Source organism: Amblyomma maculatum, chromosome 10, assembly GCF_055883805.1.
Source record: "Amblyomma maculatum isolate TAMU_Amacu chromosome 10, ASM5588380v1, whole genome shotgun sequence".
Classification (NCBI taxonomy): Eukaryota; Metazoa; Arthropoda; class Arachnida; order Ixodida; family Ixodidae; genus Amblyomma; species Amblyomma maculatum.
The window spans coordinates 7,084,793-7,156,881 of record NC_139353.1 but is presented as its reverse complement, the minus strand read 5'-3'; the positions used below and the strand labels follow the sequence as shown (position 1 = coordinate 7,156,881).

General features: G+C 43.2%; 2 protein-coding genes across 4 annotated transcripts; both read right to left on the bottom strand.

The window, feature by feature from the left end:
- Positions 1–12,827: 12,827 nt before the first annotated feature.
- LOC146175486 (glucose dehydrogenase [FAD, quinone]-like) lies at positions 12,828–52,394 on the bottom strand. 3 transcript variants are annotated; one of them, XM_084581870.1, is made up of 12 exons: positions 52,230–52,394; positions 51,989–52,072; positions 40,996–41,198; positions 37,661–37,850; positions 36,914–37,045; positions 33,248–33,375; positions 29,830–29,997; positions 25,175–25,319; positions 22,470–22,627; positions 20,116–20,293; positions 14,524–14,740; positions 12,828–12,983 (listed from the first exon to the last, which is right to left on the bottom strand). In XM_084581870.1, the coding sequence occupies exons 3-12, from the start codon at positions 41,005–41,007 to the stop codon at positions 12,848–12,850; spliced, it is 1,464 nt and encodes a 487-aa protein (XP_084437996.1). In that variant the 5' UTR covers positions 41,008–41,198; positions 51,989–52,072; positions 52,230–52,394; the 3' UTR covers positions 12,828–12,847. The 3 variants fall into 3 exon arrangements, with proteins under 3 accessions (XP_084437996.1, XP_084437995.1, XP_084437997.1); XM_084581869.1 differs by having other exon boundaries at positions 51,989–52,394; XM_084581871.1 differs by lacking the exon at positions 36,914–37,045 and having other exon boundaries at positions 51,989–52,394.
- A 10,346-nt stretch (positions 52,395–62,740) lies between these two features.
- Positions 62,741–69,407, bottom strand: LOC146175485 (cystatin-2-like). The gene is made up of 3 exons (XM_084580776.1): positions 68,624–69,407; positions 65,677–65,781; positions 62,741–64,162 (listed from the first exon to the last, which is right to left on the bottom strand). The coding sequence occupies exons 1-3, from the start codon at positions 68,816–68,818 to the stop codon at positions 64,061–64,063; spliced, it is 402 nt and encodes a 133-aa protein (XP_084436902.1). The 5' UTR covers positions 68,819–69,407; the 3' UTR covers positions 62,741–64,060.
- Positions 69,408–72,089: the final 2,682 nt, after the last annotated feature.

The following is a 72,089-nucleotide window of genomic DNA, read 5'->3' as shown; positions in this document are numbered from 1 at the left end:
CTTGCCTACCTCGGCCCATATAGGCCGACTCCGCACGCGACGACTGGCTTGTCACCTGCGAAGCTCCTACACGGTTGTCAACCCAAAACACGGCTCAGTATTGCTGGAATACCCCCTGGGAGCGACGTACACTCCACGTACGTGTTGAAGCCATTTCGCGAGAGGGCCCAAGCGAAGCAGTCATACAACCAATTTTATACGGATACCCAACATCTCGAAACGATGGCCTTGTTCGGGTAAAAATTCCCACAGCCCGAGGCAAGGCACCGCTTTCATACATGAGCCCATTTAAACTAGTCAGAAAAAGCGGCCGAAATTCCTTTCTCCTAAGTCACGGTTGCATCTGGAATGCATCTAAATTCGCTTTCGTATCAGAAAACAGCTCAGACTCTACACCGCCCTGGGCGCTTCCTCCAAACAATGAGCCAACTACTTCTGGAGATGGCGCTTAACCAGCTCCAGCTGAAACGACATCTGAACCTCTGTCTACTTCTTCAAGGGTTGAAGCAAGTTCAACTCCTCCGCAAAACAACGACACAGGACAAGCGCAGCGTCAAAGTGCAAGAGAGCGTCACCCACCTAGCAGACTTCGACACTGACTGTACTGTTTCGGTTCTCGTGTATACTGTGTTTTTACGTGTGTTTTACATTTTTTAAGCGGGAGGTTATGTTGTATCCTGCACAAGTTTAGGTTTCGCTTTTCATACAGCCAGTGCTATCATCATCAGCCCATTTCTCTCTCTCTTCTCTCGAACTCATACGCTCATATTCTCTGTCGTAAACAGTCTACCCTGAGCTTGCGTCTGCGCCTGTTCGTTCCCTCCGTCCAGATACCGGACGTCACAACCTTGGCCGGTCTTTTCAAGGCGCAAGTAAAAACACTGGCTTAGAGTATTATCTATTTATTTATGGCGCTGAGTTTGCCACACGGCATAAAAGGTGGTGGTAGAGTCACAGGAATGTGTGGAGTGCAGCCATGTGCAAGAAGTCACACAAACTGCGTGCATAAATGTTGTTTGTTGTCCATAAGTGGAAATGAGAGTCATTACTTGGTGAAAGTCCAGCTTTTTGTAGAATGGTGTTGCGCATATGCGAAGTTCCTGGGCATGTCCATATTAGATGCCGTACAGTGGTGTCGCAAGCCGGTTCTTCGCAGTGTGGGCATTTGTAGGGAACTGGAATAGTAGTACTTTGCCACAGGTGTCGAAAGGCGGGCGTAAGAGCCACTCCGACCCTCAGCCGTCTCAGAGATAGCTCCTCCACCCTTGTTAGATTGGGGGGAAGGGGGTACGTACACGGGGGAATTAGAGCACGTGTACGCTGCCTGAGAGATGCTGATGATGTCAAATGGGTCAGGAGTGGATCCGGACCTCTGAGCCAGTAGCGGTGTACGCATGTATATATACATGTATATATGTATATAGTATTGTACATGTCTCGTTATTGTGCTCTAGTGTTTGTAGCATGCTTATGTATTTCATCCCCATTTGTAATGTATGTACACTCTGTGTATGTACGGATGATGGCGCCAGTTACGCTATATATAATGTGTATATATACGGCGCCAGTGGGGGCAGTTGTGATATAACTGGCTTAGAGTAGCAGTGTAGTTTTCAACTGGGAAGAGGGCAGGTCTTAACCTTAACTTCTGCTAAGGGAAAATAAGGTTGCATATTCGCACGAATAAAAAGCGCAGGACAACAGACACGGAGAAAGAGCGGCAAACACAAGCGCCGACCATTGTAAACTGAATTGGTTTATTTGTCAGTGCACTACGAAAACAGATCTCGCTTCACCGCCGTTTGTTGAATTAATATTGTAATTTCTATTAGTTTTATCACTGCATAGCTCACCCGCAATTACAGCGATTAAGCGGGATCTAATCAGCGCTCGTGTAGTCTGTTTCTTCATGCTCACCTGTTGCGCTGCATTTCCTCTCTACGGTGAGTTAAGCTGCAACGAATAACGAGAACTGAATAAAAACAGAAGCTTTCAGCTCAGCTACGGTACTACGCTGCCGCTGTTGGAGAAAGAGAAATTTGAAAGGAACCCAGGTAGACTGTGTCTAGTCCTTGCATATGGGTTTGCACTTGTGTGTGTTTTTGGCACAATACACTCCAGACGCACCTACACGCGGAACGCCTACTGCGCTCAGAACACCATTTGCTGCTTTTTCAAGTTGTTCATTGTGTGTGCGCGTCTGTACGATTGACAGCTTCCGGTTAGATGGTTGTCTTATATGTTAGCGATCGCTTGGAATTCGACAGATATCTATGCCCGATCGCATTGAAGCTGTAAATAGAGCGTCAGCTGAACTAGCCAATTTTTTTTTTACGTTTTCAGGTCTGATCCTAAGTGCCGGATTGTGCGCTCCTGGATAAGATAAGCGTTGGTGTCAGTCCCTTGCACGTGCTGTTTATAATACATAAAGGTCGCGAGACTATAACGATAGAGAGAACTGCATTTCAACGTCTCCTGACAACGTAGGGATTGCTTTTAATTTGTGCGTAAGGTTATTATCAAGGTAGACCTGCTTCCTTACCCAAGCACCTGGGCCATTCTAGCTTTTTAAACCGCAAACAATAACTATACGGCTCACATGATCAACCTACTTTTGCATATCAATATAGTTGCGAGAAAATCGAACTCGCCATTTTCATAAGTGTCATGTACATAGGGATTATTCTTATCTTTGAGACGAACTCAGCATCGTTCCCTTTGAAAATAATGGAGGGTTAATGCTAATAGGGAAGAGAGTAGCTGATATTTACAGACTCTCTGCTTGAGTTAGAGCGAAGTTCGCTACTTGTAGGCAGGCATATTTCGCCACAAGTATTAGAATATTTGCTGGCAACGTAATAAGATATTTGAAATATACTCACTATGCTTGGGGTGTTTACTGTACAGATCGCAGAATTTAGACCTCGTTATTGACAGTTTTTACACTGTGCCACAAACCTTTCAAATTCCTGATAAGTTCACGGCAGGAATTTTCTGCTATAAAGCTAGCTAAGTTAGCTGTTTAGGGTACCGAACGGTGAAGGTAGAAACAATGGATTTTCGATGAAAACATACAGCCACAAAACGGTGAAGCCAGAGCGGTCATTTGAAATCAACATATAGTTTATAGCATTCCTGAGCTGTCAATACCAATTTACTAATCAGCAGCTGGCATTTAGAATAATACTTAAAAAGAAAATGCTGTAATATACATGGGTGATTGTTGCTTTTTTCTGAAGTATAAACATTAACGAAAACCATAACACTATAAGCCCGCTTTCAGCCGGCAAGAAACCAATCACCTTCGTATTTATTCTCGCTATCTTCAATTAAAAAAAAAGGAAATGTGAAGAAAGAAAATATAACAAATATAACAAGGACATACATGCAAACACGGTTTGCACAGAAACGGCTTAAAAAGCTATTAGTAAAACGAGCTTTTGGGCAAGTTGGTTACTTTGCTTTCACATAACTACAGCGCAAAAAAAAAAAAAAAAAACGTGCACTACGGAAGGAAAAACCACACTACAGGGACAATCGCTGCACTCAGAACTGATTTTATTTCACCAACGCATGGGAAATATAAAGTTTCCGCCGCGGATGCGGGCACAGGAAAGAAAGGAGGGACACGTGCCACCGTCACGTGCCATATCAAGCTTGGTGGGGACAATGTTTAATGGGGCTACGCCCCACGTGCACAAAAACGACAGCTACCTTATGATTCTGCACACTTTAAAATAAAAAATGAAACATAAGGATCTTGGGCCTCGAATCTGCACTAGATAAATCGTGCCAACATGAAATGGAGGACAACTTTGATGGCCAGTTGGCAAGAATTTTGGACTCGGGCTACCCTCAGTCAGTCGTGACGGCTGCTGCCGAGACTATCCCGAGAAATTTGAAGAAGAGCGCTACGACAACGAAACAAGGAAAGTTGAGCGCACCATGCGTCCAGAAGTTACCTCCTACCTGCATACAGTCTCGCATAAAGGGAAGAAAGTAACGAACAGGTTTGGGGAGCCGCTCGTTTTTTCGGCTCAGGTAAAGCTCGGCCAATATGTACTAAGGAGTCCACTAAGGAGCCCACTAAAGTGGATGCGGGAAATAATCATGGCAATCCTCACATACAGTTCCATGTCAGGGGTGGTATATGAAATTCTACTGTTATGCAGAAAAGCCTATACCGGCGAGTCTGGCAGATGTGTCAACTATCGGTTGAGGAACCGTGAAGGAAATTTAGAGAACGACGAATATGTGAACTTGGTTAAACATTGCAGATCTTTTCAGGAATGTCCGCCGCATTTTGATGGTGCAAGAACTCTAGGCAAAAGCAAAAATCAAACTGCGTGTGAACTACTGGAAGCTTATCATATAGAGAAAAGGGGCGATTATTGCGTAAGCGATACTTCAATTCACTTGTACAAAGCCGAATATCAACTTTTCTTTGCCACTCGATAAGACATGTCACATGGTGTGAAAACGTTTATCTTGAGGAGGGCACGTGTCCTTATTTCTTTCCTGTGCGCGCATCCGCGGCGGAATCTTTATATTTCCCACGCTTTGGAGAAATAAAATCAGTTGTAAGTGGAGCGACTGCCCGTGTCTTGTGTTTTTTTCCTTCCTTTGTGCTCGTCTTTTTTTCGCGCTGCAGTTATGTGGAAGCTTACACAGTTAGTTTTTTATGCAAACCATACTAGAGCACAATGGGCCTTCAAATGGTTTTTTTAGAAGCAAATGCCGAAAGGCTTTTCGTACCGGTTTCCTAACTAAGAAGAACACAGGCGCAGAAGCTTTAATTTTTTTCGCATTTTTATACTTTACGTTTTGTCTAAGGCAGCGATACGTTTTGTATCCGAGAGTTCATTTCTTATCCCCTTTCGTGCATACATAGGTATCTTCACCGGATACATGAAATATTTTTCATTTCTTACTAGCACCTCCTGTCTACCCTGCCAGTATGTTTAAAGTAAAACAAAAAAAATGAAATTCATATATATGAAGACAGAGCATCTTCATGCATACCTATGATGTAGTCGTAAGCGCTGTTGAGATCCTTCGTATTGTAGCTCGAAAGCAGAGGGCTGTACTCAAGATGCAACAGGGAGATGACTGAGGCAAGCAAGAAGAGCGGCCACTTGGGAATCAAGAAACGGACGTAGAGCGGCGGCGGCATGTTAGGACTGCGAATCTTGGTGAAGGTAAAAATCGATACCACCGCAGACTATGAGTAAGTGAAAGAAAATAAAAAAATACATCTCCAGCCCAGACGAGAATAGGTTCGGTACGAAAATGAGTGATGCCAGGCAGAAGAATAGCGCACTAATATAGGGACAAGCAGTGAATAGGGCTCACGCACTTGTGATTTCGCCCCGTTCAATCAGGACGAGAAAATGAAAGCGGAAGCCTGCTCGTTCATGACCGAGACCTATCGGTGGACGTCGAAGCAGACATGATCGAGTATCCCAATATGGAGAATACCTTAATATAAACTGAACTATTTCCTAGCCTTGTTTGCGAGAAATAAAACAAAAAAATTGTCCTGTACACGCAGGTGTTCGTTTTATTACGGAGAGCAGCAGAGAGAAGCAATCTAATGACAGCAGTAGTTGTCGGCTCGCCGAGGGGAGGATATATCTTCCTGTCCGTAATGTATATTTTTCTACGAGCTATCAAATAGGTCTTACCCTCTTCGATTCGTATATTAAAGGCCTAGAAAATTACCGCCTCAATACAGCCTTGAGGTTTTGTGCCTGCGTGCCTAGTTTATTTAAAGAAAGTTTATCAGTTTTTTTAAATCTTCAGTGCTAAAGGTGAGCACTGAAATCGCCATCTTGCTGCCTGGGAACGCCTTATTTCATTTGACGTTTTAGTGGCTATAGTATAGGACATCTCAAGACGAAGCACGTTAGGTAGAGTTTATTAGCGCTCGGCTGTATGAACTCGTGGTCACAATTTGAGCATCTTGTTTCGATTGTGCACAGAAGTAAGCTGGATAATGGTTCCACAAAAAAGTTCCGACATTGAATGTAAAAATCTAAGCGCGTTCAAAACAGCCAATTTCCCTGCTTTTCTTCAGACTACAGTGCTCATAGCGTACAGAAATAAATAAAATAACAAAAATTGTACTCAAGGTACGGTGTCGTGAAAAAGCGATATGGCACTATAGTGTAGGCACTGCATCGTTCGCTCCTTGACTAACTCGTGTGCATTAAAGAACTTTAAACCTGAGCAGCGGGGGCGCTCCACTCAGAGTGTGAGCGGGAGAACGTCCCTAAAAATGGACGGCGATGCTTCGCAACGTGGTGTTGCAATAAAGAGTGAATTCCCGCTGCATGCAATCAAAGATCGGACAGACCGGCTGTTGGGATACTTCAGCCAAGACGATGGATTCAACACCGGGAAAGAATTGATATGTCAGGTATTTAACTATACCGACATTATATAATCCCGCGCTAACGTGTATACAGCTTCTACCGGTTTAGTACTCAAGGGAGCGCCTTTTGTTTTCATCTGAGATTGGGCGCGAAGTTTTACGACATGGCCACGGAAGAGGGCAGCAACAGCCCAGAATGTAGCCAGCGTCCCAAGAACGCTGCCTAGAAAGGGATTATGCGGGAGAAAAGAAACGCTGACCACTTATTCATGTGCAGATTTGGGCTATATATTTGATAAATGGCAGCCTGAGTACGAAAACGGCTGGTATTTACGCGCCAGTAGAAAAAAGCAACTAGTTTACCCATGAAGGCCGATTCACACGACGGACAGAATCGCTAAAGCCCGAGAACGGACGAGCAGCACTTCCCCCGACGTCACTGATTCCGCATAGTCCGCAGACCGCACCGCCTCCGCAAGGAGAGGAGCACCGAGGGATTCTGCGAGCAATGAGTGGCTGACTAAATTAACAAAGTTATGCCCACCAGATTAGAGCGCCAATTCGCGTAAGATGATTGGCTGTATGGGCAAAAAGTCTTAAATAGCCAATCCCTTTCTGTATGGGACGACGGCTGTTGCGACGCGCATCTTTCACTCCCTCTTCTTTGTCTACCCGCGGGGTCTCTCCTCCAGAAGGAGGCAAAACCAACTGTTGCGACTAGTTACAGAGCGAGCAGGAACTAGATATTGTGGCGGTGCAGGAGACCAAAATCGAGAGTCAAGACCAGACCGACAGTATGGTGCGCCCTTTCAGCAGTCGATATGATGTTTTCGTGTGTCATGAGGTAGGGACTTCGGCAGGTTGTATGCTTTTGATTCGCCAATCGTTGGGTGAAGTTGTGAAAAGCGTTTTGACCACTGATAGCGGCTGTTGGATTATCTGTGACATCACATTAGCTGGTTTGAATTGGCGCATTATCTGTATTTACGCGCACACTTATCCAGATGAGAGGCGAAAACTTTTTGAGAATATTGGCTATTACTGTGACGCAGAACGTGTGGTAATTTTACTTGGGGATTTCAACTGGGTATGCACGTCCCGAGACAAGGCTTACGACTTTCCGAAATGCGAGTACTGCCTGTTTGAGCGACATAATTGAGCAATGCCATCTTGATGATGTGGGCGATTGCATCGGAAACGCTACTGGAGTGCTTTTCACTCATTTCCAGGAAACAATCCATGCACATTTAGATAGGGCATACGTATCTGCCGAACTAATACCATACTGCTGTGAATACCGCGTACAACCAGTGCCGTTTAGTGACCGCTGTCTGGTTGTATTTGGGATTGGAAAAAGAAACGGAAAACGAAACAAATTTGTATGGGAAAACTGGAAACTTAATGAGAGGCTTCTGAAAAATGATAGTTTTGTGGGACAAGCAGTGTTAGCTTTAAATGAGATGCAAATTGCCAGTAATGAATCTCAAGGGGAAAAATGGTAAAGATTTAAAAGGAAATAAAGATGAATGCCATTGAACGACCGCGTGCTATAAGACAGCAAGAAAAGGTAAAAGAAAAGGCGCTTAGAAACGACCTCACGTTTCTACTGTCGCAAGTGCAAGCAGCCAGGCTCGTGCATGAAAGAAATCCGCTCCGTCAGCAGAAATTGGAGGCAATAGATACGGAGAGGTATCAAGGTGCGATGGTGAGGGCGAGGGCAAAGCGCCTGTTAGCGGGCGAAATGCCCAAAAAACGTGCTCTTGGATTAGAAAAGAAGCACGCCAGCAAGAATGACATATCAAAAATAGAAGGGAACGGTGTAGTCTATTCAGATAAATCAAATATAGAGAGGGACTTTCATGAATATACTACAGCTGACGTTTTAGTCACACAGAAGGGTAAATAGAACAATTCAAGTCCAGTTTCCTCTCTCTTAGGCCAAGGCTGAATAACGAAACAAAAAAAAAAAACGTTTAGAGCTGCCAATCTCCGAAGGAGAAGTAAATAAAGCCATAGAAGACCTCAACCCTGGAAAGTCTCCAGGACCAGACGGGCTTGCAGCCGCCGTTTATCAGGAATTCAAAGACCATTTCGCCCCAGTTTTGACTACATTATTTAATGAGGTCTATGACAAGGATATTCTTCCCCCGTCTTTTCTAACAGCCCATACAATTTTAATACCAAAAAACGTTGACGAAGCCAAGCTTCAACAAGTTACCCCTTACAGAAAAATATCCCTGACGAACACAAATAAAATCTTCATGAATATTCTAGCTAAAAGGCTTCAAACTGTAATGGAAGAATTAGTAGGACCGCATAAGACCTGCGGCTTTAAAGGTCGAACCATATATACTAATATTCACAAGGCACGGTCTGTGCTGGAGTGTTGCGACGCCTTGCATGAGAGCGTTGCCATGCTCCAGCTTGACCTAGAGAAAGCCTTCGACAAGGTGCCGCATTATGTCTTGTTATCAGTTTTAGAGCATGAAAATGTGGGCTCAGTTGTTTGCAAAGGAGTCGCAATGGCGTACAGAGGGTGCACGATGCGCATGATAGTAAATAAGATGGTGGGTGAGCGCATTCATGTGCAACGCTCTTTACGTCAAGGGTGCCCCCTGTCGCCATTTCTTTTCTGCTTGTATATTGAACCATTTGTCTGAGCATTATCGTGAACAGCAGTGTCCGAGGTTTTCGTTTGCATGCAGTAGAGGTACGCATACTCGCGTATACCGATGAAATTGCCGTCTTCTGTACCGACTACGAAAGCATTCGCAGTGTTGTCAAATTGGTGATGGACAACTGTTCTGTGAGTGGTAGTGCTGTGAACTGGAATAAGTGTCTGTGTTTCTGGCATTGAGAGTGGCTCACAACCCCTGCGAATTTTGTGAACATGCCTTGGGTAACAGCCCCAGTGAAATATTTAGGAGTGTGACTGGAAAACTACAGAGACAGTGAGTCATATCGGAACCAGCAGGTTTTAGAAGCACGTGAGAAGGCCGACAGACTAAAAGGAAACGGTTTGTCTATGTTTGCACGTGCTACGATTTGTAATTTATTTTTTGTTACCAAGATATGGTACGTGTTACAAGTACTGCATTGTTCTCGGGTGAATGTGCAGAGATTTCACCGTGTGTTCCCCAGTTTTGTGTGGGGAAGTACTTGGGAGCGCACCCACCGAACCAGCTTGTTTCATCGCGTCCGCTCTGGAGGAGTTGGTTTGGCGCATTTGTATTTGCGCCAAGTTGTCAACCGTTTTATGTTCTTTCGTGATAAAAAGGACCCATTTTTATGAACTTTGTATCCTTCTACTGATTTTTATCTGTTTTATGCCGTCATTGCACTCGCCACCGCCTCGGTGGTGGTGGGCGACGGCTGTTGCGGCGCGCGTCTTTCTCTCCCTCTTCTTTTTTCTTTCTTGTCTATTTTCTCTTCTGTCCGCACGAGGCAGCGAAGGTGGCTCAGCTACAGAGCCAGTACAAGCCCAAGAATGAAACGCAAAGCAGTCGATGAAGTTGCTTATGTAGACGCATCATGCGGACGACATGGAGCAGCTGTCTCGGCAGTAGTAAACGGAGAAGGTGCACCTAAAATTGCGGCTTCAACACGCACCCGTGACATTAGTACAGCTGAAGAGGTCGCAATAGCGCTCGCATGCACTGGTACACAGGCCAAAACTATAATCAGCGACAGCAAAACGGCTGTCTGGAATTTTGCAAAAGGACGGATCTCAGAGGAGGCCAAAAAGATTCTTCTCACAAATCCCATTACTAGAACCATATCCATCATATGGATACCAGCACACGAATCTGTCCCTGGCAACGAAGCTGCGCACCTGCTGGCCAGAGATCTCTACCACCGGGCTGCGGTAGAACAGCCCGAATGCAAGGGAATTAAAGATTGCGCTATCACATACAATGAGATCACAGAATCTTACAAATTAGATCGAAAAGTATACCCTCCCCCAGATCGGTCTCTCACTAACAATGAAGCATGCATCTGGAGGCGATTACAAGCCGATAACTACATCTGCCCTGTCTGGGTTTTTTAACATAGACCGGGGAGGAAGAAGATTCTAAATGTAAAAATTGCGGACAAAAAGGCACGCTAGATCATATAATATGGCAATGCGCCGATTCCCCAGGCGCCGGCATTAACATTGATAGTAGAGAAGCCTGGGAGGTTTGGCTGCGGAGCGGAGATCCCACCGTTCAGCGGCACGCGACCCGCCTGGAGGCTGAGGCCGTGAAGAGTGCTTGTAACCTCCCCTGACCTCAGCCTGCGGGGCCCGCCTGACCCGCTCCCCGGCCTGCGTGCCGGAGGCGGGAAATGAAGGGCTCCTTTTCGGTGGAAATAAAATTTTCATTCATTCATTCACAAGGCCCGTGCATTTTCTTTTCCTTCTTCCTATAGCCACAACAACAACAGAAGAGAAAATAGAGAAGAAAGGAAAAAGAAGAGGGAGAGAAAGACGGGCGCCGCAACAACAGCCATCGTCCACCACCGAAGTTGTGGCGGGTGCAATGACGGCCTACAACAGATAAAATTCGGTGGCTAGCTAGCCCCCGCCGCAAGCGGCGTTGACCTACCGTCACAACCCCGTAGGGCCAGTAACTGCCACCCTTCACCAACTCCCCCCCCCCCCCCCCCCCCCCGATATCAGTGCACGGTGCAGATCCCCAGGTGATCGAAATTACTTCGAAACCCTCGACTAGGGCACCTCTTTCTCTTTGTTCTTTCACTTCCACCTTCCTCCCTTCCCTTACGGTGTGGTTCAAGTGCCCACAAAACGTGTGACAGATACCGCGCCTTCCTTTCCTGTGATTGGTTTGCAGTTTTATTTGCGGAGTTTGACCTCCCAAAGCGACTCAGGCTATGAGCGACGCCGTAGTGGAGGACTCCGGAACTTTCGACCACCTGCGGTTTTTTAACGTGCACTGACATCGCACAGTACACAGGCGCCTTGCTTTTCGCCTCCACCGAAAAGCGGCCGCCGAGGCGAGGATTCGATCCCGCATCTGTGGGAACAGTAGTCGAGAGCCGTAACCACTGCGCTATCCCGCAATATTGTTATTACCTTGTCCTGGTTAGGTGTAGGTGTCCATCATTCCGCGATTTCCACCCAAAATTATGAAGCAACTTCCTTTCCCCAAAACCTAACTTAAAAAAATAAAATGAAAAAACTCTGATTGCAGATTTGCAGTCGCTACCGTTTCGGTGGTAGACGACGGCAGTTGGGACGCGCGTCTTTGTCCCCTCTTCTTTTTCTTTTTTTGTCTATCTTCTCTTCTGTCTGCGTAAGGGAGCGGAGGTGGCTTAGCTACAGAGTCAGTAGAACACCCGTGCATTTTCTTTTCCTTCTTCCTTCAGTCGCAACAACAAAACTCTGATTGAAAAGGCGGTTATCAGAGGCTATCGCTGCAACATTCACAGTTTTCGCTTTATCACTATGTTCAAGCAATGCATAACACCCCCCTCCCCCCCCCCCCCCCCCCCCCCCCACTGATTTCTATTCCCTGTTGTTCCCGACAACTATTCGAAAAGCCTGATAAAACAGTTCGACAGAGTAGAGTTATAGTTTCCATTTCCTAAAAAGAAGTTTCTGTCGTAAATTGCGCTGACAAACTCTCTCCGGTACATTCTGACTGCTGTACATGTGGCGACATAGGAACGTGCAGTTCTCTTAATTTTCGTCTTTTAACCAAGAAGGTGTGAAAAGAGGATGAATTACGGGCAACATTTTTATTGGGCGCTCCTGGGTCTGCGAAAGAACGGCAACCTTGTGCTCTGAGTCATAAAATACAAATTGTCAAAACACACACCATGAATGTCTCGCTGAATCGTATGGGGTGCTTTTGTTTTGTTTTTACTTTTTTACTTTCTTTCTTGCAAGCAGTATTAAAACTGTACTACAACAATTATGTTTTTAATGAGTTCTTTCCTCTCATTCGGTGTCCTTTCTACTTCCACATTTTAAAGAATGAAAGACTATGCAAGAGACCCTACATGCAAAAATGCCATTTTCTTGCATGCTTTCGAGGAAGAGTATATGCTTGGGACTCGTTTCCCACAAAACAGGGGCATTTTCTTCGTTCGTTATTCATACCGAAAAACGCCCATTGCTTAGTTCCCTTACTATATCAATGCAGGTCATAAATAACGTTGGTAGGTTGGCTTATTAGAGCCGTAAATTTTCTTTACAATGCTTATTGTTGAAGAAATATTTTACTGCTGCGCTACAAAAACATAAAAATGGCTTCTTAATGTCCCTGTATCGTCAAAGGCAGGAATGCATACTGTCTTTGATAGCTTTTAGAATCCAGTGTTCAAAAGGGGAGCGGAGATAGAACCCACGTCCTCATGTTCAAAATTATGCGCCCTTATCACTGAGCCGCAGCGGCAGAGTGCTCATGTCAAAATGAACTGTAATGAGAGTAAGACATATGAATTCGGAAAAGCCAGTGTAATGAGTCATCTTTATTTGTTGTCCTCCAAGATCATAGCGGCTCCCTTCTCTGCGATCATGAATGTCGGTGCGTTCAGGTTGCCAGAAGTGATGTCGGGCATAATCGAGGCGTCCACGACGCGAAGTGCACTGATGTTTCCTCGTACCCTGGAACAAGTTGAATCAAACATGGCCATGGATTGACTCCTGCCTTGTACTTCTGGACCGACAATGGATTAGCCCAAAGACATGGCATGTAAATGAAAGTTATCTCGTGTAGCTAGAGAAAGCGAATACAAGTACACTTGTCGAAACATTGGCTCGACCTGTGAACTCAGGCTTCCTCCCTTTAACCTTGTTCAGGGCTCCTTCATACCGTGTAAGCCAACTTCTTTCTCTCGTTCTACCTAGAGGGGAGTTACAATTTCTCTCAGCGTTCGGAGCTTCAGATCAGATTCTATATTATATTAAAGGGAACGTTTGCGAAAGTGGTCACTTTAAAAGGGACCAACAAATTACAATAAAGTATCTTTCGTTGCCTTCTACATTCGTGTATTTAAATACGAGCATAAAAATGATTGCCATATCGTTTGATGCAAAATGCAGTTAACTTTTGGACCAAGGTGAAGTTCTTATCCCGAGATTTCGGGCTCAATCGTCGTGCAGCTCAGCCACTGTCCCAGTGCTTCGCATATTAATGTGTGAGTAATGAGTCTAATTCCACTTAAAAGCATATAGAGCACTTTTCTTCAAAACGTCTCCGTCCGACCACAAATACCTTTGCTATCTTTACGCCCGAAATACCACGTCCAAATTTGAATAAAACTGGGGTGCAAACTTGAAGCGATGTAAAATCAAAACAGACAGCACGCAGAAAGATAGACAGGAGAGGCGCGAATTGCAATGGTTTATTCACAGTGGATTGAAGAGAATATAACGCAAAGGAATCGAGATGCAGAGGAGGAACCAAAGCATGCGCGCAAGTGTTAACCAATCTGATCAGAGCACAGAACATAACCACGCACGTGTCTAACCGCGTTTTATCTAAAAATAACATTTCACAATCACAACCTTTTTCATGAATATAGCAGGCCTCACACAGTTCCCGGGATATCTTATCCCTGCTCCTTAAGAGTTTTATTTTCTTCAGATTTGCGTCGGTACAAGTTCCTAGGACAGAACAAGATAGCCGCACGGAAAGTTAGACAACTCCTGTCTATCTTTCTATGTGCTGCCTAATTCGGCGCTACATCCGTTGAAGTGAACATGCACCAACTGCCCCCCCCCCCCTCCCCCCCCCCGCAAAATGTCGAAGATATTTCACTACACAATCTATTTGACCACGGGCAGAAAACGTTTTACCTCCAAGTATATATGGGCCACACCAAAAACGTCACCCCTGGACCCCACAAATTCGACTTCGTCCGAATTAGACCGAAATTTCTTTCCAACCTAAGTTTACTATTGCCAACTGAGAGTTCAAAGTTTGTTGGACCATTTCCAAAATTTCTCATGTGTACACATTATCAGCCCGTGGTAGGTTACGTGCACCCTCGGAATATTTGGCACTTGAGTAAATTTTTTCGTGCACGTTTGGCTGCAAACGCCCTCGCTTTGCCCTCGCTTTTCAGCTAGTCTAGAGCGGAAGTAAATGCAAGAAACGTGTGCCACGTTTTGGCGTGATTTTTTGCATACTTCAAGGTCTCACCTCAGTCTGGAGTCCAAGACAGCTTTGGGACCCGCCCCCATTGGGTTAGTGCAGCATGGGTGCCAACCCGTCGGAGACAGGTGCCTGGCCATACACTGCATGTACTCAGTGCTCCAAATGGCATGTCTTCTACAAGGCGGCAGATGCACGTTCCATGGTTGGGTGCCCAAAGCAGAGAAGGCCTTAGTCTTCAGGATGCGGAGGCCCTGAGACAAGGCTGCGAAAGAGTTTTGTTAATGCGAACGTTATTGCCTCGATCCTTTGTAGAAAGGTCATATTGACACGTTCATCGCTCCAATATATTGCTTCCATTTTTCTGCTCTTTATTACTCATCCGCCAATTCCTAAGTCGCGACCGTTCGCTTGACTATATTTAAGTAAGCTCAATGAGAAAACTAGAAGAGACACGAAATTCCTTGTTCACTGAAAATCACTTCCCTCTCGTTGCTTACTGATGGGCAAAGTGACATTAATTGTAGGCTTCCAATTCATCAGCGTGGCATCCACTTAGTGGCTGCGGGTGCTCTGAGGCGTTGCCCGTTCCAACATTTTACTTACCCATACTGAGACGTGAAATTAAAGATATGCAACTTCTTTGTTCTTACAAGTACAACCACGTATAGATCACGCAAGTGCCATGCAGGTTCGTCCCCATCGTTTCTATGCTGGCCTTTAATGTTTCTTCCATCGCAACGTACAGATAATATTTAGAATAAAATCCACCATGCTTTCATACAGAGATAACGATACGGTATTCTAACATGTTTGTTTTCAGAGTGCACAATATTTACAAGACATAGATATGGTTCACTGAAACACTTATTCTTAGCGCGATCTGCACAGCGTGTCACCGTAGCTCTCTGCAAATAACGCTATGTTGTTTCATTTCGCGGAGCAGTGGAATGAATCTGAAATCTGCGCCTGCTACCTGTCGGAACTGCGTGCTTTCCACAAGATTCAAAGAAGCGTGGTCACCTTCCAGAAAACCTAGTACATGAATCCAGTTTTGAGACCGTGTTTTTAAAGAGCGGTTTTTGGTCATAATGCACTGTGTTTATAAAAAAACTGCGTTTAGTTATTTCGCCGGGCCTGGGCCGGGTTCACACTTTTATATTTGTGGGCCTGAGTCGAGCTCGAGTTTAAATCTGCCGCCCCGGGTCGCTGTTCGACCCTTACACAGAGGGCTATGACGGGATTCTGATTTATTATTAAAGAGTAAATTAACGCGAGGCGTTATTGTAGCGACATGGATGACACAAACTGAGCTTAGAAGTTGAGAAAATTTTTAAATATTCCTGATTATTTATTGTCTTATTACCCCGTCCCGGTGACACAGATGTTAAGAAGCTCGACTACTGAAACGGTGAGCCTGCGGTTTGATCCTTACCGCAGCGACCACGTTTCTATTGAGGCGGCAAGCTTGATACCCGTCAGTGTGGGGTGTCAATGCACGTTGAAAAAACACCATGTGACGGAAATGGTCCTAAGCCCACAACTACAGTGTTCCGCTTAGCCTGAGTCGCCTTGCGATGTACGCAAGCATTTTTTCTTTTTCGTCCCTATGAACGGCGAGAAGTTTGGCCATGAACTCAAAACACGAATCCCTGTTCGTTACAAAATGTCATTGAACAGAATGATAGGATGCTTTGATGTTTAAACTTCGCGGAGAGTTAATTATCACTAAGAATTTTGAAAGGACACACAGTTTATTATGCGTGTATACAACACTTCACTTGGCTGTTGGAACCTCCACGTTTCTTTATGTTACCTCTGCGTATATGAAACATCATTGTTCAAAGCACTCACCGGGCGAATACGCCTCATTATCCTTTCCGTTTGAGTTCTTAAAGACTGTAGCCAATTTAGCTAATTTGGTGAAATGCGAAGTATTTGTTCAAGCTCGTCAAATTTAATTTCACTTTGGGGTGTATATAACTGTCTCAAAATCAGGCTTCAGGAGAAGTTCAGTGAAATCATCGAACCTTAGTGGTCGCGCGGTGCGCACTATGAAGTGAAGCGCATTTTAAAGAGGGCAGTGCGATAGCAGTGTCTTTGGACCCATTGCGCTGGATAGAAGTAAATAAAAACGACGACATACCATGCAAAGCGCGAGCGCGGAAGAGAGAGAAATAGAAGATTGGAAAGTCAGGAAGGCTCACCAGGTGATTCGTGATAGACTACCCTACAAGTGAGGAAGGAGGAAAGGAAAGAAAGAAAAAGAAAAGACAAAGGGGCAACGAAATGGGTTTTTCATGTGTCGATAGACCACTCTGATAAAGGGAGAGAAAGCACACACTTAAAGTGTATAGTCGGAAACTCAATAGCGAGTCATTTAAGAACAGCAGGAGCGCCTTCACCGCTTTCCTTTGTTGTGAAGGTTCTGCCCAAGGCCCCAGAATGTTTGTAAGAGGCGAGGCTCCGAGTGGCGGAGTGTAGCAGCCAAGAAGGCACGCTCTCGCTCAAACCGAGGGCCTTAACAAAGTATGCGTCCAATCGTTTTGCCACAGCCGCACAGCTCACACGTTGGAGAGTATGTCCATCTCAAAGCATCCCCTAAAGTCTGATGAAAAAGCTAGGTGATTAGGAGCCGCGATGGCTATGAGGTTTCTACTTGCTTCCCTCAAGAAATCCATGGGCCGGAATCCACTCCAACAAATCGTTTTTCTTTTTTCTGAGAAGGTCGAAGTTGGAGGCTTCCGACATAACTGGTGGTTTTTAAATTTATTTTGCAACGTAGTTCTTTTACACTAAAAACCATTTTCTTAAACTATTACGTTGATTTAGGGTTCTTTGTGGCCAGTTTTTTTTAGTTTGTGTAGTATGAGTCTATTCGTTCCCTGCGACCAATGTATAACAGGCGTTATTGCGAAAACAGGCCCGGGCCGTGCTCGAGCCTTTGAGTGAGGGGCTTCATAAGGAGTTTTATGGGCCGGGCCATGCTTAGTAGAGCGCCTACCTAGCGAGCGCTTGCCATGCACGGGCTAGAAGCCACGGGCCCATGCCCGGATCCCGGGCCAGTCTCGAGGCTCTTATTAAGGCCTGTGTAATGCGCTACCCCCCATCCACTAGGACACATCACTGACTCTCTCACACACACACACTCTCTCTACTCCATCTCAACCTCCCTCTTCCGAATTCCGCGAAGTGACATGCGCTGAGCTTGGCAGGTGGCAAGCGACCAATGGCGCTTAGCCTGCTCCCCTTAAGCTTGGAATTTAACTATAGGCCGCAATAGCGTTAACGATTTCTCATAATCTCAACGCTACCATCCACCGCACTGTAGCAGATGTCTGCATTCCAGATGCCTATGGCAGGTTGTGGAAGGCCGAACAGAGCCTTGCTCTCCATGTTGGCCATGCCAACGGTGACAGGGTAGCATCATGTGCTACCCTACAGCTGCCTACCGATCACGCCAATGCCAACGCCGACGGTGACACAGCTCAGGCCAGGGATGGTCGCCTCAAAGCGGTGCTCTAAAAGGTGCGATGTCACAACTTATGTCTGATGAAAATGAATTATTAATTAAGCAGCAGAAATATTTATACATTCTCGTGAAGAATGAGCGTATCTATTTATCCATTGTCTCTACAGCGGAAACGAAAAGAGGAGAAAGAGGTCTTGAGTCGATAAGGTAGGTAAGATTGACACTGTTGCCCATCAAGTGCGGGCAGGCGCTGATCAAATCCTGCCCGCACTTGATGGGCGACAGTGTCAACATACAGATTGAGAGATTGAAACGAAGCGGATATCCGAGGAGCATGCACATATCTGCGGCTGGAAGCTGTTTGAAGAATATGCGACCCCGAACAATAGAACGTAAAAAGAGTGAAAAGAGAAGATAGGTTGTTGTCCTGCCCTACGTACACGGCATATCACACAGTCTTAAGAAGATAGCCAGCAGATTTGAAATTAGGGTCGTGCTGTCTGCACCGAACACTGTTAAAGAGTATGTGCAGGAAGGTGAATGAAAAGAGCGAGACTAAGGAAGGATACGGAGTACTGCACAGGGAACGCATTGCATTGTCAAATGCCGCACAGGTGGCGTGTACAAGATCCCCCTGACATGTGAGAAGGCCTATGTGAGGCAAACAGGCCGATGCATCAATGAAAGGCTAAGGGAACACAGAAATTCGTGTGCCTCATTGGCTGTTCCAGGAAACCTGGCGACCCATTGCTCTCGTTGTAAAACGGAAGACGATCAACAGGACTTGAGGGACACACATTGTGTACCAAGGTTCACCGAAACCAAGGTGCTGGCAGGCGCAAAAGACAGTTTTAAAAGACAGATTATTGAAGCATTCAAGATGATTACGGGGGAAGAAGGGGAATGCGTGAGTGTTTCGTCGGTGGCGCTCAACAGCAAGGAGGTGATACTTCTCCGTTCGGAGAATGTGACAAGAAGTTCGACGTAATTTGTCATTACTTTAGTTTTATTTGCATTTAATTGTTTCATTCTGAATTTCTTCGCATTTTTTCTGAATCTTTAGCTTACTTCTTCTTCTTATTGCAACCATATGTTTTCGTGATGCATTCTTCTTCGTACCACAAAAACAGGCAGTTGGTATCGAGCGCATCATCTGTGTGAACATATTGGTTTAATTATCTTGTGTGTGTTGTGTTTGTGTATAACCATGCAGCGCCAGAGGTCGTCGGAGTCGTATAGCCAACTAGCCCGCTCGTAAGTACTACGGATGAAATTAAACATGCATGTTATCATGCAGCAAGTGGTGACTTACAAGCCCATTATTTGCAAGGACCGCTGAAGAGTGCACTCCAATTCATTGGCAAACAGTGATAAGGAAATCAAAATAACTATTTTTTTAGTACTAGCTCTCGGTATGCATGGAATCAACATTTTCCCCATCATGACTACACCCACTGCAAGGCAAAGGTCCCTCCCACACCTCTACAATTAGCTTTGTCCTGTAACAGCTGCAACCACACAATCTCCGCAGACTTCCTAATCTGGTCCGCCTACTCCACCTATCTACCTTTCTGCAGACCACTGCTACGCTTGTCTTCCGTTCAAATCCAGCCTCACCTTGAATATGAAATAAAATGCAGGAGAGCAATAAAATAACATCGAAATAATTTGTAAAGTTTCGTATATTTGGTTGCTATTAAGCTTTGAGTTAGGCTTCGAGTGGTTGTTTTTACAAGTTAAACAATGTATGTGAATTTACCGTGTATCTGGTAGTCGAAATCGGTTCTTAAAATAGTTATATACATTGATCATATGCAGTATACTAGAGACGAATGGTTTGTGCGGCTAAATGGCACACTGCGACAATTGGAACAAAAGAAGTCGTATAGTTAGGGATTTGCAAACATTATAAAACTGGTCGTAATGCAATCAATCAGTTAATAATTTCACCCCAAAATGAGCCTATAAATAAACACAAGAGCTTCCTGAGGCAGAATTGTGGAACTGGCTGAACAGTTTTTGTTTTCCTCTGGTCCCCTACGTAACTTTTGTAGTAGAAAAACAATTCCAGCTTATTCAGCTCTGCTTACAAAGTGCGGAGTATGTGAACCTGCTGTAAGCCTGCACAACAATTTAAGTCCTTGCAGAGTATAGAAGAACATGTGTACCTTCAGTAGCCATCCTTATGTCGTCCGGGTGCGTGAAGTATTTCGGTTCTATTATCGGTGGAACAGAGTAGTCCTTACTACGAAGCTTGACGAACCCTCTACTCTTCAGTCTATTCAGAGCCACAGCTAAGTGGAATGCATTGCTGCCACGTTTTGGTCGGTAATAAGCGTCGTAGATCTGTGTGGCGCATGAAAAAGAAGATGGGAAGAGCACATAGTGATAACCTATGTCATTCACATTAGGGTACGTTCTGACAGTCAAGAAAGTATAGGAAATTATTTCATGTCTATTTGTGAAAATAGACGAAAAACATCACCCTTTTATATTTTGCGGTTTTGAAACCTTCCCCCATGCTAGCTGAAGTTGATCGCGGCATTTACTAAAATAGCAATACTTTATTACTGCATTAGACCATGCTGACATAAACTCTTTACGATATAAGTATTGAGCACACACACGAAAAATGTTTTAGTCCTGACCTTCAAGCTGTATTTTTTTTTATTTGTCACGTCAAAGTTACAGTCATGTGGTAGTTACTTTCTGCGTAGAAATAATACTACTGTATGGTCACATAAGCATCATATTTAACAAGAACTGTGCATAAAGCTACGTTTTTCAGGCCAGCAAGATTGCTCGCATTTTTATACATAGTAACCATTTTCTGAATGAAAAGGTCCATTATTTTATCGCCCATATTTAGTCGAAAAACGCTTTAACTATACCCGTTGATTCCCACAGTTTACTGTGTTGATGCCGTCACTAGCTAGCCCATTTTGTGCCCATTGAAACTATTTATTCCCATAAGTCAAAAACACACTGAAAGAAGAATCAAGGAGAGATTTATTGAAATGTAATTCATATATAACTATTGTGCTTTTCGCTTCTTTAGATGCACATGGTTAAGTATGTATTACTACACAAATATGTGAACGCTTTTACAAGCGAAACAAGACGGCGATCGCGTTATTCTCATGCAGAGGCAACTCCGAGCTTAATATCACATTTAAGCCTGTCGGTAATGTCTTATTATAAATGCAAGAAGAACTCACTCTAGCTCCATTCAATATGCTCAGCGTCATACTGACGTTACGAGCGCTCACCATGAGCAGAATATAAAAATCAAAAGCGCTCTTAGAATGTTATTGTGCCTGTATATTTTATTCCTATTCGACTGTTTCCACGCATAACATAACTGCACTATTTAGTTCGCATCATTCAACGCCACGTATGAAGAAAACATATAATTTGTCCTAGTTGTCCTTGGCTTCAAGGGAATTTTGTTTTCTTTATATGCACTTAGACCACATCGATTTCATTCGCTGCGAGTCTTTGCTACGTAGAGTAAAACACAAACTCATGCTTTGTCTCATGGCTAAATTACGGCTTCGAAGGCTAGGATGTATCTGTGTTTATTTATATTTCCAAAAGCAGAGAAGCTTGGGAAAACTAGGCCAGTTCTTGTGACTGAAATGCTGGGCGGACAGGAAGTTTCAGGCATGCTTCGAGCCTCCACAAAGATGAACATTTTTCTTCTTTACACTGTGGCTTGACTGCATACTTAGACTTGACTCCATGCTCAGACCTTTCTGCGGCTTCACAAAGGAGGAAAGAACAGCTCGTGGCTTGAGAAAGAGCATGTTGTGCGCCCAGTACAGTCCTGTTCATGACGAGAGTCGTCAATGCTTTATCGTAATCAAACAACATGTCATATCGCACGAATTTCCTCCAGCGCGTCCCCATCAGCCTGCTTATTTGTGGAGAAAAAAATTTACGGCCGCATTGTAGAGCTCGCTTGAATAAAAACCGGTTGAAAGCTAACGGGCACAGCAATAAAATCAAATCAGTTGTCCTGTAGTGGGTGCTGTGTGGTTAAGTTTAATGTTTATTGCATACTCTGTAAGGAGGCATAAAGCTCTCTAATTTTAAGGTCCTGGTTATCACAGCAAAGTGGGAACGGAAGAGGAAATTAGACGATCTATACCTACTAGCATATACTGCACGTAATCGGTAGAAAAAAAGGCATGGAGCGTTCATTTTGTTATAGGCATTTTCCTCTCTCCGCTTCTTCAAAAACTGTTTTGTTACTGAAATATGGGACAATAAAGATGAATATATTTGCCTTTATTCAATTTGTTGACATGACGAAGTTTCTGTTCGTCAGTGAAAAAGACTACTCTGGAAAAGTGAAAAAGACTGCTCTGAGTAAAGTGCGAAGTACCTGTAATATGCAAGCTTGCTCAGTTGTGAGCGTCGATACTTCATACGAAGCCAAGCCGTCGCGCTCTCTCTCTCTCTTCATATGCTACCGTCTAAATGCTCGCACACAAGGAAAATTTTGATTACAATTACTCACGTCCTTGCGCACGCCCACGTCTAGCATGAAACGCTCTCCCTCGACGCTTGCGCCTGAGATGCTGAGAACGTATATTTGCACGTCCGGGTGATCGCGTGAAGCGAATGATGTATTCGTGAATGCAGTGGTCTCGATGCCGGCGGGTAGAGAGAAAGGACCTGCGAAAGAAGAATAAAATGCTCTGAGCGAAGGGTCCCGCGCTTTTCTTTTTTTCAGTGATGGATATGTAATGATACTCTTCACAAAAGGAAGTGAGGTCTTGAAACGAAAATGAAGGGATAACGTTTAGGCATAGAGAAAAAAAGAAAATGGCTCAGGGACCAAACGTATGTTATCAATATCACAATCAAAACCAAAATGAAGAAAACGTCATTGGCGGAGAATGTAATACGAAGACAGAATAACCACCCTCCTGTTAAGCAGATGTTATGGATTTCAGCTGAAGGTGATCATTGGATATTGTGGCACAGAGCCAGTGAGTAAAGAGGCCATGAGGCTGGTGGTGAGATAATCTCACACCTGCCGCTGCAGACGCCGCTCGAAGATCAGGGTGAACTTCTTTTAGCAGCATTGGGTGTTGGAGTAAGGGATACGATGGTGAAGGCTTTATATTTATTTCTACATCAGACAAGAACGGAGCTGATAGCCGTTCAAGGGAAAACACTGCTCTTTAATTAAACCCCATCCAACGCAATTATAAAAACTGGAGAATGGTAGCCAACAGCCACAAACACGCCAATATTGTGGAAAGTTCCTCCAAGTGGAATAGTAAATTAAACATATGCAGATAGATCAGTTACAAGGAGGAACTAAAAACAAACACACGGGACCGGTGCGAAGTAAAACCATGGCCTCCAACATTCGGAGTTTTCAAAATTGGGAATTAAAATCTCCGTGCATCGCAGTAGATGGGACGAGACGTGGTTGCGCGAAAAGAGCGTGTGCGGTGTTATTAAAGGCATGCCTCATTTATAGGGCGGCAACTCTCCTTAGCCTTCTAAAAGATTTCATTCTATTGTGCTTCTTTCCGTGTTCGCGAAATATTATTCACAACAACTTTGTTTTAGGCGGGTGAAATAAAAACGGTAATTTTCTTGCTTATGCTTGAAATTAACCCACAATTAGCATAGATATTGAAATTATATTGGATTGATGTTTAGCTACCAAGCAATTTTCTGAATAATTATAGATACCACCTTTGTTACGTCATTATCGGGACATAATATATTGAAGTGCACACGTTTCGGCTATTAGTAAGTTAATGTACTCAGTACCACGAAGATAAAATAATTAATTACATAAATACATGAACACACCTTGTAATGTGCAATAAAAAATTACACCACTTTAAATTGTCGCTTAATGTTACCCCTACCATTTTTTGTTCCATAGCCCTCTGAGTTGTCCTCAACCTAAGTAGAACCCTCTTGGTTAGCCTCCACGTTTCAGCCTTATAGCTGAGTACAGGTAGGATGCAACTGCTGTATACTTTCCTCTTGAGCGATACCGGTAAGCTGCTAGTCATAATCTGCGAGTGCTTGCCAAATGCGCTCCATCCCAATCTTTTTTTCTTGTTATTTCCTTTTCATGGCCCGGATCTGCGGTTACTACCTGTCCTAAGTAGACAAACTGATAATACTAACACTAAAATACATAGCGAGATCATTTACACCAGGACTGCACGTACATCTCGTTTGACTTGCGCAAGGTGCCACGAATCTGTACCTGCTTGGCCAAAATTCTCTTTTCGAAGCGGCAGACCCATCTTCAGCACCTGACCCCTGCTACAAAAACACATTACTTAATCCGACAGTGAGCATACGCCAGAGCCCAGACGCCGATCGTAGAACACTATTTCGTACCTTGTTTCTCATCTGCTCTTTTGTATTCATTAGACCATTTGTAGGCGTTTACGTATAGCATATCCTATCTAAGGATTGAGCAAATTTTCCGTAGAAAAGACAGAAGGCGACGAAGCTTTAGAAGTGAAGACTAGGCAAAGTAAAGCATACAGTTTAGGCAAATAATACCACATCATGAGCCATCAATAAGAATGCAGCTTTATGTGCTCTGAATGTTCTTACTGCGACGTACGTAGCGTGTTCTGGGCAGAGCCGTCGTTTTACAAAGAGTAATTCATTTGGCTCCCTTGACTACAAACATAGATATTGTTTTCAAAAAAGTGTCATTGGGCTCGACATCGCAGCTGCCACGTACTTTGACGCGCCTCTCAATGTTTCATGCTTTCGCGGTGAATGCGATTGCCGCTTAGAATTCCTTCCAGTTTTTTATTCAACCTACAATATCTGGCCTTCGATGTCAAGCTCCAAATTAATTAAGCTGGCCTACTATGATGTGTAGGAACTTCACTGTGTCGTCTGTGGCTTGATGTTGCCTTCACAAACCCCTAATTGTTCCGTTTTCAATTGGTATGGTTCATAATCCGGCTTATGAGATTACGGCGCCCACTGAGCAGTCTTAACCGACGCCTACAGTAGAGATGGAGATTGTCAGACAGCATTTGGGGGATTTTCTGCGCTGAAGACCTGCCAGCTATTACTTGAGAGTATCTAGCCTGCATGGCACACTGTGATCGCCCACCGCATTTTACGCCCACTGACTCCTATTGCCTTAGCACTCTCTTTTCCTTCTTTCTTTTTCTATCCCTTCATCAACTATCAACCACGCTCTGTCTGCCTACCCACCGGACTTGAGGAAGGCGTATTGAGCAGCAGCAGTGATGCTTTGAGGCCAGATTTCAACGTTGCTGGTTGTCGTCGCGGCCATTCCAAGATTTATCAGGTGGTCTTGAAGGTTGTTGCCGACTGGAAGATCCGCCACAATCGGAATCTGACCAGAGTTTAGCAACAGAACGAGACGTACGTCATAACATGCAAATTAGCCAGCCGAAGTTCAAGCTTTAACGTGACGCGAAAAAACGGCCCCAACACGCAAGGATATTTTACGATGCCCTCTTGGATAACAGCTCTTTGTTATAAAATGAAATGAAAGAAAAATTTTAATTCTCTGTGTTTGATGCTGCTTGTTAGAACCTTTGACCGCAACATTCTTACATTAGGTATTGAAGAGAAAAGAAAAGAATTTTTGTCGGCAAGCACTGGAAACGAATAAAAAACAAAGGCCACCACGTCGTACACATCGTAGGGTTCTTTCTAAGATGCAGTAGGATTACTTTCAGTATATAGTAACATGAAAATCTCTAGTATTCATTACAGGAGCCACTAAAGAAGCTCATGTTAAGCAGTATATAAAAAAAAAAAACTCTAACCGTATAAATTTATGCCGATCTCTCTAGTTTAAAAAATGTGTCCTGTACAAGTTCAGAGTGTGATTATTTCGTTGAGACTATGTGCACGAGCGCTAATGCCTCTTTTTTTCTTTCAATTTTGCGTGCGCAAAAAAAGGAAGCAAAAAGTATTTTCTTCACTTTCTTTCTCTTTGGTTGGGATACGGTTATTTTGTGTATAAATGTTTTCCCACGAAAGGTGCCAGAAGTTGCATGTTGCATGATTTCTGCAAAGGTGCAAAGGTTTGCAAAATAAGGTTTATAGCTTATCGTGTCGGGGGTTCGACATCCCAATGCGATTCAAGGACGTTGCTGTGTAAGACTCCAGAAATGCCGACCGCCTGGGGTTCTTTAATGCACGCTGACATCCCACAGCACACGGGCGCTTTACCCCAGTGCGAAAAAATGCATAGCGATAGTGGCATGTAAGAGATAAAAAAAATAAGAACCTGCACTGGAGGCATGCAAAGCCGGAGCGCCGCTGTTGCTGTTGTGACGCTAGGTGCGTCGACATTTTTATTTTTATTTTTGTATTTTTCTTTTATTAGAACCTTTATTTTACCTTTATTTTTAATTATTTTACGCCCTTCACCATCCTTGCGCTACACAAGAATTACGGAGATGTTCTCAGGAAGTCGTCTTGGAGTGTGAAGTCATTGCGTAAAAAACCACAAAACAGTTTTACATACTTTCATTGATTGTTGTGAGACCATGCATCTTTCATTGGGATATTCCGCAGCGCACTCTAAAAAAAAGAACGTCCCATAACTCCATAAAGAATTCGACATTTTAAAGTGATGAAGGTATACCTTGTGATGTATATCTATGGGCCTGTACCTTCACAGTTCCTGGAAGACGATGATGCCTGGTAGTCATGCAGATTTAATGCGCTGTCAGCGCATGATAATTTCATTGAAATTGTTTCGCAAGTAGAGATATATATTAGGCCGAAAGTGAAGCCCCGGGTCGGTGAGTATTCTTGATGAGCTCGCATGCTCGAGGAAATTTTAATATAACCTTGTATTCTTTTTGTGATAGTGCATTGTACATGTTGATTTGTATTTGTGCCGTTGTCTAAGCAGCAATAAAAAAAATTTAAAGTCAGTACTCGACGGGGCCACGAAAGAATGGTGGATTGATTCCCGGCATGCACGCGATTATTGTCCTTATTACTGATTGACAGCTAGTGAGGAGACGCCGAGGTGACATGCTCTATCGATATATGTCCTGCACACGGCACTCTTGGGGCAAGAAATGTACTCGCATTAGTAAGCTTTATTTGAGTATTTAAATGGAAGCCATCTTTTTAGCGACAGGAACGCCACTGCCTCCTGGTGTCCTTGATATTCTGAATATCAGTAATCTAGACAGCTTTGTCTGTCACGGGACTAGGTCAATGAATGTCTACCTACTCGTCATTAATCAAATAACGTTTTATAAAGGGGCGGAAGAAAATGCCTCTATGCCAGCGCCACGCTTTCGAACGCCCAGATAAAGCGTGGAACCTGGACTGCCGTTTTAAAAAGAAGTCTTTAATAAAAAAAAAAAGAATACTTCCACGCGTGTGGTGAATAAATATCTGATGTAGCGATGCTTATGGTGAGGGAACTTGTTATATCAATGGCAACGAAATTTCCGAAATTTTTCACATCCGTCCGAAAGCTCCATGCAAAAACAAGCCGAATAATATGTATGAAAACACGACAGAAGGGTAAAGAAGAAATAACAGTTGACGTTAAGAAACGCACAATGTAAAAACTGAAACCATTGACTAGAAAATAAGCAAACTATGCATTTATATAGAAAATGCAAAAAAGCATATTAAGTGGTCGTTCTGTGGCAAATAAAGAGGCAGCGGTCCCTCTCTATGAATCCAGATTGTGGTGCCTTAGAACACTGGCCTACAATATAGAAATTTATTCAGGAAGATGAAATCTCTTCCTGTATTGCAGATACCTAAATACAATCGAAAATCTTATACCGGAATATGGCAGCATCTATCTAGATGTCATGATGGTCACTCTCTTATGGCCCTAGGATATTAATCGTCACGAGCTGCTCCCTCATCGTTTAATATTATTTGCGAGCAATGTTGAACTCCTAACTTAACGGTAGTCTTATGGCGCAACCTCGCAGTGGATCATACAGCATGGTGCTGTTCGCAGCACTGAAAAATAATTACTGAAAGCCCTGCTCTGCTACGTTTATTTTTCGGCTTAAAAATAGGCCAGCACATAATTGCTAGCAAGAGGAAGAGCTTGACCTTGTCGCCTACACATAACGAGGAACCACTGAACATAAAAAAAAAAACATAGTGGTTGCACTATCTGAAAGCGCTCGTTTTGTAAGTGCTGGAGAAGTCCCAGGTGCATCTCATGGCAATAAATTCTCAGGTGGTCACTGAGTGGTCACGTCGCAAGCGAAATAGCAAGATGAAAGATGCTGTCGATAATAACTCTCGTGGTTTTGTGCTTTACGGATGATGCCGAGGGAAAGAAATTAGTTTCTACGTGTAGATGACGTGGGGCATAGACCGCATGGTTAATCGCAAGGAAAGAACAGAGTACGAGATTTGAAATGCAACAGCTTGGAAGATGCCCTTGAAATCTCGGCTATTAAACTGGAGCCAAGCGTACCTCTGCATCTGGGAATGTTAAGAGAAGGTCAACGCAAGCAACAAGGCCGGCGAAACGTGCAATGATGGAGATGTAAAGCTAGACCGAGAATCGACAACAAAGTGCGGGATGAAATGTTAAGGAAATCAGAAGCCAAATAATAAGTTCCAAATATAGCGCAAGAAGGCTTCCCCGAAAGTACTGCTGCACTGAGTGTGTGCTCAGGACCGAAATATGCTGTGTACAGAAGCTATCTTTCTCTTTCGTTCACGAAGGATCCTTTGGTACTCTGTAGCTCTGGCATGGGCTAATATTCTACACAAAAGATAGCACTTAATTCTCGTTTTCAAGCTGGATACTCGGTCTTGCAATCCCCAAGTCCTCGGAATTACAGCCACCGAACCTATCTCCAACTGCTCAGCAAAAGTTGTATCATATTATCTGGTAACCAATGTTTCCGTTATCCTTCAGTCCGGCAAATGACACCTCTAGCACGTGCTGCATCTAAAACATTCTGGACCACTAATTTTGCTTTCAATATGTCCAAACAGGCAATTTACAATTCCCCCGTAGCTCGAACCTACTCGAAGAAGAGGGCGCTTACAAGGAGTACCTATCCCTCCTCTGGAAAGCTTGGTAGCTTGGTACATGGTCTAAATACGGGAATTTAGAAAGAGCTGGTGCAACTAAAAATATTTAACTCACCCATTACTTCAAAAACCAGTAAGCATTTTGTGTAGTCATTATAGGAGCACTCAATGACTCACGCACACAGACCCCGCCGTGCTGGTGCAGCGGTTAGGGCGCTCGACTGCTGTGACCCAAGGACGCGGGATCGAATCCTGGCAGCGGTGGCTGCTTACCTTGGGGCGAAGCTTTACTTACCCCCTTGATTTCTTTAACAGCGATTTGCTCCACTAAGAAACAATTCACTGGATTCTCTCTGACTAAATTGCGATGTTTGGAAGAAGAAAAAACAATTCTTTCTGTTCTTTAGTGAACAAAAATTGCATTGCATTCGTGGCAGTGACGGCCCATCCAAAAAGAGGCGTTGCCGCAGCTGACACTCTCGGGCAACAATTTCTGATGTTTTTTTATTCCCTTGCATAAATCCAGCGCTGTGAATTTTCTTACTTCATTATTTTGCGTCCCGCCGTGGGAGCTCAGTAGTTAGGGCGCTCGGTTGCTGAACTTAAACATGAGGGATCGAATCCCGACCGTGGCTGCCGCTTTTCGAAGAAGTGTAAAACAAGGCTGTCGGTGGCTGTGCGATTTGAGTGCAATTTAAAGATAATCAGGCGGTCGAAAGTTCCGGAGCCCTCCACTTCGGCGTCTCTCACAGCCTTAGTCGCTTTGGGACGTTAAACCACAAAGAGCATAAACCAACCTATAAATCACATAACTACCTGTTAAAAAAAAAAAACAAAAAAAAACGTACGCCTAACTTATCCAAGTCTTCCTTGGGGCCGACACCAGACAGGAGGAGAAGTTGAGCGCTGCCGATGGCTCCCGCGGAGAGGATCACCTCTCGCTTGGCCCGGACAGTTCTCCCGGCGCCGTTTTTGATAAACTTTACGCCCATCGCCCGGTTGTTGTCGAACAAAACCTGCCAAGGAAAGAAAATATTGTGGTGATAATTGCAAAGAATATGAAGTTCTAAATGCTTCGTTTGAGCGCTGAGAGTAGTATACATAGAGCACGTACTTTTACGCGGAAAATAAGACTTGACAGATATATTCAGCGGTGAGAAAGTATTTTCTGCAATCACGTTTCTTTTACGGTCGTTCATATACATAACCAGTTTGTTATTGTTTTTTTTTTTTTTGCAGATAACGCGATATAACATACAGGTAAAGAACGAAATTTAGTTTGAGTGAGAAGGGTAAGAGAAAGTTGGTACTCATTAGCTACTAATAAATGGATCTGCAGTAGTCACGCTTCGTTGATTACTGTGTCATCAGTGAAATTCGGGAATGCAGCAATGCCATTAATTAAAACTTATAACGTATATCTTCATAATTTATAATTATATAATTTATCTTCTTAATTTATCTTCAATGTAGATCTTTGAATCATTGCTGCATGAGTGTGGTGGATGCTACGTTTACTTTCTACGCTTCAAAGAAAGTTTGGAGTGGCTTTGGCATAAGAATGCCTGTTCCGAAAAGTGGCCCTGTATTATGCAGGTCCCGTACCAGACACCGGTATGTATATTTCAAGCACAATTTATACGGTTCTCGGCGTTTTCCGGGGCGTCCCTCTTCAATATTTTGCTCTTTTGAATTATGCGAAAATTCATAGCTAACAGCTTCTTGTTTCTTCGTATGAGCGGTGGCTTCATCACCAGCATCTGAGTGAAGTTATACAGGGTGTTGCGCTCTCGGCGTGTAGAGAAATGTTTTAGTGCGGAAATGTAGCGCGCATGCAGAATATATATTGCCACTGGGTAAAATTCAAACAAATAGACTCGAGCTAAACTGGGGTCGATGGCAGCTCATATCTGCGCACTCACGACGTCGTCCCCGTGAGGCTCTCTGCAATACTCGCCGTCTTCTGCACACTGCAAGCACGTACCAGTGATAACATCACCCTCTGCATAAACACAGTCCCGGTAAGGTATGCGTGGGTGAACTAGAGCGTGAATGATACAACTTAACGCAGTAACGCAGGAACACATGCACATTTTGAGAGGATGGCGCTGCAGTCGAGGACTTCGAATACGGAGATTTAATTTGGTAAGGATGCCGACCACGGTGCGCAAATAACGCTGAGGGCTGGTGTAACAAGGTAAATTTTTTTTGCACAACCCCATTCGGCGACTTGGGAGCTAGAAACAAGACAGATACAGGAGCGTAGTGTACATCATGGTGGCCACCGATGTACCCGAATTTCTAGTAGTAATGTGAGACACAGAGATTGTCAGGACAACATCGTGGCCGTCATTAGCGCAGACGACGGCAACACAGGCCTAAGTACTGGTGGCGTCAGCGGTGGTTAGTGAGGTGTCGAAGGACAGCAATGGGCGTCTACGTAAGAGCTGGTAACAATGGAGAGTATCTAGCGCTAGCATGGCGAGGCGAGTTGTAGGCGAACGCCACAAATTGCCGATTAACACCTCAATCACTGTCTTCGTTACAGGCATACATGGGCGGCATGTCTTTATGAGTCGGATTTAGACCAGGGGATTGAAATAGCTAATAGCGACAGGTGACGAGACCCTGTCTGGAGCCATGGACGTCCAAGAGGGAAGGGCTCTTTGACATAGAACTGTAGTGCTGCATTACTTAATGAAGGTCAATTCAGCCTCAATAGTAGTAAACCTAACACTTCGTGGCACTTTATGTTAAGTGCTCGTCGAAACAAAAAAAAAATACAGACCACTGAATAAGAGCTCCTCGCTCTTGTTTATTCAATCAGAATTAGTGCGGGCTGTGACAGCATCGGCTCTGCGGTACGTCTGACAGCGTTTCTAATATTTCGCTCTTAAATTAAGATAGAATCGGAGCAGTGTTGCGTCTTTTGAACGAAAACTTTTGAAAGTTGGCGCCCGGAAACTATATCTCGCGTGCTTTCGCTTGCAGCTTTTATACGCGCAAATTTCTGCGTAGGTTGCGGGCGCCGAAAATTGTGCACTTCATTGGAAAACAAAAGCACCACAGTCTGCGCTGTATTCTACAGTAATTTAGCTGTATTCCTGTATTCCTGGTAATTTAGCTCTAGAAAACTTCGTTTGAAGATATTGTCCAGAAAATGTCTGTAAGCGCTCATGAAATTGCATAAGCTAAGAAGTCATGATCTTCAGCCTTCCATTGACTTTCTGAGGACCTAGTTGGCACGCGCCTCAGCGTTGCAAGTTTTCTTCAGTTTTGATGTACGGAGAAACTAGCTCAACTAGATTCCTATTTGTGCTCCTTCTCTTTTGCCACTTGCTGACGAATTGGGAACGTCTTTGAGAAGCTGAAGCAGTTTTGGCACGCCAGTTTACATGCACTGAGGATTAGCCGACATTTCGTTTGTTGCAGGTTTTATGGGAAAAAAATCGAGAAACTCCTTTTTCAGCTCAGCTTAAAGATGCTGTTTGGCACTTGGTCATCCAGTGCAACGCCTTACTTTGCTCACGATCTCCAAAGCAGTCTGGTCTTCTTCCAAATATTTCACAGCGCTTCCGCGTTTTAATTCCCCAAAAGAAACGAATTTGCCCATCACTACTCTCGTCTTCACTTTGTTATTAATTTCGACGACCTTGACAGCCATCACAAAAGCAGCAGAGCAGATGGCGCCCCAAGAGCCCGTTGATTCATTCAACTTTGATGAGGTCATGTCTACCGGTGACACAGCGTATTATTTATCCTACTAAACTGGCAGGCAGAACTCCAGGACAGTTTTATTTGAGGAAAGACACTTTCGAGTGCTTTCACGTCGACTCTCTGAAACACCAACCCTTACACGAGATTGAAGGATTTTCGGAAACGCAATAAGTAGGGGGAGGGCATTATCGTATCTAAACTGTACCACTTACGACCAGTGGCGGATGGCGCTTCGCACTACCTGCCACGTCTGGCATGTGGCCGGCATCGGCGACGACGAAGAATCATGAAACACGCATATAAGAGCTACGGTCTAATGTTCTCCTGATAAGTATAAGCCGGGAAGCCACGCTACGATTTATTTTTTCGTTGCTTCTTTATACCAAGGTAAAATCAAGGGTGTTCATGGTATAAACGCAAATCCCGCATGGCGGGTGTTTAGACGGATGCCCTAATAAACAAAACACTTCTCGTTACTGCGGTGATGAGCCAAGAAATGCTTTGCGGCTTTCTGAGAATCTAATTCTTGTTGACACCATCCTTTCTCACCTGTATTGCTTGGCTGAGTAGTGTAATATGGAGGTTCGCGCTTCTCTTCGAGATAATCGGTGTGATAAAGCTTTTGGCAGAGCTGTAGCGGTGCCCTTTCAGAATGGTGGACTGCATTGCCGAGAACCCTGCGTGGCACGCGTTGTGAATAAGCCATGTTAGACATTTTTAGACAGCCACTTCTATAATAGTTCATATCCGTTGAATCATTCAATGGTTTACTGCTGGCTCTCAGTTTTAGCAAAGAGAGCAAAACTTTGCTTGTTTTGCAGTCCGTGCGTACCCTGGGGAACAAATGTTTGCCAGTGCATATTAACCATAACCACCTAAGGCCTAATTACTCTGCATTTAGATTCTTGCCTTCTATACTAATTTGACTATTGTTTACCCAAGTCTGGAACACTAGCGTCTAAAGTTAGCATTTCTAGGTTATTAACAGCGGTATAAATAAAGTTGGGCCCCACTGATATATAATAGAGGGTACACTTCATTGCGAGAATACAAAAAGCACGTAGGCGCTGCGGAGGAACACAGTGCCACCATTGGCTGCTCATTGTTTATCGTACTCCACTGCTACAAAAACAACAGAAAGCATTTCGCCCTTTCTCATGTTAAAAACTGAACAAAATAGAGTATCGTGGAGATGGAGACATCTAAATGAACACTCCGCGAAATATGAACCTTGCTTCGCGAAATATGAACACCATCTGGCAAACATGCTTCCCTAACAGGTGCCCAGCGTGCAACGGGGAACCGACGATAGATGCATGGTACTGCCAATAGATAGATGACATAACATCCATTATATATCCTATTTATGAACAGTGTAAAGAACAGTTGCTCAGGCACGAAATGAAAAACTCTTCCCACCACCTTTTTACAATTCAAAACCAGTTAAAGCAATAAATTTTTTTATTGATCGATATGAAATAAACCTCAATCCCTGTCTCCCCACAATAAAAAGAAAGGCTTTAACTAGGGAAGCAGGAACCTTTATAGCTTTATTTACATGTGCAACGCGAACATGAAAACGGTGAAACAAGTGGGCAATCTGTCCAGCTATGTGCAGAGATTACAGGTGGCAGGTGTGAGAGCTCAATCGGTCGCACTTTGTACGGATTTAAACCCAGAATTGTAGTAATTTCAAATTAATACAATAATAACTATGCCTCTCTTAGTACATACTACTAAAAGCTCTCATTTCGAGAATTGACAACATCACATTCGATATATGTTGATTCCTACTAATGATACATATTGATGCAATAATGTTTCTGACATTTATTTCGCATTTAAAAAAGATGGGTAATGAATTCACATTATTAGGAGAAATTAATAGTGAAGAATTACCCGGCGTTGTCATTTTTAGTGCTGCAGTTACACAACATGTTTTGACTGTGCTCATCCAAGTGGCAGTAAAACAGTTCTTGTTTTTTTTTTGTTTTTTTGCCTCGAATTTGCAAAACCTTGTCTTTAAGTGCATGACGGCATAAGGTATAAGGAGGCTTAAGCCTATAAGGTATAGCGATCACAAAGCGCGCAAGGAAACACGGATACCCGAAGACACAGAAAAGCGCTAACTTCAAACTACATTTTATTCGGAAGCACATTATAAATGAATAGCCACATAATGGCGGAGGGAAAAAATGCAAATATTGCTAACAACACAAATCCAAAGTCATTTGACATGGTTAAAGTAAAGTTACTGCTTCTCATTTTGCGGAATAGCTATTAATAGTGTGCTTACACAGTCACAGCACATCAGAGTTTCAATGCCTCCCATATCTTTTGTTTCATCTGCGGTGGTTAGCTATCAATGACTACTGGTTTCTCGAAATGTCCAGCAAAGTGGTGACCTGCTTCCGACTAACAATTACGGCAATATATTCGAGTGTTTCACCTCCTGACGGCATTTGTCTGCACGATTTGTATTAGCTCGTTCACACATCCTGCGCTCTGCCCAGCCATACAGCAGCAGCAAAGCAGCATGACAATGACACTCTTTAAACTGTACCCTTCGCGAAATCAATTTGCCTCTCGACACGTCCCTTTGCCGACATTTTGATTTTGCGGTAGAATCGTGGCCCTACAAACCTGCATGATTTCATGGGTACAGAAAAGTAAGTTTACCCTATGATATTGCACAAATTTTATATTTTTACTGTTTGTTCTCAGAAACAAACGAGTTATCTTTTCCTTAGCCACTTGAAATAACTGCTTTTGTGTTGACAGCCACCTGTAGCATATTTTATTTTTCCCTACTTCATTTCATGTATATATCCGCTTTTTTTTTTTTTTCGAACAAAATTCTGTTGGAGGTTAGCGATTAAGTCCTCTCTTGTTCATCTTGGCCTTCTTGCTATGTCTTCACCATGAGCTACAGATTAGCAAAGGCCAATAAATTACTATGAAGAAACAGTGGAGAATTACCCGGCGTTGTCATTTTTAGCGCTGCCGTTAAACAACATGTTTTGACTTTGCTTATCCAAGTGGCAGTAGCACAGCTTTTTTTTTTTTGTCTCAAATTTGCAAAACGTTGTCTTTAAGTGCATGAAGGCATAAGGCATGAAGGCAATTCACCTAAACGATGAAGGTGTCTTTTTTTAGCAGCTGTGAAAGTTACGTTCGTGTGGATAATCAGGTCAGTTGAACGGCCAGACAGACACTTTTCCGTGAATGTAATCAATTGAACGATAAAAAAAAACTGGCACTACTACATCAAGTTCTGGATCTTTGGAATTCAGGGGAGATATTATATTGCCAAACTGAACGCCTTGAATGCCGAAGTTGAACCCACGTTAAAAATTTCTTTAAGTCGATAATGCAGTTCCATATATCGAAAACCAAAGATGCAGTTTTAAATACACGTTGAGTGGAATTTTTCGGACTGCATAATTATATAATTCCACTGCGCGTGCATGTGAAAACCAAGTTAACATCTTCGCCATTATCAAATTTACAAACTGTGCCTGCATTGTATTAGAAATACAAGCGACATGTTTTCTGAAACTGGGAAGCAGGAAGCTAACTCAGTAAGCTTTAAAATTCCCATTTTTTGAAGTTTGATATTTCGACCCTCATTGCCTAGTACTGAATCCGAAAGAACAGATTCATATATGAAATGGACTGTCTTCCTTTTCGTAGCATAGTAAAAGGAGGATAAAAGGAAGAAAAATTGTTTATTCATGCATGTCTACAAATTTTAGCATGTCTACAAAGCTTAGAATCAAAATTAAAAATTGTTAGTTCATTCTCCTCCAGATGAGCACAAGTGCACTTTTCGAAACGTTGGCTAGTCGACTGAGACTCCCCCTCAATCCTTGTTCGATTGCATTCGACTTTGGTAGTTCAAGTTACTTAATCATCTAATCGCTAAGTTGGTTCGTGGATATAGTGATAAAGCTGCAGGGATGTGTGGACAAGAGAACATATAAAGTATAAGACCTGCACAAGTACCATCAACAGGCTGAAAGCGAATACTCAGGGGGGAAAAATCATGTGAAAGCTCACTCGCTTTGTGAGCCGCTGTTGCGAGAGTCAGCACGGGTGTCTTGTAAGCTGCGCAAAGAAAGCTACTAGTGGAACAATATATGGTGCTCCAGAACGTAAAATTTACCTTTTCCTCTTCAATACCTCGCTTAGGGTTTGTCAAATAAATGCGCTCACCGGTTTGCTCTGCGCCATTATAGTCGATGACTTTGAAACCGAGCTCTTCACCAGCCTTTAGAAAAGCGGGCACTAGTTTCGTTTTCGTGGCAGCATGAGTGACGGGCAGCTCTCCATGCAGGCCACGGTAATCTTGAAGAAAGATGATGTTTTTGGCTGAAGAAAACGCTCGGGCTCGTATTAAGAAAAGAGAAGACGTTAAGACAGATCGGGCTATTTTAAAAAGGGTCCTTTAACAACGTTTGTGGAAGACGGCTGCATCATGGATACGCTTCCTGAAGACAACTAAAAATATTTACTTGCCAAACGATAGTAGTTGCCTGCGTACACATAAACAGCATCATTGGGGCTACCTGGCGCCACCGATAATATTTATACAATTTTATTTATCTTCAAAGAGTAAGGATGAACAAAAGATCTAAATGAAGTTTTGAGAATGAAGGAGGATAGAACGGCCCATCTAAATTTGGCTATAATGAAACATGGTAAACGTAATGGAAGAAAAGATGTAGATAAAAATATAAGCACTTTGATAAAAAAGCCGCCTTGCGAAATAAAAGAAGATAGAAAAGAAAAGAAAGAGCCGAAATTAAATGTCCTCGTTGTTATTACTAACATGGAGAAAGAGAAGAGACAGCTTCTCAATGGCACCGACAAGACAGCACGCTACGCTTCAATTGACGATTATTGAACAAGTAAAAGAAACCGTTTACTTTTCAGAGTGCCTGAACGCATCTTTAAACTTACCGCTGTCTGCTTCCGGATCCCTGTAGCTTTCGAATTTCTTGAAATAGGGCAGAACATCCTTGTACGACCATCCCTTTGCGCCATGCTCCTTCTCCCATAGATCAAAATCTTTACTGTTGCCGCGTACGTACAGCATGAAGTTTGTCACGCTGGACCCACCAAGCGCCTTTCCACGGGCCCAGTTGCACCGCTGAACAGATGAACAAACAAATGGTACATAGTCCGTTTGTTCCGGTGTTAACGTATTTATTCCACTTGTAGTGATTAAAATATGCTGACCTAACCTATAACGGTCTCGTCCCCCACTACTATTTCCGAAGGTACCTGAGGAGCGATATCATGGACAGGAAGGTGGCGATTGAATGTAACGTAAAGAAAGATTTCTATAAATTTCTTAAAACACACTAATACTGCATTTCTCGACAAGCACAGCCTTCTCCACTGGGAGAACACCACTCGGAGGAAGCTGCTTTGCGGCATGTGTGCTCCAACTACCTGATTTTTTTAACGTGTATCAATGCACAGTGTTGTATCGTCTTTTCAGTTTATTATTAAACGCAACCCCGGTCTCAGCAGCTGACCGCTATGGTTAAGCCACCGCGGTTAGTACAATAAAATTAAGCATGCTGCAACTAGATAGAGATGGTAAGGCGACAGGATAGGTAGGAAGTTCAGTTATTCAACCTAGTGCCCATCCAAAACTGGGGGTCCATTAAATGGCCGCTGTTCACCTTCGGGTCGAAAATATTTTCTTCCCCTGTGGCTGCGGGGCTGCGCCCCCATAACGCAAACCGCAAAAACGTCTTTGAAGAGAGTGATCAATAACACAGTTACAGCCACCGCAATCAACCGATATTGCGTTTCCCTCTTCTTCCATTCCCTCTTAGAGGTTCTTCACTCTCCTGCCCGGTTGTCGAGCCTCCGCAAGTAAAATTCCCCTTCCTCCTCCGCCTTTTGCGGGGGGTGGGGCGTTTCCTTAAAGGGATAGAAAACGAGAGGTCGCGTCGCAGTGAAAGCGAGGGAACAAAACGGGCGAGGGAAATGCGCGCAGTGCATTTCCCATGCAAGTGATGTAAGTGATGTAAGTGATGTAAGCCCACCCTTCCCCCGTCAGTCAGCGAGACGGATCAACGGATGTCGTTGCGATGCTGACGTCAGCCTCGCGGCTCGAGGGGCCAGCGTAGAGAACGGGGAAGCTGGTTTCCGAAGGAGAATATGAGAGAGCTTTGATTTGCATTTTTGCTGCTTTGCGGCGCGCGTATCGCTGTAGCGTTTTGCACAGACTATCTTCGCTGCCTTATTGAAGCATTGGGGGCCTTTGCTTAAAAAATACCCTGAAGAGTGGCTTTTTAACAAAACGGTGCATTATGTTAGGCCTTTAGCTTTACGGCGAGATCAATGGACTAAATGAAGTGCTAAACAGAAAAGTCATCTTCGATAAGAGTGCTTCATTACCCACTCAAAATAAAAGGAGCACAGCAGCGTTAAAATGTTTATGGGGAACCATTCTGAATGGCGCAATTTAACGGTAGAGGTAGAAAGAGCTCCTTTAGGACTCGGTTGTAGCAAAAAAAAAATCACAGTTGGGATCTTTCAAGTGCAACAAGTTGGTTTCCATTTCCCGATGCTTTATTTTTGTAAATTCAACCTCTCTACACAAAGGAGACCTGCTCCTTGACAGAAGTAAGAAAGACTCGCCTAGAATTCGAAGTTGTTTCTCCCTCCCGACGAAGTTGCTTCTGGGGGCCTGCTGGCGTCTTTCACATAAATTCAACGCTTTCTTTTTACTTTTTATACTTCTTATATTAACACTTCAATGTGCCCTTCAATATGCGTCTCTTCTGCAGCAACAAAACAGGAAAGAATTCAAATACTCCTTGAGATAAAGGCCTTTCTGGAAATTGGTGTGAGGCTCTTTGCACGTACGACCGCAAAAGCAGATTCAATAGTGTCTCACTTTGAACCAGGATTGAAGAGAGTGAATTGCTTTCTGGTATATTTACTAATTTCTGCCGGAATTCGTAGGAGGCAGTGTAGATGGGGCTCTTTCAAGGGCAACTCCGGTGGTTTTTCATCCGTTAGAGTTATTGATTGCATTATATTCCGCGGTGCGTCCCGACTCCAACAACAACAAAAAAGCCTTTATTCGCCGAAATTTCAGGTAGAACTACTTTAAAAATGTAAAAACTGAAAATCAAAACCAAAAGTGGTTTCATGGTCAGACACGAAGTTCCAGTTGGCGGAATGTTCACGTCATATACAATATTGTGTAAACCCTCGCTGGATGGTGAAAATAATATCTGGACATTACAAGTGGTACATAAAATGTCTGAGATACCCTAATACAATACACAAAATGTCATGATCGTGCGGAAATAGCAGTAACGCGGGTATAAAGTTTGTGACGCCACAAACCCATCCTTTTCCGCAAAAGTGTTCTGAACTGAGGCAACGAAAACGCCACATATTAAAGTTGATTTGCCCGCAAATTAATTATTGCATGGCACCCGAACTTGACAGAATGCGTCAGTGTGAACAGTAAATTTACCAGAATGTACGATTTTCGAAAAACCTCCGGAGTTGCTCTTTAAGGCGCCGCTTCAACTCACGAATGATCGCGAGCAAAACTTTCGATCTCGGCATCGCGTTTTGGAAGAGGCAATGCGCAGCGCATGGGCGCCTTTATATAACGCGAGTTCAGTGAACGATAAAAACTTAAAGTCCTGAACTTCGTCTAGAGACATCAATTACGCACTTCTACCACAAATCACTGTTGAATTGTTGAACTCGAAAACCAAGCTAGCGATCGATCCTATAATCTATAAGCGCCTTTTTTCTGCCAAACCGACTCGCCACTTTCATTTACACTCTTCAGCGCCTTTGCAAAGAATAACATACAAATGTTTCTGTCATAAGCAATCAAATATTGGAATAGTAAACCATATTATTGCATCTTGCTCTTAAAAATTTAGGAATCAAGTATACAGTGGAGAACTGGCCCATGCTGTGTTTTTTGTGTTTCTTTTGACGGTTTGATACATCCTCATATCAATAACTGCTGTGACTTAAGAGCGAGTAAATGTGTTAGCTTGCCTTGTACAATATACTTAACCGGCAGTATGCTGTAAATAAACTGATGTTTTCTGCCTCTCGCGTAAGCAGCAATCTAATTATCAAATCCGAAAGCGGCAAGTTTGTCCCCCTTCCCTAGGAATGTCTACTATCCGTTCCATCAAGAGCTTTTATTCTGCTTATATTTTAGTTTAAGAACTTCTAGCAAGTAAATATTGCTGCTCCCTGGTTTCGCATGAACATGGAAAGCATGGCACACTCACGTTGTCGTTCATACCAAGGCATGCATGTTTCTGCGGCTCCGTTCGATAGTCCCAATCGTAGTAGCCGTGAAAGTGGAGCAACGCGAAGAGGGGCACGTCGGTAGCCGCGTTCTCCACGTTGCCGGCCTCAATCAGCAAAACCGTGCGCCGCGGGTCCGCCGACAGCCGGTTGGCTAGCAGGCAACCCGCAGTCCCACCGCCAACTGGGACGAAGACGCCACGCAAAAGGTACCACACTTCATATGAATACTCGGCAGCTGCTCTTGTAACAAGCATTCAATTTATTAGGAGAAAAATGACAGAAATTATCACCATTTACTTACAGTTAAACGGCCACAAAGGAAAACTCTATAACGACTGACCCAACTTTGAAGCCCGCGGTGCGTAAAAACTATCCCTTTATTTACAGCGCATCTAGGCTTTTTTTTTTTTTTTTTAGAACATAGAGCTATGTAAAAGCGAATTCCTTCTCCAAAGAAACGTATCTGCTTTTGCATTTCGCCTCACTCATAGTGCATTCGTATTTCCTTAGTCTTGCATTTTGTGCCGCTGTTACGGTCTCATGGAAGTACACAGAGACGAAGCATCAATAACGTAACAGGGTGCTGTCGCAAATTTTTCAAATTAGCGTACGGCAGGAGCGGTCCTAATATTTGTCAGTTTCCACGCTTTGGTTCTTCATACGATCGACTCAACAACCCTATCACTCACTATACCATAAAACGTTTTTCTTTTCTTTAAGACAGAATGTAGCAAAGAAAACGCAAAGCTAAAGCGACTCTCCTATATCAAATTTAGACAGCTCTTTTTATTGCTCGGTACACGTGTTGAAACGAACAATTCTGGTGGGCAGCTTTAATGCAGGTAAAGAAAAACGGGAATTGGGGTCAGAATGTGAATTCATGTGAATATATATTGGAACATGACAAGTTAAGACTACGACATTTGAACAAGCCACCGAGGCAAACAGGTTGCAACTGCCATCTCATATGTGCAGAGCAGCCAACATGTCTGCATCATGAAACGATAAAAAAAACATACACAGTGTTATACTGCTTACATCGCTTCGTTTTACATTCTTTGTTCGTTATCTTTCAGTGCAACTGAAGTACTGTACTCCAGCTCGTTGGCAAGGAGGAGGAGGAAGGGAAAGAGGAGGAAAGGCAGGGATTCTAACCGGTAGAAGAAATCGATTTGCCACCCTGCACTGGGGAAGGGTGAGTGGATATAAAAGTAATGTGTAAGAGAGGGATGGGTGACGTCAGTGTAGTCACATCACAGCCACATCACATCACAGTCATATCACGTCCAATCACAGCAAAATCACATCCTATCGATCAGACCGGTGGTTTTCATGAAGCGGAGCAGCGAGTGGGAGGACTTCACCGCCGATGATCGCCGCGGCCGGGGACCTAAAATCTTGATTTCAGTCAGTGGACGTTCATCTAGACGCTCCGCGCACGGCAGAGACACTGTCTTTCCGCACAATATATGCGGCACTCACAAATAATTTGGCATATTGTCTCGTTGCACCCACAAGTTGCACATTCAGGGCTATTTCCCATACCTATCGCAAACGAATAAGGGTTTGTGAACGCTAAACCAACCCGCAGGTGGCATATCAAAGCTGCTTCACGTAGGGGTAGGCTGGGTGGAAGCCGGAGCATCAGGTCAGGGTCCAGGAATTTTAAGCGAGAGTTCGCATACTTGCCAGAATTCCACAAGGCAAGCGTGAGCTCCTGCGCAAGTGTGCAAAGTCTGCCTGCTGCGTCTGCTCTGGAAAAGGGGACCAACACGCAATCACCGTCTCGGTGGGCGGTTCGAGCGACCTCGTCCGCACGGAGATAGCCCGTTATGCCGCTGCGTCCTGGAAGCCATTGGCAGATGATGTTGTGTTTTATTGGTAGCATAGTGATGAAGTTCTCGTATTTCCGCGACGAGTTGCTCATGATCTACACGGCGAAGAGTCACTTGTAAGGCTTGTAGGGCGGCTTTGGAATCTATAAAAATAGACCACTGATGGGGGCTCTGCTGACTGATATGCCTAATTGCGAGACGAAGAGCGGTTAGCTTGGCGGCTGTCGAAGTCCGGTGAATTGTCCTAACTTTTATTTCTGTAGTCCTTGCGGGGATGACCATGGAGCCTGAAGAACTCACGGCATTCACAGAAACATCGGTGTAGACGTGCAAACGATTTGCATGGTGCTCATGGAAGTATTCGAGAGTGACTTGTTTTAGTTCTGTCGGCGATAGCTCGACCATCTTCATGATTCCGGGTATTGAAAGAAGCACACGGGGTTGATGCAGGCTTCATAGTAGAAAGAACGGTCTAGAGGCAGGTGTACACTGGCACGGCAGAATAGCGCGATGTGCATCAACGGTCTCTGTAATTGGTGTACTCGTCCTGGTAATGGGAAGACTGGCCAAATGATGAGAGAGAACCTGGGAGATGTGTTAAAATAGGCCCTCAGGGAGTCAACTGTTAGGTAGCTAGTGATGAAATGCTCCTGGGCAATTATTAAGGCAGCAGCCGTAGAGGCAGATTTCGGCAATCCCAGGCAGGTTCGCAGAGATTGAACTTAAACGCACTATAGAATTCTTATGTTGGTTTTTCCGAGCTCCTGAGACAGAAGATGTACACCTCTCGCATGTGTGGCGAAAGTCTTCAGAATCCTTCCCTACCAATATTTGATATTTGTAGCATACATATAGCAGTCGTTTATCCTTGCACCTAAACGCAGCCAATATTTATTTTGTCTCCGCTTAATAACCCAGAAAAGTATGAACACGGAAACGTTCATTTTTCTTTCCTTCCTACGTATATACCCTTCGGTGTGCCATGTCCTCTTAATGGATGTACTAAACCCCCACCTACGGCGCGTTCCTCCGATCTCACGTACCAATACAAGCTACCCAAGTCCCTCCCTTTGATAAAACTGCACCTACGTTGCCTCTGCTTGTGCCTCCCGGGCGCGCCTTTATTACAATGTCACTTATTTGCATAACCCTGCCAATTTTACTATAAGATGGCGCTCCCTGCCTCCCTTTGTTCCTTCTCTCCTCCCTCCCTGACTCACTAGCTTGCTTGGCTGGGAAGAAAAGAGGAAGCATAGTAGTTAAGCCTATATTGAGATGTTGGATGAAGCGCAGCCGCGGCCAGAGGAATAGAGGCGGCTTTACATAGTTCTACTAAAACCTGTTGAATAAACTTAGAGGCGGCCAGATGGTTTGCAGCTTACTTCCGGAAGCGAATCAGAGGGCAAGGAAAGTGGAAAGAGAAGAATGTTTTTAAAACGGTGATCCGCCTTTACAACGAATGTTTATTCATATACCCTCACTGAATTTTTTCGCCTGCAGAAATCAACAGTTCTCATAGGTTTTCTGCTTAACATGCCGCGACTTTCAGAGTGGAGCAATCAATCCACTCCTATAGAAATCTTGAGACGCGCTTCTAGTATCCAAGATTATCCCCACGTAATCCCTTGGTCGTTAACACCAACACCAATTAGCATTATTTACATTAAAAAAAAAACAAATTAACATTATTTACATTAGCACAAATGTGGCCAGAACAGTAACTTATCTTGTACAGCATATCTACAACTTTCAAGGAACAGTTTTGCCTCTGAATGAACAATTCAGCTATTTTGTTCACTGGTAATGAAGTTATAAAAATTGATATTTTTTGCTTCTTGTACCGTTTTACTTCTAGTATAAACATCGGTATTTTTGCTTCTTCTACAGCGCACGGACAAACTCGGAAGGGGTCTCGTCGATACCACGCACAGTTGTTGCAGTGAGCGATCGTAATTGCTCGTTGCATTCTAAAACAATTTAAAAATGGATGTGGGCCTACGGATGCCTAATGAATCGTTTATAGAAGTGATCGCTGGGATGCACCTAAACTTTCTGAATCCATCAGTCGCGTGTGCTACGTTTCATACCACTATGTGGGAGAGAGTTTTTTAAAATAATTTACCAGGAAATGTATGGAAAATAGAACTCCTGAGAATATTTATCAGGAAGCTCTAAACAGGTTTCTGGGTGAGGTCTTCCGCTGTAACCGAGTTCCATGGTCCAATATTGTATAAAAAGCTTCCTATACCAAAAATGCGCCTCCTCACACAGTCTTTATCAGAACGTGTATTGTTATGTCTCGTAATAGAAAACGTAGTAAATGCCACAGGAGTGTATAACATTGATAAGTGTTCGAGAATGTTACGTAGCAAGGCGTTCCCATGTACGTTTGCCACCTACCTATAATAAAGTCGTAGGCACTGAGGAGGTTCTTGGTATCGTAGTTGAAAAGCAGGGGACTAAATTCTAGGTGGAGAAGGGAGAGAACAGAGGCCATCATAAGGACCGGCCACTTTGGAACCAGGAACCCTATGTAGGAGAGCGGCGCCATCTCCTCAAGGGAAGTATTGGCGCCGAGAGGAATTCAGTCCAGCGACGTGGGTCGAGAAAAGAAGTTTTTCAGGTAAAACAAAAATATTTATAAGAATTCGAATACTTGGACAATTACCCGCCATGCTACTCCAAAACCGACGTGCATGCCAAAGAAAATTTGTTGATGTTCTTGTCGCCTCGACAACCTGTCACTGTTGGGTCACTTCGTTAAGGGTCTCAGGAAGGAGCCTTTGAAGAGTACAACGTAGCAAACACGTGATTGGCAGCACAGCTGGCTAGCTGGAAGTCAGAAAGAAAAAACGAAAGGGACACAATTCAAGGTTTCTAGTGTCGTGTAGAGAATGCACTTTTCCTCCTGCCCACCCAGGAATGCAGCCATTCACTTTCTATATGAATTTTTCCGAAGGCGTCTTCTCTGAAGCAGCCCACTACTCGCTAGGGTGGCCTGGATTGGTACTGGACACACAACAAACACAAGTAGTTATTTGCAGCCACTCTAAAGTGTCGACATTATGATGTATATAAATCGGCAAATGCACACAAACTGAAGTTCTTTGAATACGGTTTTTATTAAGGACGACGTCGAAGACCAAAGAGATACATTCATTAAAAATTGCATAATTTCGGCGCAGAGTAATATATATATATATATATATATATATATATATATATATATATATATATATATATATATATATATATATATATATATATATATATATATATATATATATATATATATGTTTGTTTTATAAAAGTCTTCCAGGATCCGGATCCAGAAATATGAATAAGATAAGGCAGGGGTGCACAAACGAAAACAATGGATTATTTCCGACGTTGCGGCCAGGCCTTATATATATATTTATTTATTTTTTTGTGTGTGTGCGTGTGTGCTGTGCGCGTGCGTGTGTGTGTGCGTGTGTGCTGTGCGCGTGCGTGTGTGTGTGTGTGTGTGCGTGCGTGTGTGTGTGTATGTGTGTGCGTGTGTGCGTGTGTGTGTGTGTGTGTGTGTGTGTGTGTGTGTGTGTGTGTGTGTGTGTGTGTGTGTGTGTGTGTGTGTGTGTGTGTGTGTGTGTGTGTGTGTGTGTGTGTGTGTGTGTGTGTGTGTGTGTGTGTGTGTGTGTGTGTGTGTGTGTGTGTGTGTGTGTGTGTGTGTGTGTGTGTGTGTGTGTGTGTGTGTGTGTGTGTGTGTGTGTGTGTGTGTGTGTGTGTGTGTGTGTGTGTGTGTGTGTGTGTGTGTGTGTGTGTGTGTGTGTGTGTGTGTGTGTGTGTGTGTGTGTGTGTGTGTGTGTGTGTGTGTGTGTGTGTGTGTGTGTGTGTGTGTGTGTGTGTGTGTGTGTGTGTGTGCGCGCGCGCGTGTGTGTGTGTCCGGACAAAAATTTTTGTGCGACATCACGTACCGTAACACTTCTTGATAAAACCCTACACACTCTGCGGGAAAACCTGGCATTTTCTGGGCAAAGAATACATAACTTTTCAAAGCAAACTGCGAACATCAACTCTCTACTGGATCTCTTTGCCTTCACAGTTCTACAGGTTGCATGAAACACAAAATGTACGCTTGAACATAAACTCCTGTAACTTCATTTTCGACGCTTTTAATATTCTGTAGCTTCTACGATACTATATTTTTCTTTCAAATAATGCTGTGGTACAGGCCGGTTTTGTTTTACATCTTTTTCCTTTCCATAAAGAGATTATCTGTTTTTTTCACTCCGGTAGTTAAAAGACCGATCACTTCGTTGAAGGGCTTTCAAGTCTCACTTACATTCATTTTGCTGCTTCAGTTGCGTACACCGCATTTAAGCTAGTGCGTCTTCATTTATTGCCGCAGCGCTACACAAAATAATCCATTAGATAGAAATTATTGGTAAGTAGTGGAAGTACAAACGCCTTTACATCTCTAACTATTGATGGTATGTTCCTAGAATTTTACTTTGTTACTATTCTCACGTCTCTCATCATATCTGAATCAATTTATAGTCCCACATATTTGCTTCAGCTGCCGCGTATCGCTCCTAACACATCTAGAAGAAAAGTGTTCTAGGCGGGTCGAGTAACTATAAATTAATATCACTGTTGTCCATTCCTGTCGGGCTTTTTTGCATTGTCTTCATAGTCAAACTTTTTAAAAGATGCATCGAATATGTTTCAGTTTTTTTCTTTCTTGAAAAGATTTTTCAGTGTCTTTTATGCACTACAAGATGCCTATTGCTTTGCAGGTAGAGGAATAGCGATTATTAAATATAAAAAGACAAGCAGAAAATTATAATCATGTCGCATCATTAGCTGCCCCTAAAAACATTTTCAATGTTTGATTCAGTGATTAAGAAATGAAAACTTGAATGCATTTATCAGGGCAATTTGAGGGGTTATGAACGCTGATGGGGGTGCCGGTTAGCCACATAAAGCATGCTGACAAATGCTGCCAGAGTTGTTTTGTCATGTCAATAGCTTAATGTGCTGAAATAAATCATAGGTAAACGGTTGCTCTTAATGCAGAAGATTGGATGTTGTTCGCATGTTGTTTGCCGTATTAAAAAGTTGTAAAGAGGAATCCTATAATAAAAAAAAACGTTTACATATTTTGATTGGCATTTTTCTGGTCAGATACAAAAATAGACCGTAGTGTAGAACTTGGATGTAGACAGTAAAAGAAAGATAACACGGAAAATTTTGGAGATAATCTTCAGTCCACTAACCAGCGTTTCGGCATGTGGACTTGTCTTCATCTGGGCAGCGCGGTGGTCACTGGCGGGTGACCACTCTGCCCAGTCATTTGGTAAAAAAGTTGGCTAGCGGCCTGAGGCTCGCCCCCCCCCCCCCCCCCCCCCCCAATTCTCATTCGACTTCTGTTGAGGCTGGATACTAATGACTATGTTAGCAGATCCCAAAAGATGCAAATGTTGTTGACCTCGGGCTACGTGTTGTAGCTTGAGAGCCTTCGTGACGCACTATGCTGCTAAGTTGCAGTGGCCCGCTCCGTTTAGTGTATAGGATATGAGGGTTTCTGCTGCTTATGTTATGTAAGCAGCATTGAGTTAAGTTCCCTTAGTGTCATCAATAGAGATGCCAATTCATCGGGCTGCCAAGGCATGAAGTTGCCACATGTTACATAATTATATTACTAGAAATGCGTAATCTAAATCCCTTACATATTTAAACCATATAGTTTCCAAGTTTTTCTTCTATAGGAAACTGCCAACGAAGGCTAGCTTTCGATGTGCCGTACCGTAACGCGAGTAAGCGCGACAATTGCACGAACTCTATGCTGGATGCTTCGTGTTCTGCACTCGCTGTGTTTTCGCAGAGTATTGCAACGAGAGTCAGTGAACGTAGATAAGACTGAAAGCTTGCGCCCAGCATTCAATAGGCTTAGAAAAGATCGTGAGGAGGCGTACAGCTGCTGACAGGCAGCGCAATTTATGGCAGAAAGATAGAAACCGGGAAAACTGTAGGCGCTCGTCCTCCTCCATTCATTGCACGAGCAGAGCTGTAGAGCCGAACCTGTGACGCTTCGCAGTTTGCCACCTCCTGTGCGGCTTCAAAAATATATGCTTGCCAGACCGTTTTCTCTCATTTTTCTTTTTTTTTTTGCAAACTGAACTTGAGCAATATAATACTCGTTTATAACGTGTACTTTTAAAAACTGATGGTTGACAACTACGAAGCACGATAAGACGGGAAATGTGTTCTGAAAGTATGCAATCAGACTGCACAAGTGGTGTCCTTCATATTAGTCAGTTTGTTATATGCTCCAAATACCGAACGCTCAATAAACACTGCGAAAAGAAGCGCTCGATGGTACACGCGATCGATGTTCTCCGTTTTGAAATAAGAGGCGCGCGCTTTATTTGTTGTGATGTGGCATCGTTAGACGTAATCATGTTTTCTTGGAGATGCAAGATACGTGTGCGAATATCATTTTGTACGGCCATGGTATACGGGGCAGTGAACATACGTCTTTCCTGCGATGTCATTCAGTTTCCTGTAATCAACCCAAGAGTGCAGCGTGCCATCCTTTTTCTTAACCAGCACAACTGGCGACGACCATGGACTTTTCGACGGCTGAATAGCCCCATCGTCAAGTACAAGGTGGCAATATAGAGAGAGAGAGATGACAGTGTGAAAACGACGGGTGATATCTGTGTGCGTTTAAGGTTTTAAAAGCAGTGCTGTTGTATGTGGCTTTTGTTTTCTGTTGTTATTTATAGGTTTCTTTATTCTTCTCGCCCTGTCCAGTGTGGTCTTTAGCGCCCTCCCATTTCCTTCCTTCCCCTAGAAAACAAATATAAAGTGGAAACTATACCGTTTATTGTATGCTGCTTTTACCGCATGCTCCTTTTAGCTACTTCGCTCCAAGAAGCCCGAACTGAACCCAAGCAAAAAGAAGGCTCTTGTATAGCCACCGTTGAAGCTGCAATGAAGATGTCGCCCAAGGCTCTCATTCGAAATGAACAGTTAATAGTAAAAAAAGCGCCGAATTGTTTCCTTAATCTACACTTTGTGCTGATTGTAACACGTGTCTTCTTCCTTAGGCCCCTCGATATCTTTAGTACCACGCTTTGCATTTTCCTTTGCGCTAAACCGTACATGGCGTTTTGTTTCTTTTTAGCCACGCCACAGCGACCCCACAGCATGGCTATCCTCTCACCCTGTCTGTTTTCCCATACAAAAATTTCATATGGTCAGCTATAGAAAATCCTTTGTATGGTCGGCTATAGAAATTTGGCCCAAATATCTATAGCCGCTTCTATGGCTGTCTTTACGTTTTTCTATAGTCTGTTCTAGAGAAGTTTTTAACCTGTTCTATGGACTTATGGCTCCCTATTTACTGCAGTTTTTAGCATTTTTTATGGTCAAGTATAAACTTTTATGGCCAGCTATAGAAATCCTGTGTATCGTCGGCTATAGATATTTGGCCCAAAAAGCTATAGCCTGCTATAGAAGTCTATAACCTATGTACTCATTCTGGTGTCCTAATTTAAGTATTTGCAGTGTTTATCATTTTCTATGGTCGGCTATAGAAAATTCGCGCGCGCGCGTGTATGTATGTGCGTGCGTGTGTTTGTGTATGCGCAAGTGTGTATGTGCATGTGTGTGTTTGTGTATGTGCAAGTGTGTATGTGCATGTGTGTCATGCTCTATATCTTCGGTTTTATTTTCAATTCGATGAATAAATAACTGAAAATTGGCCAGCAGCCCCCACGACTAAAACCATCATGGGTCGGAGGTACTCACTGCAGGCGTACTTCCATGCGGCGACAGTGCTGCCACCAGTTATACCAAGATTGTGACGTAATCCTTTTGTCGTACAGCGTTGTAGCTGATGACATACGGTTTCTCGTTGCATACAGCGCACAACTCTTAATCAAGCTAGAGTCCAAGTCGCACGAGGGATTCGAAACGACGATATATGTACTTTCATATAAGGGTGTACGCCTACTGGTCTATAGCTTTTGGTATATGCAATATTCTATAGCCAGCTAAAACAGGTTATATGACTTGCAGTCTGTAGCTTTAGAAGCATTGACATTTCTATAGATGGCTAAAGATAACTGCATGGCTACTATAGTCTATAGCTTCGAGAGCATGCACTTTTCCGTAGCCAGTTAAAGCAGCTTATATGACCTGTAGCTTTAGAGGCATTGACATTTCTCTAGACAGCTAAAGATAACTGTATGACTAATAGACTATAGCTTCAGGAGCATACGCTTTTCTATAGCCAGCTAAATCAGCATATATGGCTATCAGTCTGTAGCTTTAGAGCCATTTAATTTTCTGTAGACAGCTCAAGGTAACTGTATGACAAATAGTATATAGCTTTAGGAGCATACACTGTTCCATATTCAGCTAAGCAGTTTATATGGCTTGTAGTCTGTAGCTTTAGAGACATACACATTTCTATAGACCGCTAAAGGTCTATAGAAATGGCTAGTAGTCTATAGCTTCAGGAACATACACTTTTCTATAACCAGCTGAAGCAGCTTATATGACTTGTAGTTTGTAGCTTTAGAGGCATTCAAATTTCTATAAACATCTAAAGATATCGGTATTACTAATATTCTATAGCTTCAGGAGCATAAACTTTTCTATAGCTTGCTGAAACTGATTCTATGGCTTGCAGTCTGTAGCTTTAGAGGAGTTCAAATTTCTATAGACTTCTAAAGCTAACTGAATGACTAATAATCTATAGCTCCATGAGCATAAACTTTTCTATAGCTTGCTACAACTTATTCTATGGCTTGCAGTCTGTAGCTTTAGCGCCATTCAAATTTCTATAGACAGCTAAAGATAACTTTACGACTAAAAGTCTAAAGATTAATGGACATATGGTTTTCTATAGTTAGCTAAACAGATTTTGTATGGTCCAGAAGCTATAGACAAAGTGGTATAGATTTTTCTATAGCTGCCTATAAATATTTCAATGGCACTTTATAGCCGACTATAAAAGTCCATAGGTAGACATAGCTGACCATAAACTTTTTCATTGAAGTACATAGAACATTTTTGTATGGGATGCGCAGTTCGGTGAAGTAATTCTAGGAGCTGGTGTTTCCAAGCGGAGACACAGTGTACTCACGGTGCTCCGTGCAGTTGCAATGCCCTACCAAGCATCAGTCACCGTTGATGTAGTCTAGTGTGAGCCGGTAGTCGGCACTGGAACCTGGTGAAAGAAAAAGACAAACAGTGCTACTATCCAGACCAGCACGTGACATTCCTCAAATATTTAGCTTTACGAAAGTTCTTAATGAAAAATTTCTTTTGTAATCGTATGGCAGTGCTCGGGCGGAAGCGTAGGAGTAATTAATCCCTTATTCTACATCCTTTCCAGCTCCCTTCCTTCCAGGGGTTTCCATCGGTCTTAGTCCGTAACCCGATCCGCTTGGCCAGCCGTGCTGTTCGGCAGACGCTAACGACTTTTCGGGCTGCTCTACGTCGTTGCAAAGGGCAACAGCGGGGACCGAAAGCAAAGCCTTCGCGCTGCACTCCCGGCGCATATTATTGAGGTTCCTATCACTTTCTATTGTTCTCGATCATACCATTCGTCCGGAAATGCCACTCAGCTCATGCTAATTTATACGCTAACTCATCAAAACCTAGCTCTGAGAATAATTTAATACATTTTCTGTAACATAACGATAACAATCAATATATCCACAGATCCTCCCGTGAGAAGGTTTACTTTTTTGGCCTTTTATTATCAAACACATTCCTGATTGGTTTTCTATTGCAGTCTGACTTAGCTGATGTAAGCGCAAGAGGAAATTAACAAGGAAAATTTCGGTACGGATTGATAACTTAGAGCAATTTCATCACTGCGTTTATAAATGTTTCTTATCCGTCCTTCACAGTTGCATAACTAATAAAATTCAAAGACGCAATCTATTTGGTTTCTACGCCAAATTTTCGTAGTCGCTGCAAGGAGAGGAAGGACAATAAACACCAAATATTTGCAAGCATCCAAAGCTTAGGGCATTCCCATCACCTTGGGCATAACAGTAAATGTAGATGTCCTACAGTTGCCTGCGAAGTGAAATGGGCCGCGGCGTCCTGAACTTGGTGCGTTATTACTATCTCGTTATATCCAAAAGATCACCGCGAAATCTTGGGTGTGCGTCACCGGCTGTTTTACCCAGTGATCAGGCCGCATCCCAGACCTGGATTAGCAATTCCATCGACACGTGGATGTTTTTCGTTTCTACGAGTGAATAAATGTGCCACGCCCGTAGTTTAACCACGGTCCCTTCTAACGCGATGCAAATGCCCTCAACAGCTGCGGTTTTGATAAGATCATAATAACGAGGTTCAGATTTAGATGATCCGTTAATGGGAAAAAGAGTGATGCTTCTGAGCCTGCATGCCTGGCATTCACAGAAGCGTTCCTGCTGCTGAACAATTACATCGAAAGGCAGAAGTTCACTGCCGTACAAACGGTGCCGTGCCTAAGTATTCGCTTCATCCCCATCACCTTCTGCCTTACTCTACAAGCACTAATATCAAAAGACAAGCTGATCGTTCCCTCGATGAGTGGAATAGATGCCAATAATTTGTTTGCACCTTCAGACAGGTCACTTGTCTTCAAAGATCGCATTGATATTGAGGAAAATAAATTTAATGGGCAAAACATCAAGTGCATATATTCCGAATGCACGCCCTACGCACCATAAAGTTATTTCCAATTCATCACTACGAGCTGAAATCAATTGCTTGAAGCGCCGACGACACCGATCCTGTAGGTCTCAGAAACCTCTGAGATCTTGGGTTTTTAAATCTGTTTCGAGCATCAATATTATGCAGACCGAGCGACTATAATATAGAAAGTAACCGTGCCTTTTCATCAGAATATACCTTAACGGGGCACAATGCTCACAAATTTGTAGTATATATTACGCCTCATTCGCTTTCACTTCCTTTTTATGCTTAATAAAACCTCTGTATTGGGCACAAATAGTTGGTTGTCAACGCATGTAATGAATGTTTATGATCTATTGCAAAGTACTGCCATAAATATCGATTTTCGGGAGCCTCTGTAGCTTCGCTGCAGTTTGATTAAAAAGCGTCAACCCTCAAAAAAAAAAGTTATCAAATTTCTAAAGAAACAGCTTTCTTTGGCTCATGGGGCTGGCTCAAGGGCAGCACAGCAACGTTATTTTGCAAAATTTAGCATCATCACTTAATATGTTCCTGAACTGCCACTAAATTTTTATTACAGGAGGACAATTTTATGAGTCTACATGCAAATGTAAAGAATCTAGGTAACTGTACTACATGTACCAAATAACAAATTAGCACTAACCACCGCAATTCATATAGGTTGTGAGCATGTCTGAACACCTTAACGTTTGGGATATACGAATAGGCTGTCGTCGTGCGTCCTTGTTTTTAGTAGCGCAGAAAGCTGCTTTCAGATTTGGGGCATATCTTTTTTTCATGCTCTTTAATGTTGCACACTTAATGTTTAAGCAATAGACGGTACCTTTCCTTGATGTCCTTACCTGCATTGCATTACAGTCTTGAGGAGTTCGCTCGCAGTCTTTGGCTTTGGCGAAACGAATCGTCATTATAGAATCCGTTATATTGCCGTAGCGAGTAAATTAAGGGGATTCATTCCCAGGACCCGGCAAAAAAAAATCATAAAACATTTCTTCCCTAATTATCAGCATAAACGTTAGGCTTTTATTTTTCGATAATGAACATAAATCAGCATGATAGTTCTAGCCGTTCTCATTATTAAAGAAAACAACAATAAATTCCAGCCAGCTATATGTCACCCAAAGGTGCTTCTATTCCCTATGAGAAGATAGCAGTCCGGAAAAAGGGTGCGCTAGCCATCAGAAGCCGTTCGAAAAAAGTTGCAAGCAGGCGACGCTGACAGTTTAAAGGAACCTGGCTATTTACGAAACGTTTTTCGTTCGAATTCAAAAGAAAGCTGGTGCAGCGTTAAAGCACCATGAATGCTTCCGCATCAAAATGCAAGTAAGCAGGCATTAAGGTTGCCGATTCTTGCCAGTTAACATCAACATTTCGGTTCTAGGTTCTAGGATAAAATTGCACTTCGATATTACTTCGTCAGATAAAGGTATTTCAGCAACTGTACCTTGAGGAATTGTTTTGCTCTTTTTTTCGAGGCCACGGCTGTGTGCGCGCTAGCCCTGCGTTTCCAAATCCAGTTCTTCTTCAGGTGAAACTGCTGCGCTGCGCTCTCGGTATTTCTCAATGCTGTGGATCACCATAGAAAATAAAAAGTACACCGAAACTATCAATCCTGCTGAGGTCCTACGCAGTCGAAGCCTATATCAAAACACGTGCGTCCCACCGCACTTCACTTCACTTCACTTTAATACCTTAAAGACCCTCATTAGAGGGTATTACATAAGGAGTGGGGCGCACAGAAATGAAAAACAGAATAGGTAACAGATATGTGTAAGTAAGTTATACAAATACAAGATTTTCACTGCGCAAGTACACGTGTGATTCATTCAAGAAATAAAGATGGACATGGGATAACAGTAAGTTCTCGGGGAAGGCCGTTCCAGTCGTTGGCAGTCCAGGGGAAGAAGGATGAAGAAAATGTAATGGTGCAGGCGCGAAGTCGGGACACTTGCTGCTGATTACGTATACATTTCACTTCTCCGTGCTCCCCACAAATCTCGATCATTTTTGCTTGTTTACTTCATTAAAGGAGATGACCTCTATGAAGAATGACATAAGGAGTAATAATGCTGGCCTTTGCTTTTATGTGCCAAATATTCTGTACAAGGTCGAGCTATGCTTTTTGTGCCCATGTCCAGATAGCAAAAACTGGAGGTACAGCTACCATCTCCCACTCCGTATCGCAGTGGAGCCACAGCGAGACAGAACAAGGTTTTTCCCGCAATGAAGCACAGTATTGTTGCTTCATGCACTAGTTCTACTGGATCAATTACTCAGAGAGAAGTAAAATGATGATGAGCGCTGGAATATTAAAATTTTATGCTGAAAACCTAGATCAGTATTCTTCTAACAGCATGTTGAAGGTGCAACATTAAGAGCGATATTCAACTGATGCAATTCTTTCTGCGTGTTAAGAAAGCCGTAGCAATTTCTGATTGCTATCACAACCTATAGATACCTCATTTAGTGCTTCGGCCAGTAGAGCATGGTGTAGACAAACAAGCATCGCAATGCATTACAAAGTTCGAGCCACTGAAATAGTCATTTTTCTCCTTTGAAACATCTGACGTGTGTTCAGGGAACCTCAAGGGAACCTCGAACATCCCGAAGAACATCCTTAATTGCAGCAGACATGCATTTAAGAAACCCTCTGAAGCACAATAATCTTCCCAAGGCTCAAGATGTTACAAGCGATGCACGCGTCAGTACGTCCGGCTTACCATACAGGACGGCAAAATATATTTTTGCTGAGTGGTTGGTCAAACCTATATGCTCATATTAGCCAATGAGTTGATAATATATTATCAGAAGTTTTTATCAGACAGTTGAAGAAGTGTTCCTTATAAGAGAGGGCGAAGTAACCTTAACGTTTTTTGCGACTTGGAGAACACGACAGTGGCCGGCGCAGAAACATAGAAAAGACTAAAAAAGCACTGATTAAATGATTTTAAGGTGTCGGCTTACAGAGCGGACGAAGTATCCAAAACATCGGGTGTCATTTTCAGCAGAATCTTTTGGGAGGCCCATGTGCACAACAGGCAAACTATTATGAAACGAATCTGCGCCTTTGTAGGCACGGAGTAGGAGTATGTGATTTTCAGCGAAGTCATCATTCCAGCAAACTTTCAAAGTCGCGGACGCGTCGAGAAATAACTCCTTTCAGGAAAGTCGCGATCGCCTATATCATGTCTTAAGGAAAGTATAGACGAAATTTCGTGCATTTCGCACCACGTTACCACGTTTTCCTGTTAATAAAAAAAAAATCGAGAAATGGTTACGCTAACTGCTTAGATGAGCTTTTACAAGCGAAAAGCTGCAGACCTGAGTTCATCCCCCACACTTTTGACGTCGAACTTGGCTGCATCGACGGATTGCTTTTTTTTTTGTAATTGTTATTGTTCATTTGCAGTTTATGATGTGTAAGTTGACTCCGGACAAAGTCCAGCATCAATCATAATGACGCCTTCTGAGTTGTTGCCGACCGTCTAAAATGAGGACAATTGGATTCACACGGGTGGAGGGTGAAGTCGGCCTGAAAGAACTTTTGCTAAATCCTGTAATTGCGGGTGGTTGAGTTAATGGATTGACAAAATGATATGAGCGGTGAAATCAATGTATTAATAGTACACCAAGAGAAACGAAACTATGTTCAGGATTCCCCTGGAAAGCAGGCAGCATTAATCGAACGCTCTTTTCGTCAAAGCAGTGGTCATTACTAAAAGAACATTGACGGCTGCTGTATCACAAGTTTTAAGTTAACAAATGAGCACAAAACCCCGCGTCGTGACATTACAGTGACTTCCGCGGCAGCAAAATAATCGATTATTACAGATATAGTTCGACCAGCCGGCACAATGACTCATCATACTCACCCTCCCCCCCCCCCCCCTTCCTTTGTCATTCTACACCCTCCCCCTCTCCTCTCCTGTATAAGCGCACTCCTAATCTCTCCTTTTGTTTACTTATAACTGCACAACAAGCCCTGCGTCGCCATTGAAGGAACTGAGCTGGCTCCAAAACATAGGATTTTTTTTAAAAATGAAGCGATGTTTGGGGAATTTTCAAGTTTCAGTTCAGCTTTTTTTTTTTTTTTTTTTGCTGCTGGGATTAACACTCAGCTTTCAACGTAGGAAATTATAGAGTAAACTGGCTTAAACATTTACGTGCCCTGCTGTGGTGGGGCACTCGACTGCTGTGTCCAAAGATGCGAGATCGAATTCCGGCTCCGGTGACCCCTTTTCGATGGAGGCGAAAAGCAAGGCGCGCGTGTGCTGTGTAATGTGTGATGTCACTGCACGTTAGAAAACCCCAGGTCGACAAATTTCCGGAGTCCTTCACTAGGGCGTCTCTCATAGCCTGAGTCGCTTTGGGACGTTAAACCACACAACCAAACCAAAACCAAAACAAAACAAGAGTGGCATTGTATGGTCAGCAGGAAATTATGATAGAGGGCCATTTTCAGCAGAAAGAGATCATGCGGCCTTTATCCCACAACCAATTCATGCATATTACCGGAGATATTCTTGCATTACACGTGATGCTGCAGTAGTCGTATCACCTTTTCGTATATCCTTTCATCACTTTTATTTTTGATTGTTTGAGGCAGTTGTCCTTCCGCGCATAGAGCTCCTGTACTCTAAAAATATGTTTGTATACATTTAAAGATCCTAAAATTTATGTTGATCATCTATTGGATAGTTCTTCGTCACTCTCCTTGCCTAGCTGCTGTAATTCCACACTACCCTCTCAAATAAAAGAAAGAGAAGAACCACCAGCCAGCCAACCGGAAGCAAAATATTTTACTTTCTTAAACTAGACTCAAACGGAAGGTATTTGTTGCTTAATACGCACATCCATAACCGTGGTGACGAATGGAATGATGTCACCACTGTGCTGTATCGGCTTTCGGGGTATCGCAAAATTCGCTTTAAGAGCAGCTTGAGTAAAGGCAGAAAAAAGAAGGAATACGAAAAAATACGAATACGGAACTAGACGATTGTTTTTGTCAGAACGCCTGTACAGGCTAGTGGTCTTTAATTTTAGATATACTGTAAGGAAGAAGATGATACATCGCCCACGCAAACGACGATTAAGACTGCTGGGTTCCTGGCCGATCAGCTGGCGCGCGCACTGGAAGCTCAGACTGTCTTGTTCGGACAAGATTGCTTCACTCTACGATCGTCGTTTGTCATTGGTCGCCGTATCCAGTCCTCTGAATAACCCCCAATAAACGCCACTTCAGTACTTATTTTTGTATACTATAAAATAATATTCAAGTATACTACATAAGCTGCCGAACGATATTTAGCTATAACATAAGCCGTCATCAAACAAGTGTGCAGTAAACCCTCCACAATCAACCATTTGCTGATAAATAAGAAGCACTCTAGACTTTTTTGGAAACAAACAATACATAAAACACAATTCGCAGATGATTTTCTGAATTTCAACATGTTAAAAGATGTAGAAAAAAGAGTAACATAACAAAGTTGTCGTCAGGCTTGTTGGGAACAGCCATTGGGAAAATGCGCTAAAAAACATGACCCACAATAGAAAAGCACTGTTCCTGTTCATGTTCCATTCTCTTGTGCGCCGTATTCTTTAGCGCATATTACTATGGTAACATTATGTTTCCAGACGAATGTGGCCTCAATACCCGGTTTCAAGAAGGAACGAGCAATGTGAACGGGGCACGGCGGACTCAAAGATTACGCATCACGATTCATGCATAATATTAATTTGAGTCAAACCGGAATGCCCACTTCAGCAAAATAAGGGAACTATATATCGGCATGCACACGTTTCTCGACACCCGAAGCAATAGGAGCCTTCAAAATGTACAGAATGAAGGAGAGACTTATCACAGCAGTGGAATGAGAATGGTGAATCACCTTTCTTTTTCCAGCAGAAATGAGAGGAGTGCGGTGCACTTTAATCTTTTCTTAGATAAAGATAGTGCTAGAGGAGGATGGCACTCATGCCAAGATATTTCTGCTTTCTTTTAAAGTCCGATATCATAAAAAAGGTTCTTGCACTAGAGCGACAAGTGGCCGACGCGACGTCGGCAGATTCCGTCGCAGACACGCCACTCTCACACTGGACAAGCGACGACACCACATGAGGAACGACCGGATGCCGGCACAGTGTGAAGCGCTGTTCGGAGGGCAGCCCTGATAAAAGCAATCCTTGACGTGCCGCGCGACCCTAGTTCCTAACATCCGTTGCGAACAAAATACTTCAAGAAGGTGAACTGTCGACCTAAATAGCTCGCTAACGTATATATTATGCGATCCGAAGAAGAGTATGCAAGCGTCTGCGCTTCATCAGTTTACATGTATACACTCGCTTCCGATGCTAAGGCATTTCCACGGTTGAAACATCTGTCAGCGCCGCCATTTCTGCAGTACTAGCTTCTCCACTCAGTTGCAGTCAGCGATATCGCTTATGACTTGCAGCAAGGCTAGCGAGTCTAAACAAAAGCATAAACCTGAAAGGGCGCTTCTGTCATCACAGCCTTGAATAAATCAAGGACTAGGAGAATTTTTATAAACGTTGCGTCTGATTATTCGCATATAAAGTGAAGACTGTCGTATGTCCATACACCCCAGTGTTAAGTGCACTAGGTTTGACGTGTTTAGTATTCTGTGACCTTTTGCGTCAGCTTTTGATAGCTCGAAAAAAGCGCTTACTTCGCCGATTATAAGCTTGAGTATAGTTGAATTCATCAACCATATTGCTAACTTAGCCAACATGATCAATAAGGTTCCCTGTTATGGGTCGAGGATCTGTAGTGATCGTACCGCTAATTTCCCTTTTCGTAATCTCCTATTTGGTTTTATTTAGGTAAAGAAATGATAACGTTGTACTGAGCTTAACATTTTGGGGAACTCGCGGCACCAATCCTATATACTTCGACCATCTTTCAACTCTCTATAGTATCGCCAAGTTTGCACAAGCTAAACGCTTGGAAGTAATACAGATCTCATAGGTGCTGCATAGGACGCTGTCTAGAGGCACATATATTAAGTGACGTGTAATATTTTCTTGTCGAAAAACTTTGAAACATCAGGCATAACTATCGCCTCTCAGTCACACTGTTATGTATGCAAGGAATACGTCTACCTCCAACAAAAAAGGTGATCTTTCTGAGAAACATCTGCTTGCACCTCTTCAATCCAGGTAATAAATTTGCCCAATATTGCTATTGCTGATGCATTCGAAAATGATATTGCCGAACAAAAAACAAGGATTTTATTACATCGTAGTTCTAAACATCTGCTGTGTCTTGTGTTCGAATAACAATTGCTAGCGAGCTCGATGTTAGCCGCGCCCAACGTGTTTAAGGTGAGCGGTATGAACCCCAGATTGCAGGAGGGGGGCTCAACAACATTTATGCAGAAGAAAAGTGATCGCTCCGACCGCTCTTTGCGTTCGAGACAATCTGGGCAAATAGAAAAACAACGGAGACTGGGAGAAAGAGCAGGCAATAGTTAAGAAGCTATCGAGTGGATGCAATGAAGAATGAACATGGGGGGGGGGGGGGATCGTGATATGCGTCACTCTTGAGGAAAAGTGTGGTGAGATAACCTCAATAACTGATCGCACAAAGCGTCCAATTCTCAAGCATTCAAAGGATTCCATAATTCGTGAGAAGTATAAGTACAGTCAAATGCGTGTCGTAAGCATCATTACTTCTATGTCCGCGAAGGCTTCATTGCATGCATAATCGTCTGTTTTGTTTCTACTGCCTTTAAGATAACACAATTGTGGCAGAATCTGTACAATCGACAAACAGTCCTTATCGCTTGTTGACATCTATAAAGCTTTGAGCATCTCCGCTCAGACACCTCACGCGAAATATTTAATTGTGTTCAAGTGCTCACGTTATTGTAAAGCGTAATGACCAGTGACGGTCATAAATAAAACCATTATGCTCCTTGTCATCTCCAACACATATTCCGTTCAATGATCGTGCTGCCCAGACAAAGACAAGTCCACTTGTCAAAACCATTGCTCGAGTTGCGAACTGAGGCTCCATTCCCCCCCCCCCCCTCTACCCCCTCCCTCGGTGCCCTTGTTCAGCGTTCTTTCATACCGTGTAGCCATCTTCTTTCTCTTATTCTACCCTGGATTCTACCCTCATTCTACCCTAGCGCGCTCGCATTTGGGCCTCTTGGCCCGTAGCCAACTGCTACATCTGGTCTGGGCAGTTCGAATGCCAACGGCTTTCTGGCCCATAAAAGAAGACGCTCGGCAGATGGTCGAGAGAGATCGTTGTGAGCGTCCATCGTCAGTTGTGCTCCTCGGCAGGAGGGGACGTGGCGGAATCTCCCTGGCCGTCGCTGTGCGAAGACAGTTGGGTGTAGCCAGTAACTTTCGGCCCCCCGCGCCGATGGAGTTCGAACGTGTACCATGCCTGTAAATACTGTATGAAGTCACCTTTGTTCAGTTCGTCTCTGTTAGACTCGCAGCCGTGAGGTACACGGATTACAATCGTGACCGTGTTGTTCTCGGTCCGGTTTGGTCGGACGTCATCTTGGCAGAGGATGCCACAGGCGGCACCGGCTCCTGACGTCTAACACTGGAGTCAGCGGTGAGATAGTGAAGCGGATCGACCATCCGCTTCCCCACATACAAAATACTGCTTACCATCAGCGACGCCACATAAGGACTGATATCGACGCGCGTGTTCGACACTTGCTGTATTATGCTATTACCACACATTTCTCTCTCAGCCACTGCGGTGGTGTGGCGCCATAGTGTCCAAGGGGGGGGGACACTCTATGACTTACTCCGTCTTACTTATCCCTTCGTTAGTCTATCCGACACACTCAGTGGCCGTAGTGCCGCAGTAAAGAATGGCTAGATCATTTTCGCTATAAGATTTTCGTGTGGCCTCCCAAAGAGATCAGAAGGCAGCCGAATTCGATGAATAGCGTAAGAAAGTTTTTGAGGGGTGATGACACATTATTATTTTTTTTTTGGTGCCGAGTGCTACAGCATGTTCCAGAGCGAAAGCAGTGACGGCCTCTGAGGGCGCTGCTAAGAAAGGGAAATTAAGTGAAATATCGCAACTTGCAAGAGAGGAACTCTCCGCCGGACGGCACGAAGCGAATTACGCAAGACAGAACACGATTTCAGTAGTTATGAGCCACTGTATACGGTGAACATTTCTTTTTTTTTTTTATTTCGCATATGCCGCTTCAAGATAGAGGAAGGCTAGATTGATATGTCCTTGGGAGACATGTAGAATTATTTGTGCTGGTATTTGGAGCATTTGTATTCGCTCGCAATATTGGCCGCTAAATAACGATGCGATATTTTATGAACACCATTCTAGCAATAATTATACACGCAAACATTGTAATCACGTCAGCTTAGGATCGTTTCAAGACAACAGCAGAAGGAGAACGACTTTGAAATTGTATGCATTCACTCTGTCCTGGGCTTCTTTTGTATATTCGGAGGAAAATGCGATGAGCATGTGTGTTAAACATAAAGGAGCGAGTCCTTAAGTTCAACGTAGACACGCATGGATTCAATAGGGCACTGTAGCAATCTTACAAGTCGACAAAGCGAAGCATGCGTTCTGGCTACTTTCAGAAATGGACAAAAGCTTTTTCGGATATGGCTCTAGTTTGGTTTACGGGGCTGCATGTCCCAAAGCAACTCAGGCTATGAGAGACGCCGTAGAGGATATTTCTCGAATTCGCGACCCTCTGATGTTTTTCAACTTGCATTGACATCGCACTGCACACGACGCCTTGCTTTTCGCCTCCACCTAAAGGCTACCTCCGCGGTGGGGATTAGATCCCGTATCCTTGGCTACAGCCTCTGAGTGCTCTAACCACTGCACCACCGTGACGGGGCCTTTGTGGGGAATAAAAGAAATCTAGCCTACGTAGTCCGCGGAATAACCATGGAACAAAGTCCCACATAAATTCTTCCTTATGACATTCAGTGCAACACAAAGAGTTCATGAACAAGAAAGACATTTTTCACAGAAATATTAGTCGCCAGGAATCAAATTTTAATAACTGTCGCTTTCAAAAATAAATTATTGCACTGGCTTCTTTCGCACAAGTGCAAGACACACGTGCCTTTTTATGCAAGGTTAATGGCAGCTTACGCATGCGCAAAAAAAAAAAAAACTAATGAAATCACTGATGGTTATGAAACACTGCATTACCAAGAAGAAAGCATTCTCTAATGACTTCCGCTTCTACTTGGGAATTGATATCGACAATGATTGGTTATATACACGATGAGATTACAACAATAAAAAAGGCGAATTCACAAGCAGAAGAAAACATTGCTGTCCGAGTTACACAGCACTACAATAATGCTGCCAGAAACAAATATTTCAGTCAAAATGAGTTGCATCATAGCTCGTGCAAACACAGCGTGTGCAAAAGAAATAAAAAAAATGATGTTCAAATATTGCAGAAGGTGTTCGTGTGTGAGGGGAAGGTAAGGTAAGGCTAAGCTTGCTTCATCCCTAATGAAAGTGAGATCTCGCAGGCTGGCACTGCATGGACGTGACGGATCGATGATCAACCCATGGGACATAGAAGACGAACGCGGTGCACACCTCCTTGACCTGGAAGAAAGTTAAATATAAACTGTTACGTTATAGACTGGAAATTGATATTTATCTTTTTACTGAGGCGTTCCATTTTTATATGCACACCTTCACAGTGCAATTAGAGCGTCGATTATAACTGTCTGAAATCGAAAAATGTGGGAAGAAAAAACAAAAAGTGAAAGAGCTAAATTCAGCAAAATTCATTCATGGCATTGAAAGTAAAAGCACTCATTAAACGTGCCCAGCATTCATGTTGAAAACATTTCACGACTTTCAGCATTTATGTGTTTAGGGAGGCTTGTTTCATTCCATAATTTCGCCGAAAAATGTGTAAATTTGAATATGTGTAAATTTATGAATTTTCATTCTTCTCAAAGTGTCCAGTTTGTAATCATAGTATTAAACATACAAATTTCTATCTACGTCTTCCCTTAGTTAAAAGAGCTGCTAGTGAACATCATTTTAGAAAGAGGAAAATTGTTCTCACTAATCGTACATAGAAAAGCTAAAATATTCCTTGGATAATTACCAGAGGAAAAATCAAGATATACCAGACGTAAGGAAAACACGCCTGCTCATGATATATGTTAGCTATTTCGTAAATTGGTTCACTCACGCGACAAGCTTATTCCAGTATAGACCGAATTAACACCTAATATATTATTACATTTGTGTCTGATGTCTATGTGATCAAGTGTTCGCTTTATTATCATTTTTATACGCGTGAAGGTTTTAATTTTAATAATGAGAAAAAATGCGAAATCGCAGACTTGCATGAACTGATCCCTGTGTTGCCCGCCCAGAGAATTTTAACAATTCTCATTATGCGACTGGGCAAGAGCACGTTAATGAAGCAGTCTCCACTGTTCCGCTGCTTCCATGCGATAAAGATTACAATAATGTCGACCGGAATATCAGGCCTGGTATTTGGCGCTTCGATAAAATCTGGGTGGTTTTACAGGATTAGGTATTTAAACTGAGTAAAGCATAAGAGAAATCGTCCTTGGAAGGGCGCAGCAATGTTTATGCGTTAATATGGCCTAAAGAAATGTAAGGAGAAGAAAGATTGAATTGTTGCTGACAGTAAAATGAGGGTTGTTGCGAGGGAATCCAATCGGTTGCCTTTGAGTCGTGAGATTGATACAGTTTCGCTGTGCATCCAGGAACATTTTGTTTTTCCGCAGTTAAAGTTCGGCCTTCTATGTTTGTTTGCAAAGTAAAAACAATTATAAATAACAATAAACTGTCCGTACCTCGCGTCACGACCTTAAGCCGGAACTTAAGTACATCCATAATAGTTTTTTTTTTCATCTACGCGGTCTTCTCTGACATTTACTACTGAATGCCCAGCATGACGGGTGATGTTGAAAGATGTGTAATTTTTAAGTGACAGGAACAATTTTGCCTCCTATCCGGCGAAAAAAAAAAAATGAGTCTTGACTGTTTCTTTATAGTGCTTAGGACCGCGTTGTCCATGCCATGCACTATTCATATTCGTATGCGACAGTTCACACCGCGTGTAAACCTACCTCCTTTTTCTTGGGCCGGCATATGTCGGGGCTGTATGTCTCCGCTCCAAGGCATGTGGACTCAGCTGTGGTGAATCTCAGTCGGTAGTTGAAACCAGCGGCACTCTGAGACGACATAGGTTCGTGAGGCCAGGAAAGACAAGTAAGGTTCAATAGGCTGTTTACTTCACCAAACAGCCATAAACCTTTTTACAAATCAGATTATTGAACAGAAGTATTTCTTGCATATCGCAGATTTTGTTTTTTTTTTTTTTACTTGACACTTTGAGTAGGAGTAAGTGGTTCTTAAATATACATGAAAAACAGAAGCAAAACGATGTTTCGAAGCCCAGGTATCTGCTATCTGTATCTGAAGCTCCTGAATAGAGTGGCAGAAATAGTAAGGAAGTGGTGGAGGAAAACAAAAGGGTGACTGACAGGAAGAAAATCAAGGTAGGATAAAAATATAAATGAAAATACACCCTATAGTATAAAAATCGGTAGACTTTTCGAGCAATTGTCTTAGTTCACTTGACACTTTGAAACAAGTCACTGAAAATATTTTAAGCTTAATTCCGGCAACCAAACCTAACCTGGAAGCACTGGAAGCATAATGCGTACACCCATTTCTTCCTCCAAAAGAAAAAGCAGACAGCGATAGCTTTTGCATGCGCGCCACTGTGCACAGCTGAGTAGTGCATGACGGCACCAACTCTACGACATACATTCGCTAAGGGGGTCGCGTCTTACGCCCTGTTGTACAGCTGCACAGTTGATTATTCCACAAAAAGAAAAAAAAATGAATCTGTTTGTTTTCGTAACATCGATCTGTTACGGGGACTTATAAGTGAAACCATATATGACGCAATCCCGCGTATGTAACGCTTTGATATTCTTTTTTCTTGTTTGTTTGTTTTTTGTGCGAGGAGAGGCTTCGTATCTTCGAACAAAAATTCTCGGCCTTTCGATAGAACGCATATTTTTATCAGAGAAAATGCATTACACTCAGCATTTACGTTCTCAAAAGTGCTTTCTTGAACGATTTCCGTAATGACGTGTAGCTGAAAGTTAAGAGTAGCAACAGAGGCTCTGATTAGATTTCTGTTGTATTACGTTGAAAATGTCAATATTCATATTTACCAACTTCCTCAGGAAGCTTTCAGAATATATTTTGCACTGAAGTATTAGGGCATTAAAAAATATTTTATTTTTATTTTTTACCTCTTTTGCAGTCACGACAAGTGAAAAAAAAAAAAAACACTAGCATTTTTCGGAGAAACATTTGGTGGCTTTATCCGCAGCTTCCTCGAGCAGAATTTCAGGGGGATTATGCATCTTTCTTTATCGATAATCATAAGGTGTTAACTAACGAAATTTTTCAGTTCCCGAAATTTAGATCTGCCTAACTGCAATAAGTCGCTTAATTAAATTCGTATTTTTGTGACTCAAGGGAAACCACTCATCGGTTACGAGTTTATTGCAGAGAGGTTGAAACGAACACATATTAATATATTTATTTTAGCTTGAAGTTATTGTTTCCTCTTCCATAGGCGTAGCACAATCGTTTGTACTGACATGACATGACATGACTGACATGAAAATTATCAGGACTGTCCATCTACCGCATATTGAGAAATGGTACATGAGCACAAAATACGCAAATAAAACTAGGTCAAATATTATAATTTTGAGCTTCATTTCACGCATCACTGATCTAAGAGAAAAAGAGAGAGAGACCCTTTACAGAAAAACAGAAAATTTAGCCGGCGTTTAGATTTTGCTGGCAGGCTACTCTGCGTAGGAACGGGAATTGGGGAGGGAAAGATGAAAAAATAATGGTGAGGAAAATAAAAGAAATGAAGGGGGAGATAAAATACGGCTTTAAATGCGTTCTAAGGTGCATCGTGGAGTAATGGTGTAAAATGAAATGATGAAATGCATAATCTGCCATATGTGCTTATAGAGCTCACAGCGTGAATAATGCCTTAGGGTAACTCGAAAGGTAAATTTAGAGTTTGTCAAGAAGTCCAATCTATTTCAAATACGTAAATAAAAGGTTCATTGTGAGTTTCTATTAACTAGGGCAGGCTAAGGGACATTAAACGATGTCCATTGTTAAAGGCACTGGGGAGAGCTTCTCCATGCTATGTTCATAGTACACACGCTCGCCAGTGTACGCAGGGCACTCAAACAGGATATGTTCCAGAGTTTCAATCGAGCCGCAGTTGTCACAGTGCGGACTGTTCATTTGACCGAAACGTATATCGCAAGCTATTTGTAATCACTGATCTGTAAAATTGGTAGAGGTTCAATTCATTGCTTTTATTGCAACGCTTATGGAGCATATTTTCGAAAACCATTATCAAAGTCCCACCCCACCTTGGTTTTAGCAATCATTCGTAATCTCCCCTTTATGGAGGAGCCTATAGGGAGTAGTTCAACGTGTAGTGCACAGCTGCACAGACTGAGAAAATAAAGTCGTTACAGACTCACGGTAATTGGAAAAAGCACTACGGACTTTCTTGACCACGTGGAAATAGACCTTTGCGTAAGTTGTAAACGTGGCTACTTTTATTATGATAACAATGTGCCTATTAAGATTATATTACGGTCTTTCTTGACCACGTGGAAAAATACCTTTGCGTAAGTTGTAAACGGGGCAACTTTTATTATGAGAAGAATGTGCTTATTGAGATATATCGCAAAAGATCTATTATTTGCATTTTAGATATCGTGTGCTTGGAAAAAGATGATAAATTTTATAGATGATCATTACAAGTAGCCTGCATGCCCTTTCTTTTGCTAAGAAATTACTTGCTCAATTACGCAGTGATGGGGCTAACCTAGCTATTTTATACCAAGTCCAAAATAACCACAGAGAAGAAACCTTCAGCAAAAGCATCAGCATCTAGTGACTCTTCCTGCAGGTAGTCAACAAAGCAGAGTAACTATGCGTTTCTCGCCTTACCTGGACGTCCACTTGGAAGAGGTCCAGGACCGTGTCGAAATATTCGTGTTCCGCGGTGTGCTGCGCTATGGCGAAGTGTGCCATCTGGTTATAGATGGGATCGGCGTCCACTCTCCTCCGGTAAAAGCCGCCCGGAAGGCTGGCGCTAAAGACTGCCCCAGGAATAATCACAAGCAAGAAAGCGCAGAGCTGCATTTTCGAGAGCTTCTCTTATTACCTGCTTCTGCAAGCAGCACCAAGAACTTAACAGGCCTCTAGGAGTCGTATCAATGTTTCTCCTCTGGGCCTGCAAGACAGTGTTGTTGGACGTCTTCGCCTCAGGCAAAACTCTTCTACGACTATTTTTGGGGCCACATCAATTGGTGAAAACCGCAGGTAAATACCAGCACTCTCCGATCTCCGCCTTCACTGCGAGTCTCTTCTGTGCCTCAGTAAGACCCCAGCTGGGGAGAGAAATGCAAACTCTCGTTGAAAGCACGCCACTAGTCACCCGTCTTGAGTGCTGCTGCCTCTTTGATAAAGCCACCTCTTCCGTTTTGTGAAACTGACTGAATTCAGAAGAAAAAGATAGCCTGATTTCGCTGAAGCTAGCGCAAATTGCGCAGGTTTCTCTCAGCTTTCGCAAGCAGCAACAAATTGAAGTGGGTTATGCGACACGATGGGGTTTTGCTCAATCTGTGGGTCGGCAGCGGATGAAATTTTGCTCCACGCCGTGCAACCACGACCGTTCGCTGTCCTGCACTTCCTCCCTGATTTCTCCTCACACCCCGGCGTTTGAGACGGCTTGAGTGATCTTGACAAGTCCCAGCCGCCCGCATACAGATACATGCCGAGTGTACGTGACTTCTTATCCACCACGGGGCTCTGTCACTCTCTTGCTTCTTCCTCTGTGACGAAAACGGCTGGGTTCTTGGAATTTGAGAACTACAACACTCACCGCTTCCTTGTGTAACCCCGCATGCTATCGCAAGTCGCGATGATTCTCTCTTACGTTTGTTTTTATTTGTGTTTTATTTGTTGCTCTCTTGTTGCTCTAAATTACAACTAGGCACAGCAAAACCGTATGCCTACTACGCCGTAGTACTGGGTCTCGTCGTTTACTCTAGAGTCAAGTTCCGACCCAGGACCTTGGAGTCTGGCGCGATAGACTGGCGATAGTCAAATCTAGCAGCAGCTTTGGCAGCGGTCGGAAAACTGTGGCGCAGCTTCCTTGGTCATGCCTTACACTTTTGCCATTTCGATTTTAGTAAAGGTTCTACTGAGTCCCTTTAATGCGAAATTAAAAGCGGTGTATGTATATAGGCATTTTTTAGCCCCATTTTGTCGGAGGCGCCCCTAATGATATTTATTTAGGAGGTGTCATAAACCTAAACAAGCGACTGCAATCACAACACATTCAACGGCCTCCCGAGAATTTAGAGCTTAACCATTCCTTCACCCATGTGGCCCATACATAAATCTAGCCTCCATCTCTACGTAAAGGGCAGTGCCAATTGTGCAGCGACCAAGATCTTTTCCGAGCTCCGACGTACGCATTCATGCGCAATTAACTAGGGTAAATGGCTCTCCTCACTTCAATCCGAAAGGAAATATTTCCTCAAACCTGACAGAAGACCTGAAAATCTTCATTCCCTGTCGTTGCTTTGGTGATCGTATCAGTATTGGTTGGTCATTCAGAAATTGGAAGAAATGATTGTGTTCCTGAGCTAGCTCTTGTCTCCCAAAATAAGGCACCCGTGATCACTTGGTAAATCTCTCCAGAGCACACGAGATGTTGTCCAGCATAGGAACACTTGCGAAATATTACTGACGGCTTAAATTATCATCCTACGAATCTACTGCACCCCAGCACTTCGCTAGATTACAAAGGCACCCAGCAAAATTTAATGCCAACAAATATCCTCATAACACCTACCCGGCTCCTCTTTCGGCGAATGCGTGCATATCCGTCTTAATCAAAATTACGTGCTACGGTCTCCATGTGAACAAAAACTTCGTTGCTTAACACCCTTCTTTTTTTCTGTTCACTCAGTTCGTCCCTTTCTTTTAAACCAGTTCTGGGGCCAAAAAATGCCTTCTGTGATTCTCAAAGACCAGCTTGCGTTGTTCAGCAAGGTGCTCAAGTTAATGGCGTTCATTAATGAAGTGATATTCCAATTAACACTCCGTCAAATGCAGTCAAGCATCGACAAATAAAGATATGCAGATAGCTTGAGTTTTCAATGCAGGAATGTATTTCACAGCGGTATTTAACAGCTGTGTTTAACAGCTGTATTTAACAGCTGCACTCTAAGTTGCAGTTTCGGATCCTTTTGTCTTACACGGTTCCGTCCATAAAGGCAGATGGTCCTCGCAATGACGACCGGTTGCTATCCGAGAATATTTAGAAACCATGGTTATTGTAGAAAGTGTTACGTGAAAATAATGGCAGATGTATAAGTTTTTACGGTGAATAGTCTTTTTAATTTACTACCTCCAATAATGCATTGCGATAGTACAAGATTGTTAGTCTTCAAAATATTCTAGCCCGGTGCCAAAGATGGACCAGTGACGCCACTTGGCGCAGTTACTGCGCACTGCAATTTTGTTTGCACTGCTTTAAAGCCACCAGCTTAGGCAACTTATAAAGGTAGCTGCATATTCGTGTAAGAACGATAATTTTGAGTTTTGTGTACCCCCTCGTAAATTGCCTCCTGTTATGCTAAAACGCTATGAACTCAAATAATGACGAGACGGTGCCACTTGTCCAAAACGTAACCTACACTCGTATATGATATAACTTTGCCTTTTGCGTATCTTTCTCTTAAACTGCCACCTGTTTTTTTTTTTAAGATGCTATGAAGTGACATAAAGGTGTGGTCATCGTCGGGACCTTCCTCGAGTGCTGTTGCCACCAATCACCGAGGAAGTTTTCGATGAGTACCCGACCGCAATTGGAAGCCACAGGCGAGAACGCTAACCGGACGCTCCGGTCATTATCTGCGACAACGTTAATGTCACCGCCAAGAATCGCAGGGGTTGCGAGTCTTCATGAGCGAACTATTTTTAGGTCACAACTGTTCAAAACTCACTTCAAGCCCCTAGCAGACGTACATCTTGTATTGATTATACATTTGCACGGCAAGTCGATGTAACCAGCATGAACTATGTGTGCTACTTCAGTTTTAAAATTCCCCTCACCGTCCTGCGCGATAGCACAGCAACGCGCACGTGATTAAAGTTAAGTTTCCTCAAATTCTGTACTTTGTTTATGCCAACACGCGTAAATTCCTCCAGTGGAATAACCTACGCGTAGCACGGATTAAACAGCCAATATTATTTTTTCAAGGATAAGTGGTTACGCTGAACCCCTGAGGAACCACTGGGGGTTGCCTGGGTATTAACTATAAACCTGAAAATACCCCTGCCTCCACACCGAATGCCGCCATAAGAAGTGTATCACATAGTCATCATATAGTTGCGAAAA

Coding starts and splice junctions, on each gene's coding strand:
- LOC146175486 (XM_084581869.1), bottom strand. Junction 33,376..36,913: donor TAATGGCGCAGAGCAAACCG/GTGAGCGCATTT, acceptor CGTGCCACGCAG/GGTTCTCGGCAATGCAGTCC. Junction 14,741..20,115: donor CATAAGGATGGCTACTGAAG/GTACACATGTTC, acceptor ACTCTTTCGCAG/CCTTGTCTCAGGGCCTCCGC.
- LOC146175485 (XM_084580776.1), bottom strand. CDS start 68,818: ATGCAGCTCTGCGCTTTCTTGCTTGTGATTATTCCTGGGGCAGTCTTT. Junction 65,782..68,623: donor TCTTCCAAGTGGACGTCCAG/GTAAGGCGAGAA, acceptor ATGTCGTCTCAG/AGTGCCGCTGGTTTCAACTA. Junction 64,163..65,676: donor GCCGGCCCAAGAAAAAGGAG/GTAGGTTTACAC, acceptor ACTTTCTTCCAG/GTCAAGGAGGTGTGCACCGC.